Source organism: Chiloscyllium plagiosum, unplaced genomic scaffold (assembly GCF_037043375.1).
Source record: "Chiloscyllium plagiosum isolate Xiang-an unplaced genomic scaffold, Cpla_swu_hap1 HiC_scaffold_7, whole genome shotgun sequence".
NCBI lineage: Eukaryota > Metazoa > Chordata > Chondrichthyes > Orectolobiformes > Hemiscylliidae > Chiloscyllium > Chiloscyllium plagiosum.
The window spans coordinates 56,872,852-56,944,940 of record NW_028270145.1 but is presented as its reverse complement, the minus strand read 5'-3'; the positions used below and the strand labels follow the sequence as shown (position 1 = coordinate 56,944,940).

General features: G+C 39.6%; 1 protein-coding gene and 1 pseudogene across 2 annotated transcripts; both read right to left on the bottom strand.

Moving 5' to 3' along the window:
* The window catches only part of LOC122551924 (large ribosomal subunit protein eL34 pseudogene), a 2,804-nt pseudogene extending 1,849 nt beyond the window's left edge, over positions 1 to 955 (bottom strand).
* A 27,698-nt stretch (positions 956 to 28,653) lies between these two features.
* On the bottom strand, positions 28,654 to 69,608 carry gorasp2 (golgi reassembly stacking protein 2). Of its 2 annotated transcripts, XM_087989051.1 has the most exons (11): positions 69,464 to 69,582; positions 54,171 to 54,345; positions 52,607 to 52,687; positions 51,383 to 51,586; positions 45,319 to 45,405; positions 43,962 to 44,092; positions 43,436 to 43,568; positions 41,850 to 41,961; positions 36,736 to 36,828; positions 35,638 to 35,757; positions 28,654 to 30,900 (listed from the first exon to the last, which is right to left on the bottom strand). In XM_087989051.1, the coding sequence occupies exons 4-11, from the start codon at positions 51,524 to 51,526 to the stop codon at positions 30,584 to 30,586; spliced, it is 1,137 nt and encodes a 378-aa protein (XP_087845177.1). In that variant the 5' UTR covers positions 51,527 to 51,586; positions 52,607 to 52,687; positions 54,171 to 54,345; positions 69,464 to 69,582; the 3' UTR covers positions 28,654 to 30,583. The 2 variants fall into 2 exon arrangements, with proteins under 2 accessions (XP_087845177.1, XP_043549648.2); XM_043693713.2 differs by lacking the exon at positions 54,171 to 54,345 and having other exon boundaries at positions 69,464 to 69,608.
* Between the last annotated feature and the right edge of the window lie 2,481 nt (positions 69,609 to 72,089).

Sequence of the window (72,089 nt, the reverse complement as noted above, 5' to 3'; positions counted from 1 at the left end):
AGCTACCAAAAACCTATTAGATTTAAATCTGATGGTTTTAACAACCTAGTACCAATCCGATTGCAAAAATATTGATCAGTAATCAAGGATATAAAAGTAGAGGGCAGTTGAAAATCAGCAGTGCTAACTACCATCTGCTAAGAGGTAAAAGCTCTCAGCTCTTACAGAAAGCACCATCTATTTACCATGGTACAGCAGCATACCATCTATATTCATGACTGAAGAATTTACAGAGAAAATATGCCTGACAGAAGGATCAGCAGAGAAAACACAGAAGGTTTAGAAGACATAACCTGGCTGCAATTTCGAGAGATGAAATTCTATTGTTTTGTGATAGAAGTTGGATAAGTATTTATTGGAACAGCATACCATTAGAATCTTGTCTTATTTGGGAATAGTTAGTAGTTAGAGGGGAATTGTTTGGTCTGTTAATAGTTTAGTTAATTTGTTCACTGTTAGAGTTAGATAAATAAATTGTTAATTATGGATTGTAAAGTGAGCATCAGGGATTTCTTTCACTTAACCACTCACAGTTGCTGAAAAACAGATTACGCTCCTTTTTACAGATATTAGGGCGAGGCACTCGCCTTCGGGTATTTCAGTTTTAGTTCTCAGAATGGGGTGAACCTCTGCTTTATAACAGCTGTTAAAATTTCCAGAACAAGTAATAGGTCAGAGGGTATAGAAAGCATCAAGAATCTAAATTCAGACACAGCAGAAAAGTTTGGGGGGTTGGGGAGGGAACGCAATCAATGCAGGACTAAATGTGTTGTACAGCAAACATTTTAACAAGCACCTTTGGAATTAGCACTGTTGATAAACCAACAAAAATTATTATACCCCAAATATTGTGAAATTTACTGTATTATTCTGGATCAATTATAGTTTTTTTTTTAAATTTACTTACCTCAATGTAAATATATTTGTTCAATTGAGTGGCCACATGAAATATCATTATGTTTCTACTACTTAGGGTGTGGTTTTACATTAATTATGCGGACCTCTTGATTAACCAGAATATTTGATCAATTTGCACACACCTGGTCCCATAGGTGCTGGTTAATAAAAAGTATTCTGTGTTTAAATGCATGCAGAATATAAAACAAGGCAAATGAGCTTTTCATGCAGATTGTAATTGGCAGCTATGAGGTTGTGGATATCACCGAGACACGGCTGCAAGGGGATCAGGGCTGGGGAGTAAATATCCAAGAATATATGTCCTATCAAAAAGACAGGCAGAGAGGGCAGGGTTGATTTGATATTAAGAAAGGAAAATAAATTGGCAGCAAGAAGCAAATATAGGTGTAGAATCTGTGCGGGTAGAGTTGACAATTTGCAAAGGAGAAAAGACTTATGTACAGGCCTCCTAGCAGTAGTCATGACATGGGGAAGAAAATAAATCTGGAGATAGAAAGGCACTATTAAAATAAACAGGACTGACTTCAATATGCAGTTGGACTGGGAAAAACAGATTGGTAGTGGATCCCAAGAATAGGAATTTGTGGAATGTCTACAAGATGGGATGGGACTTTGGAACAGCAGGTAGTATAGCCCACTAGGGAACATCCAAGGAACAGGAAAATCGACATTTTGGGTCAAAGCCCTTCATCAGAAATGACCTTCTGTCATTCCTGATGAAGGGCTCTGGCCTGAAACATCGATTTTCCTGTTCCTTGGATGCTGCCTGATCTGCTGTTCTTTTCCAGCAACACACTCTCAGCTCTGATCTCCAGCATCTGCAGACCTTGCTGTCTCCCACTAGGGAACAGGCAATCCTGGATTTCAAGTGAAATGAGGTTGACTTGATTAGGGAGCTTAAGGTGAAGGAACTCTTAGGGGGTCATGACCGCACTGTGATAGAATTCACCCAAGGTTTGAGAGGGAGAAGCTGGAATAAGATGTAACGGTATCATAGTTGAGTAATTAAAAATACATGGATGTGTATGGACATGGACATGGAGCATCAATAGCATAATTCAGGAGGCACAGAGGAAATTCATTCCAAAGAAGAAACATATGAAGGAGAGGACAAGGCAAACATGGCAGACAAGGTAAGTCACGCACAGCATAAACGTTTAAATCCCATCTGTTCCAACTGTGTTTTATAACATTTCTGAACAGGCTGATTTGAAAATACCTAAAAGCAAAAGAATAAGCAGACAATGTGGTAAAAATTAGTGGGAAGGCTTTAAAAGTCAGCAAAGGATAACTAAAATATGAGGGTAAGCTAGCTAGAAATATAAAAGAGGATTGCAAGAGTTTTTTTTTAGATATCTAAAAGGTAAGAGAGAGGCAAAAGTTCACATTGAACCACTGGAGAATTATTAGTGGGAAACAAATAAATGGCAGAGGAACTGAATAGATACTTTGCATCTGATTTCACAGTGGAACACACCAGCAGCATACCAGAACTTCAAAAGAGAGTCAGGGGGCAGGGGAGTGTGTAGTGGTTATCATTAAGGAGAAGATGCTGGGGAAGCTGAAAGAACTAAAGGTGGATAAATCACTCTGATCAGATGGACTACAGCCCAGAGTTCTGAAGGAGATGCCTGAGAAGACTGTAGAGGCATTGGTGGTAATCTTTCAGGAATCACTGGAGTCAGTGAAGGTGCCAGAGGAGTGAAAAAGGACTATTGGAACACTCCTGTTTAAGAAGGGAGAGAGATGGAAAACAGGAACTTATAGGCCAGTTAGCCTGACGTTGATCATTGGTAAGGTTTTTGAGTCTGTTGTTAAGGATGAGATTGTGGAGTACATGGAAGTGCATGGTAAAATAGGGCTGAGTCAGCACAGCATCATCAATGGGAAATTGCTTAGAATTATTTGAGGAGGTAACCAGCAAGTTAGACAAATGAGAGCCAATGGAGGTGAACGACTTGGATTTTCAGAAGGTGTTTGACAAGATGCCACATAGGAGGCTGCTGAAAAAGACACAAACACATGGTGTTAGGGGCAAGGTACTGGTATGGATAGAGGATTGTCTGACTGGCAGAAGACAGAGAGTGGGGATAAAGGGACATTTGTCAGGATGATGGTTAGTGACTGGTGGAGTTCCAAGGGGTCAGTGTTGGGGTAACACTTTCACGTTATACATTTAACAACCTTGATGAAGGAACTGAGGGCATTGTTGCGAAGTTTGCTGATGACAAAGGTATTTAGAGGTACTGATAGCATTGAGGAAGTGGGGAGGCTGCAGAAGGATTTGGACAGGCTGGGTGAATGGGCAAAGAAGTGGCAGATTGAATACAACGTGGGAAAGTTTGAGGTTATGCAATTGGTCAGAAGAATAGAAGCAGGGACTATTTTCTAAATGGGGAAGGACTTCAGAAATTCAAAACACAAAGGGTCTTCGGAGTCCTAGATCAAAACTTTCTTAAGGTTAACATGCAAGTTCAATTGTCACTCGAGAAAGTTAGTATTCACTTTGAGATGGTGAGAATACAAGGCCAGGAATATATTGCTGAGGCTGTATAAGGCTCTCATCAGACTATATTTTGAATGTTGTGAGCAGTTTGGGCCATGTATCTAGGGAAGGATGTGCTGACACTCAAGGAAGTCTAGAGGAGGTTTACAAGAATGATCTCTGCAATGAAAGGCTTGACATATGAGGGGCAGTTGAAGACTCTGGGTTGGTATTTGATGACATTTAGAAAGGTAAAGGAGGATCTCATTTAAACCTTTAGAATACTGAGAGGCTTGGATAGAGTGATGTGAAGAAATATTTCCAATAGTAGGAGAGATTAGGACCTGAGTGCACATCCTCTGGGTGAAAGTACTAAATTTCAGAACTGAGATGAGGAGAAATTTCTTCACCCAGAGAGTGGTTAATCTCTGGAACTCATTGTTGCAGAGGGCTGTGGAGGGCAAATCATTGAGTGAGTGTATTTAAGACAGAGGTTCTTGATTAGGAAGGGAATCAAGGGTTCTGAGGGAAAGGCAAGAGAATGGCTTTGAGAAACAAATTAGTCATGATCGAATGGCAGAACAGACTTGATGGGCTGAGTGGTCTAATGATGCTCCTATATCTTATGCTCTGAAGTGTGTGTTTGCAAGCTGTCACTATTTTAAGTTTTGCTGAAAGTACAGTCAACAGTAATGTTGACAAAGTTGTTTAAAATTAAAATTTAATTAGCTAAGTCATTGAAAATTTAGTTTCTCTTTAGTTGATGTATCAGTAATCAGAGACCATAATTTGAAGATAACTACAGGGGGATGGTCAGATTGGGAGAACTTGTCTTTATAGAGGGTTGCTAAGGGCATCAATCAATTGACCAGAAACTCTGGTGGAAGTAGAGTTAATAATTTTAAAGAGATTAAAGGATATGTATTTAGGAAATATATTTTTAAATGAAATAAGACTGGGTGTTTATATTCCTGGAGAGTGAGTACAAGCTGAAAAGCAGAACATCTGTGATTTAGAAATGATCATACAGTTTAGGGTTAAACCAAAACATGTATTAATCAGTACTGCTTGATTATGAGGGACTTGGATAGGGGAAATAGGCAAAGTCTTTTCCCTGGGGTCGGGGAGTCCAGAACTAGAGGGCATAGGTTTAGGGTGAGAGGGGAAAGATATAAAAGAGACCTAAAGGGGCAACTTTTTCACACAGAGGGTGGTACGGGTATGCAATGAGCTGCCAGCTGAAGTGGTGGATGCTGGTACAATTGCAACATTTAAGAGGCATTTAGATGGGTATATGAATAGGAAGGGTTTGAAGGGATATGGGCCGAGTGCTGGTAGGTGGGACTAGATTGGGTTGGGATATCTGGTCGACATCGATGGGTTGGACTGAAGGGTCTGTTTCCATGCTGTACATCTCTATGACTCTATGCTTAGTTAATTGTACGAAAACTTGCAAAAATATGGAACGCGAAACTTGTTATTTTAAAAACCTTAGATTAGCAGCTTCAAATGAGATATTCTTATTTATTTTTGTGATTCCACTGAGCTGTTACTAAAACATTTCAGAATTGAATACTGAACAACATTCTTTTATAATGAATGAGAGTTTTAATATAATACATGATTGTCTGCTAAAACCTGTACATATCAAGCTAAGAATTATTTCCATTGTAATGGCACATACCTATTTTAGAAAGATATTTGAATTTAGTTTCATCAGTGGTTCCTGATAATCAATGTCATGGCAGCAATTTGGAGGTAATCCAATGAAATATGTAACCATGGAACTAAACTATGTAGTTCCCTACCCTTGTCTTTATAATTTTGTGTTACACCAGAAGTCATATGCCACGATATGCAAATTTTGTTTATTTCTGGTTTTCTCAAAAAATGAATTAACATAATTAAATATGTTCTTTAATTGATTTATATTGGGTTCTGGTTGTCATTGCTTTAAAAGCCATGAAAATACTTACAATTTATGTACAAAAACAACTTGTATTTACACAGCACTTTTAATGTAGTAAGACGCCCTGAAGTGTGTTACAATACAAGGTAGGAAGGTATGTCACATCAGTAAGAATTAAGGCAAATGATAAATTGCTTGGGTAAACATAGGCAGATTTTCAGGAGTGTCTTAAAGGTTGAAAGCGAGAGGTGAGAGGTGAGAGATGATGTAATGCTCATGTCATTGAACTAGGAACCTAAAATTTAGATGAATGTTATGAGGACATAGGTTTGAATCTCATTGTGGAAAATGGTGAAGTTTGAATTCAATTTAAATCTGGCTAAGGGTGACGATGTAGCCAGTGTCGATTTATCATAAAAACACATCTAGTTCACTATATCCTTTAGGGAAGGAATTCTGCCTTCTTGCCTTAGTCTAGCATACATATGATTCCAGATTCACAGATTCTTAATTGGTCGATGGCAAAAATTCTGGCTGAACAGTGATGACCACATTCCAGGCACATTAGTTTTTAAAAGGAAAATTCCAGCTCAGCAAAGGGCAGAATATGCAAGAGTGCATTCAACTAGTTGTCTAGCAGCAACAGAGGCATAACTGAACTTAGGCAGATCAAGTAGGTACAGAATCAGGTCATATTAGAGATAGAAATCAAATAGTGCTAGCACAGATATAGATTATCCTTTAATATCACGTGTATTCAATATAATGTACAGTGAAAAACGTGTACCGTCGCCAAACATTAAGCCAAGATGTAAGGTTGGAAGCTCATCTCTGGATCCAATGTGACAGCAAGGTTGCAAATAGCTTGATCCAGATTCAGACAGTCTTGGCAAAAGAGAGAATTAGACTTGGTGGACTCTACCTCTGGGACCAAAGACTTTTTGCCAAGTTTTGCTTGCAGCAAGACTATGCTCATGCAATACTGGATATTGGAAAAGCAGTTTGACTTGAGACAGTTGATGAATCATGAGTGGTGATGTCAAGCTGGGTGTGACTGGCAAACATCTGAAAATTAACTATCTTTGGCTAGCATTGCCAAGTGTGAGCATGTGATGAAAAATAGGAAGGCCTGGAGTTACATGCTTGAGGACACTTGAGAGAAAGGCTAGTGCAACTGCTATTCTGGTTATGATACGATAGAAAAGAATAGACTCAGGCAGTGTAGTCCCACCTAGCTGCAAAGTTGAAGTAAGATGAATGCATAAAGAATAACTTCTCCAATATCAATGAACATATTGGGACATCTCTCTCATTCGCCAATCCATAAAACCTCTAGTCCCACATTGCAAGTGAAATTTAGAAGCTCTCTATAGAATTGAAATAGCCACTTTTGGTGAGTTAGTTTCATTTTGTGCAATTTCTGACTACGTGTGATCTGCTGTACACCAATAGGTGGAGCCCATGTTATGGATTTGACATCTGAGATAGTCCTTTTTCAAGAGACACAATGCTTTATGTAAGTTGTGAAATCATTATTCCAATACAGAAAATAAAGCTGGTCTTCGACTAATGTTGTTATTTTGCACACATAGGCACGCAGTTAATGCTTCAGTTCACAATTTTCTTTGTAAATATTAATGGAATATATAAATATAGGAGATGGAAAAACATCAACTCATATTCCCATTTTTGAGCAAGCTGAGCTCCAATATTTTATAGAGAAGTATTACATCCTGGATATGTAGTTCTGACCATCCACCTTTTTAAAAGATGCATATTCAGCCAGTTGATGCGTAAGTTAATTTAATATCTCTTAGTTGTCAAGTCCTATAAACAATTGGTGATCAGATTTTATTCACAGTTGAAACTATTTATTACATAATACTTAAATGAACTTAAGACCATAAGACATAGGAGCAGAAATTAGGCCATTCAGCCCATTGAGTCTGCTCTGCCATTCAGTCATGGCTGATTAAGTTTCTCAAATCCATTCTCCCCATAACCCTTGAGCCCCTTGATACTCAAGAACCTATCTATTTCGATCTTAAATATACACAATAACCTGGCCTCCACAGCTTCTGTGGCAATGAATTCCATAGATTTACCACTCTCTGACTGAAGAGGTTTCTCGTTATCTTCATTCTAAAAGGTCTTCCCTTTACTGTAAGGCTATGCCCTCGGCTCCTATTCTCTCTTACGAATGGAAACATCTTCCTAACATCCACTCTGTCCAGGTCATTCAGTATCCATAAGTCTTTCAATTAGATCCTCCCATATCCTTCTAAATTCCATCGATTATAAACCCAGAGTCCTCGAACATTCCTCATGTGTTAAATTTTTCATTCCTGGGACCATTGTTGTGAATCTCCTCTGAATACACTCCACGACCAGTATATCCTTCCTGAGATATAGGGCCCAAAACTATGCACAATACTCCAAATGTGGTCTGACCAGAGCTTCACAGAGCCTCAGAAGTACATCCCTGCTTTTATATTCAACTCCTCTCAAACTGCTTCCTAACTACTGACTCAACCGGCAACTTTAGCTTGAGAGAATCCTAAACTAGAACTCCCAAGTCTCTTTGCACTTCTGACTTCTGAATTTTCTCCCAATTTTGAAAAAAAATTCATGCCTCTATTATTCCTACCAATGTGCATGACCTCATACTTTCCCATATTGTACTCTATCTGCCACTTTTTTGCCCACTCTCCTAACCTGTCCAAATCCTTCTGCAACCTCCTTGTCTCCTCAATGCTACCTGTCCCTCTACCTATCTTTGTATTGTCTGCAAACTCAGTCAGAATGCCCTCAGTTCCTTCATCTAGATCATTAATGTATAAAGTAAAATGTTGTGCTCCCAACACTGACCCTTGCGGAACTCCTGAGAAGTTTTAGCCCCACTCTCTGCTTTCTGCCACACAGCCAAGCTTCTATCTATGCTAGCACCTTGCTTATTTTATTTATGTACATAGCCTTTTTAATGTAATAGGCGTCCCAGGTCCTTGACTGGTATGTTGCAATGCAAAATGGAAATACATGCCATATAGATTGGATTAGGGCAGATAATTAAAAGCTTTGTTAAAGATGGAGGTTTAATGAAAATTTTAAAGGACAAAGAGAGAGAGGGAGGGTGTTCCATTCCATAGGCTAGGGCCTAAGCAACTGGAAGATATAGCCAGCAACAGTGGAACTATTAATTTTGGGAATTCTTAAACCTTAATTTGAGGAGTGTAGCTGACTCAGTGTGTTGCAGGGTTGCATTTCAATGATCTCGATCTTTGTATGCAAGGTATAATTTCAAAGTTTTTGAACAGTATGAAACTTAGAATCATTGAAAACTCTGAGGAGAACAGTTTAGAACTTCAAAAGGATATTGACAATTTGGTGGAGTGGGCTAATAGGTGGGAGATGAAATTCAGTATGGAAGAGTATGAGGTGGTCGAAAAATTATACAAAATGAGAAGTACAATTTTAAAGGATGTGCAGGAGCAGAAGCACCGTGGGAGGAAACCCACACGGACATAGGGAGAATGTGCAAACTCCACACAGGCAGTCACCTGAGACTGGAATCGAACCTGGGACCCTGGTGCTGTGAGGCAGTGGTGCTAGCCACTGTGCCACCTGTTAGTAAAATACCTTTTGAAATCCAATTCTAACTTACTACCCAAATGTATGAACCATGTCTGAATTTCCAGTTGCAGCCTGCACTTTGATTAGTTTTGTTTTATATAAACTAATTATATTTTTCCCTTAAAATCTGATTGAATATTCCTTACTTCTTGGCTTGGTCATTTCTACATAAAATGATGTTTAAATTCAACAAGTTTCAAAAAGAAAATCAAACTGTTCCATCTGTTTGTTCTCATTTAGATTTGAATGAGAACATGGAAATGGAAATTACTCAACATTTTGTAGATTTCATATTGTCATAATAGTGATTAAGATGCTGGAAACTTGATTCTATACGCATCTACTTGAGAACAATGAAAATAGACAGGGCAGAATCACACCAGTCAAGAGCAGATGGGTTTGGGTGCACGTGAAGTGTTTTAGTGGGATCAAGAAAGGATCCTGCGTCATCATCATCATCATCTCTCTTGTTCTTTTCCAAGTTTCTCACAGTTTGATTTGCAAGTAAGCAGACATTGCTGTAACTAACAGGTAAGCAATTATTGCTGCAAATAATGATTATATGCTGTTTTAACCAACTATTCTGGCTTTGACAACCTGCATAACCTGTTCTGAGCCATCAGTAACTTGCCAGGGTTGTCCAGGTATGTCCAGGGCAGGGATGGCTTCTCTTTTTGGTGAAACTGACAGGCTGAGTGAAATTCAAGGCATCTCCAGATAAGATTCAGGGCAGAGGAGATGACCTGGGGGTTGCAGTGAGAGAGAAACCCACTGAGATTCTTATGGAGAGAGTAGGAGGAGAAGAACTTCAAGGCAGCCATCCTTGCAAGAGGATTCGCAGTAAGGTTAAAATCGACCAGGCAAAAGTGAGGACTGCAGATGTTGGAAATCAGAGTCTAGATTAGAGTGGTGCTGGAAAATCAACGCAGGAAAATTAATATTTCAGGCAAAAGCCCTTCATCAGGTTCTGATGAAGGGGTTTTGCATAAAATGTTGATTTTCCTGCTTCTCGGATGCTGCCTGACCTGCTGTGCTTTTCCAGCACCATTCTAATCTAGACTCTGATTTCCAGCATCTGCAGTCCTCACTTTTGCCCATCTCCAGATAAGAGGCCGCTGTCCACAATACTCCATATGAGAATGTGCTTTATCTACCAGACAAATAATTGCCAGCTTCTTAGAAGTCGGTTTACCTGTAAAACACTTGGAGCTGCATTTTGCACTGTCAACCTTCAAGATATGGGAGCAGCCTATATCGCTGTAGCTTACAGCTCTGACAAACAGAAACAGTAAGAGGAGGAGTAGCAATGAGACTAGTAGCAGTCATGGTTCTCAGCTGTATTCCACTCCACAGGGCAGAGGGGATGGACACAGATCTCAAGCAGGTAAAACCCTCAACAGAGACTTCACGGGGGTTCATCTCACTCACCATCTCACTCACCATAAGTCTCCACCTGTGCCTCAGGAGACTTATGTGGCATTTTTCTTGTTTTACCACAGCTGGCACCTCATGGATCTGCCAGCTCAGCAAGTGTGGGCACAGGATAAACACAGGTTTACTGCCACCAATCTGCCTTTTGTTTGTACTGTGTCTGGAGCCTATCTGGTCATCTGTCATAGATAATACACCACTACACAGTCTTTACAGAAAAAGCACTCCTCTTAGTCAATAAAATGGTTTTGTTACTTGCTAGCAATGAATACAGTTTACCTTGTTTAGTTAGGCATAGTTACTAACAATCAGAACTGTTTAGTATACATCTGCTTCCAATGAAAGCTAGTTTGAACTCCCTCCCTCCATTTAAAGGCTGTGTATGTTATATCAGCAGAATGGGTGAAGCTAATACAATTTCACCATAAACTCTTTCAGAACCATTACCCAATACAAGAGCAGTCACTGTTGGCATCTTGTTTCTGGAATAGGACCAACTTCCCTGTGGTCCAAGTATGCAATTTTTTATTTGGTCATGGGACTTTGTCAATAGTTATTGCCTGTCCGTAGTTGCCCTTCAGAAGATGGTGGTGAGCAGCCTTCTTGAACTGCTGCAGTTTGATCCATAATGTCTTTAGGGAGGGAATTCCAGGATTTTGACTCAGTGACAGTGAAGGAACAGCAATATATTTCCAAGTCAGGATGCTGAGTGGGAAATTGCAGGTGGTGGTATTCCCATGTATCTCCTATCTTTGTCCTTCCAGATAGAAGTGATCGTGGGTTTAAAGGGCACTGTCTGAGGATCTTTGGTGAATTTCTGCAGTGTATCTTATGGACAGAGCACACTGCTGTCACTGAACATGGGTGGTGAGGGAGTAGATGTTTGTGGATATGGTGTTAATCAAGTGGGTTGCATTGTCCTGCATGATGGCAAGCTTCTTGTGTTGTTGGAGCTGCACTCATCCAGGCAGGTGGGGAATATTCTACCACTCTCCTGACTTGAGCTTTGTAGAATGACAGATGAGTGTTTGGAAGTCATGAAGTGAATTACTTGTTACTGTATTTTTAGCTTCTGACCTACTGTTATAGCTATTATATTTATGTGGCGAGTTCAATTGAGTTTCTGGTCAATGGTAACACCATTGAATGCCAAGAAGTAGTAGTTAGATTGCATGCATCTCTTATAAGAGACAATAACTGATAATGTTTGCGCAAATGACACACTGGAGTGTCACCTACTTAATCAGTCCTCTCTTAAGCTTTTGTCTTGTGTGATTTCTTCCCCTGCAAGGAGAGAATTTTTATTTGTGCACAGGATGGAGGCTTCATTAGCTAGGCCAGTATTTATTGCTCAACCCTAATTACTTTAGGGAAGGTGGTGGTGAGCTAACTTCTTGAAGGTGCAGTGCTTGGGATGTAGAGATGAGCAGATTGCTGTTATGAATGGATTCCAAGATTTTAACGCAGCAACAGAGTGGTGATAATTATAGTTCTTGCCCTTTAGAAATCATGGGTTCAGAAGGTGTGGTTGAGGAGCCTTGGTAAATTTCTGCAATGCATCTGTAGGTAGTAGCAGCAGTGTGTACCAAGCATTGTTTGAAACGAGTGAAGGTTGAGTGAAGGTTGGTTGAAGGATATGATTTTGGTGCCAAGCAGTGTTCTTTTCTTGATTGTATTGAAATTAGAGTGTGGTCACACTTCTGACTTTCTGCCTTATAGAAAGATGGAAAGTACTTGCTGCAGAATGCCCAGCCTCTAACTGCTCTTGCAGGTCATTGTATTTATATGGCTAACTCAGTTCTCTGGCCTGAAATTGGTGCAAAGTAGAATAAATGGTTAACAAGGAACAAATATATTGTTTCTGCGATTTTTCACTAATCTGATGTTACAACAAAAGAATGCCCATGGAAATTCAAAGCCACGGCATAATTTATTGACATATTTACATTTGAAATTGGCCAAGTTATCCAAATTTTTGACTGAACATTTCAGCCATAATGATTTAAAACAAGGTATTGTTTACAATTAAGGGAGTGATAGACCAGCAGACATTGGGTCGTATTGTTGGGAAGATTGTCTGAAAGAAAACTGTTATGTCTAAAGACAAAATATTTTGGCATATAAATTCCTACATATTTGTTTTAACTCTGATCTTGAGAGATTAAAATGTTAGCTGATTAAAAAGGAGAAAAACCATTATTGCTGTGAGACAGCACATCAAAAAAAAACCTTTTGTCCTAATTCATGCAGTAATTATTTGACAAAAGCAAGGATAACATGTTTTACACAGAACATCTACAGTTTTAGCCTTCTGAAAGGGGGAAAAGTTTGCTAGTGTCTGAAAAAAATGTCTCATTATTAAAATAACATTTCTCTCCAAAATCAAACATCCTGAGCGCCAGAGCAGTGAAAGCAATCAAAAGGTTGTAGTTCGGGATTCAAGATGGCGGCAACCCAGTAGATCAGAGTCTGCTGAGCTCTGCCCAGGGCCCAGACAAAATGGGGTACCTACCCTCCCTTCACCTTTGAAATTACTAAAAGTATTTTTTTCTCCATTGCCTTAGCTATTTTGCACCAAACTTGAGCAGTTTGGTTCATTTAAAAATGACCAAAGGCAAAGGAGCACGGAGCTCGCAAAACCCTCCCACCCCCCCCCCCCCCCCCCCACTTCCGCAGCAACAGATGCATCCACGTCCGGCCTGGGGGGACTTACCTGCAAAGGTGAGTCTGGTCTTGGACTTTGTATCAATGGAGGAGACACGGGCCAAGTGGGAATCGATCTCAGTCATGCTGCAGAAACATGACCTGGAGATCCAGAGCCTCGGGCAGCGTGTTGGAGGGGTGGAACAACGGGCCACGGCCTCAGAGACCATGGCCCAACCTTCCGTGAGTCAGGTCCAGGCCCTAGAACGCCGGGTATGGGCCTTGGAAGAGCAAGTCGACAACCTCGAAAATCAAAGTCATTGGAAAAATATCCAGTTGCTGAGCCTTCCTGAATGGACAGAAGGAGGCCAGCTTGTTAAGTTCCTGGAGCAGTGGCTGTCACAACTGTTGAGGTTGGAGTCTGAGGTAGGCCCAGTGCAGGTCGAGCAGACCCACCGGGTCGCAGTGCGCAGGCCCGAATTGGACCAGCACCCCCGTCCGGTCCTAGTGTGACTCCAGCACTACAGAGACAAATAAATGCTGCAGGAGTCTTCCAGAACACTGGGGAAGGATCCCCAGGCAATGGTGTACAAGGGATAAAAAATAATGATCTTTCAGGACTTCTCTCCAGTTGTGATACACAAGAGGAAGGCGTTTGACAAGGTAAAAAGCGTCTGAGGGATCTGAATATTCAGTATTCTATGAGGTATCCAGCAACATTGCGCTTCAGTCATGGAGGGTCTCTATATAACTTCGGATCGCCGGAAAAAGCAAAAGAATTTTTGGACGCCCTTAAATAGACTGATTGGCCTGAATTATATAGACAATTATTTTACTTGATTTCTCTTCCACCCCCCTCTCCTTTTTCTCTCTTTTTCTTATCTTTATTTAAAATCTGCCTGGTTTACCTAGTTGTTGGGGGGTAACTTGGATTTTTCCTCTAATATATGTTAGGATTATAATTTTATATATTTTGTTTTATGTTGCTGCTTTGCCGAGAATGCCTAGAATAATAGTGTGGAAGGGACGGGTTGGATACCCACTTTTAATTTCCTTGTTATCAGATATTGGTATTTGTTTATCCTACTTTGTGATGTCTGGGGCGAGGGCACGACTCCAGCTGGAAGGAGTCATGGTGGGATTATTGGATGGTAGGAGTGCCCCCTTAGGGCAAGGGGGCAAGTCTCCTTTTAGTTATGCTTTGTTATTTTTTTAGGTGTAGTTTTGATTTAGCAGTGTTAAAGGTTGCATTGTTAAATCTATGTGAATTGTTTACAGTTTCTACTCAATGCTCTGAGTGGAGTTCTTCCTCCTGGGGGGAGGGGGTGGGGGTGGGTTCTCGGAACTTCCTGAACGATAATGGCCAGTCATTTCGTTTAAATAGTGCACCTGGAATGTTAAAGGGAGTCACTGTCCAATTAAAAGGAAAAAGATACTGTCAAGTCTTTAAAAAAAGAGAAGGTCGATGTAGCCCTTTTACAGGAGATGCACCCTAATGGTCAAGGAGGATTTGAAGCTGCAGCAGGAGGATTTGGCCAGATGTTCTTCTCATCTTTCAATTCGAAAAGTAGAGGGGTGGCCATTCTTATCTGGAAGAATCTTGTTTTTCAAATGTTAAGCCAAATGAAGGGCGAGTCCAGGCAGTTTATAATGCTTAAAGCTCTAATATATGGAGAGGAGTATGGAATTTAGGAGTATGTATATTGTCACCCCCGGCCCATCCTTTTAAATTAGTGACAGATGTGCTTTCCAGATTGATGGCCCTTGGGGCGCGTCACATGATTATAGGGGAGATTTCAACTGTATCATTGATCCCAAGGTGGACAGAATGCCTAGGAGCTCTGTGGGTATATCTCTGCAGTCTAGGCAGTTGGTAGATTTGATTAAAGATTTGGGACTGGTAGATGTATGGAGATGTCTTCACCTTGAGGGTAGAGATTTTACTTTTCATTCTAACCCACGTAAGTGCCATACCAGAATTGATATGTTTTTTATCCCTTTGACCTTTTTGAATTCTATACTGCCCAGCAAAATAGGGAATATAGCTGTTTCTGACCATGCGGCAGTGTATATGGAGGTCAAGGCTGGTGGTGATGAGGTGAACTCCTGGCACTGGCGTATAGACCCTTTCCTACTGAAAGATAGTAAGTTCATAGAATACTTTTCGTAGGAATTTAAAGCTTTCTGGGATATCAACTTAGGTACGACCAGCAACCCCTCAGTGATTTGGGAGACTGCCAAGGCCTATGCGTGGGGCTTGATTATCTCATATTTATATCATGGAGCAGTTTGGCCTTGGAGAGGCTTTTACCAAATAGGGCGCAGTACTATATAGTGACCCAAAAGCAGTGGTGCTTATGTAAGATCAGATAGTTTTAGTGTTCATAGAGGTTGTCATCAAGGGTGGCCTCTATCGTCACTATTATTTACACTAATGATCGAACCGCTGGCAGAAGCTATCCAGATGGACCCCAGTATAGTGGCCCCGGACGTAGGATCAGGCAAGCATAAAATTACTCTTTATGCTGATAGGGTGGGTCTAGATTTTCCAGATTTTAGGCAATACCAACTGAGCTCCTTGTTATCACATGTGGCTGATTGGCTCTCTCGTGATCCACAATCAATTTGGTTGGATATCGAGGCTTCCCAGGCAAAATGCCCCCTCATCAACCTATTGTTTATGGATAAGATGAGACCTGTCACGGATCATTGAAAAAGCTTGATGGTCCTAAACACAATCAAAACTTGGAGGATGATTTGACAGGGTGAGGGTAATCCACAAAAAAATCCCCGTTCACTCCTATGGTGGGAATGTTGGGATTTCAGCTGGGCTTGATAGACGTGGACTTTAAACTTTGGGAGGCCAGAGGAATCACCTGCTTGGGAGATCTATTCGATGGGGAGGTCATGATGTCCTTTGAACAATTGCATCAGAAGTTTGGGTTGCCTAGCCAGGACGTTTTGCAATATTTTCAAGTATGAGACCTCGTACAGAAAAAGACCACACTGATGACCAATCCTTATAAATCGGATTTGGAGTGAAGAGTGCTTCGGCTGGTGGATGCCCCTTGGTCAGTACTCTCTATCATTCGCGAGGTAATAATGTGTTGAAGGATATGGAACACTATATAAAACCTGGACTTAAGAATTAGGGGTGGAAATCTCCTCAGACATGTGAAAGAACATCTGGGAAAATGCCAGGAGGGTCTCCATCTGTAATAGGACTCAAGCTATTCAATTGAAGATACTTCATAGGGCCCATATGGCACCAGAGCAACTTGCAAAATTTAAGATAGGAGCATCCCCAATGTGCCCTAAGTGTACAGTAGAAGTTGGTACTCTCACTCATTGTTTGTGAACGTGCCACAAGATCCACAGATACTGGGATAGCATGGCAAATGCCTTGGCAAAGATCTTGGGAATGGAGATTGGGTTGGATCCAGTGTTTCTCCTTTTGTGTTTCCCAAATTTTCCTTCTCTAGATGCATATGGGAAGAAACTGTTTACTATCCTTTCCTTTTGTGAGAGGAAAAACATTTCAGTAAGCTGGGTATCGGAAAGTCCCCAGGACACACTAATTGGCATAGGATAGTTATGGAACACTGCCCCTGGACTTCCTTATGAATATGGTGCACCAAAAAATGGAAATGTTTTATAGAACATGGCTACCCTTTTTGAGCTATGTCAATGCTGATGTATCGGCCGTATTATCTCGCTGTGGAGATGATAATTGTCGGTTCGGGGCCCCCTGGGAGGAAGAATCCCATATAAATACGGGCCTGCTCACTATTGCTCCCATCAATCAGGAGTTACAATGAGAGTGCATTGAAGATTGTAACTTTATTGAATGTAAATTAAGCTATCTTGTTATTGCTTGATATAATTCTATTTTGAATGTTTAATTATCTATTTTTTGTTAGTTATTTACTGAATTGTGGATTTTTTATATAGAGATTTTTAAAATACTTAGTGTGTTGGTAGTTTGTAGAGTACATTAATAGCTTTTTTCTTTATTTATAGTATTGTTATTATGTTATAAAGTGATTACACTATTTTGTATTAGTTTTGTAATTTTGTTAAAAAACCCAAATTTCTTTTCAATAAAAATATTTATTAAAAAAGTTGTACTGTCTCAAATTATTAAATTTGGAAGTGCTCTAAGTATCAAGTACACTAAACTATTATGAGTGTGTGCAACATGCAAAATACACTCTGCTAATGGTTAACTGTGCTGCTTTAATTACTGCAACCTTTCATAGCCAAAACAGATTCATTTCATCAAATTGTTAACTAAACATTGAACTTAAAAGCCCGAAGTTAAACAGCTTACATGCTGACAAGGATAATTAAAACCTTTGTGGAATGTTACATGCTATATAGTATATGGAAAGGCAACAGAAACTGGACAGGTTGAGTAGGACATTGTAAACTGAATAAGTACAATATTTCAGCTTTACTCAAATTTAAAACAGAGAAAAATGTCCAGAACTTAATCCACAATAGAGCAAATTGTACAAGGTCAGTTATGATGTAGGATCGGAGTCTTTACTCAGTTCATGTTTCTAAAAGTCACATTTCTTTAAACTACACCAAATAAATGTACTGGTTCCAATCACTCACAGAACTATGGAAGTCAAAAACCAATACACATCCAACAACCGGTGCTGAACTAAGATGCACTCATTCATTGTTCTTTTTGTCACTAACCTCTTTTGTTCACAGTCCTTCCACATACTCCCTTAAAATTCCTTACTTACAAAGCACTCTATCTCTCCATCAACAACTTTATCCATCCCCCATTTCAATTATTGCTTTTCAAACCTCTCAATCTACTCCCTATGCATTCCAATCTCTGTAGAGAGAAGCAAGTTAAAATCATTGAATTATGCACAGCTCAGTGGTCTCAACAATCATATTCACAGTCCCAAAGTCTTTGCTTTGGGACTGTGAATTTGATAACATTTTGCATTTATACAGCATTAGCAACATAGCAAAAAGGCCCAAAGCACCTTTTAAGAGTCATAATCAAACAAAATATTGAACCAAAGGAAAATGTTGGAATGGGGCACCAAAAACTTGGTCAAAGTACAAGCAGGAGATAAAGAGTCAGAGAAATGTTGGAATCAAACACTATATGCTATATAGCTGAATCAAGACACATGAACTCTGGTATGGTATAGGAATGCAGAAGAGAGTAGAGTGAATTGGGATGTTAGGACTGAAGATGATGGAGATAGGGAAAGGGATGAATAAAACTATAAAGGAATTTCGACGATTAAGTTAAATATGAGGCAATACAAGACTCCATCAAAATAGGTCAGTGAAACTGGATGATGGGCAAGTGGAATAATGTCAGATATTGGCAGCAAAGGTTTAGATAAACTGGAGTCCAGTTATAGCCTGATGCAAGAATGGAGAAGAGCATTTGACCCACTTTAACTGGGTTTTTCTTTAAAAGGGCTAGCTTGTTTGAACAGTTTTTGTTTTGGTACTTATTGAATTCCTATTTGAAAATTAAATTTGCTTCAATTACCTTTTCAAGCAATGTATTCCAGATCAAGACAACTTGATGAATTTTTAAAAAATCTCTCCAATATTTCTTTTACCAAAACATAATCTCTACTGACCTTCTTTCAGCTCATTACTGATGCTGAATTTATCTTGAAATTATTGACAATCTATAAAGGAGATTGTAACAAAAGGTATAGTTAGGAACTCTAGCATCCAATTCATGATATCAGGAGCGAGAAAGAAGCAAAGACTGTTCTGCTTGTTTCGCATCTTGGCTTCAGTAATGTCAAGGATATAAATATTTTAGATTGACACACATTCCTCCCTATCCAAGAGGTAAACTAAAACCGTAGGTTAATTTTGCAACTTTCTCATTACTATAAAGTTAAAGGAGCGCTGCTCCGTCATCAGTTGGCTGTGGAGTAGGATCATAAGACACAGAATTTAAAGCAAAAGATCAGTGTCATGTAACTGAAATGATTTACTGAATGGACCTAGATTGCTGTTAAGTCATTCATCTTTTAGAATGAGTTGCAAGGTTTGATCCATTAATATGCAAGTACCAAAACTACTTTCAAGTCACATTCTCCAGATAACTTAAGGTTTTATGGAAAAAGTTGAAACTTTATTGCTGGAACAGCACAGCAGGTCAGGCAGCATCCAGGGAACAGAGATTCGACGTTTCGGGCACAGGCCCTTCTTCAGGAATGAGCAGAGAGTGTTCAGCAGGAGAAGATAAAAGGTAGGGAGGAGGGACTTGGAGGAGGGGCGTTGGAAATGTGATAGGTGGAAAGAGGTCAAGGTGATAGGTCGGAGTAGGATGGAGGCGGAGAGGTCAAGAAGAAGACTGCAGGTCAGGAAGGCGGTGCCGGGCTGGAGGGATTCGGCTGAGACTAGGTGGGGGGAGGGGGGATGAAGAAACTGGTGAAGTCCAAGTTCATCCCCTGTGGTTGGAGGGTTCCCAGTCGGAAGATAAGATGCTCCTCCTCCGACCGTCGCGTTGTTATGGTTTGGCGGTGGATGAGTCCAATGACCTGCATATCCTCGGTGGAGTGGGAGGGGGAGTTGAAATGCTGTGCTACAGGGTGGTTGGGTTGGTTCGTCCGGGTGGCCCAGAGGTGCTCTCTGAATCGCTCCGCAAGTAGGCGGCCTGTCTCCCCAATATAGAGGAGGCCACACCGGCTGCAGCAGATGATGTGGGTGGAGGTGCAGGTGAATCTGTGGCGGATATGGAAGTTTCCTTTGGGGCCTTGGAGAGAAGTGAGGGGGGAGGTGTGGGCGCAAGTGTTGCACCTCCTGCGGTTGCAAGGGAAGGTGCCGGGAGTGGAGGTTGGGTCGGTGGGGGGTGTGGATCTGACAAGGGAGTCGCGGAGGGAGTGGTCTCTACGGAAAGCTGATAGGGGAGGGGAGGGAAATATATCCTTGGTGCTGGGGTCAAAGTGACATCTCAGCTCAGACAATGCATTCAAGATGTAAGGTTAGAGTCTGTCTGGATCCTAATCTTGAGCCAGACTGGCACTATTTCCAAATGGTACATGGAGTGACTGCCTGCAGATTGTGCTTTTTGAACAAAATAGAATGTCTGCAATGACCCCACACCTTCACTATCCTTTCTACCTGCGACTCCACTTTTAAAGAGCTATAAACCTGCACTCACTTACAAACTATACCTCTTATGCACACATCCGAATCATTTATATAAATGACGAAAAGTAATGTACCTCGCACCGATCCTTGTGGCACTGCATTGGTCACAGACCTCCAGTCTGAAAAACAATCCTCCACCACCACCCTCTGTCTTCTACCTTTGAGTCAATTCTGTATCTAAATGGCTAGTTCTGCCTATATTCCACGAGGTCTAACCTTGCTAACCAGTCTCTCATGGGGAACCTTGTCGAACGCCTTACTGAAGTCCATTTGGATCACATTCATCGCTCTGCCCTCATCAATCTTGTTAGTTACTTCTTCAAAATGCTCAATCAAGTTTGTGAGACATGATTTCCCATGCAGCAAGTCATGTTGACTATCCCTAATCAGTCCTTGCTTTTCCAAATACATGTACACCCTGTTCCTCAGGATTCCCTCTAACAATTTGCCCAGCACCGATGTCAGGCTCACTGGTCTATGGTTCCCTGGCTTGTCCTTACCACCCTTCTTAAACAGTGGCACCACGTTAGCCAACCTCTAGTATTCCGGCACCTCACCTGTGACTATCAATGATACAAATATCTCAGCAAGTGGCCTAGCAATCACTTCCCCAGCTTCCCACAGAGTTCTAGGGTACACCTGATCAGGTCCTGGGAATTTATCCACTTTTGTGTTTCAAGACATCCACCACTTCCTCCTCTGAAATATGAACATTTTTCAAGATGTCACCATCTATTTACCTACATTCAATATCTTCCATGTCCTTTTCCACAGTTAACACCGGTGCAAAATACTCGATTAGTATCTTCCACATCTCCTGCGGCTCCACACAAAGGCTGCCTTGCTGATCTTTGAGGGGCCCTATTCTCTCCCTAGTTACCCTTTTGTCCTTAATGTATTTGTAAAAACCCTTTGTATTCCTTTCAACCCTATTTGCCAAAGCTATCTCATGTTCCTTTTTTGCCCTCCTGATTTCCCTCTTAAGTATACTCCTACTGCCTTTATACTCTAAGGATTAATTTGCTCTACCTTGTCTATATCTGACATATGCTTCCTTCTTTTTCTTAACCAAACCCTCAATTTCTTTAGTCATTCAGCATTCTCTACACATACCTGCCTTTCCTTTCACCCTGACAGGAATATACTGTCTCTGGACCCTTGTTATCTCATTTCTGAAGGCTTCCCATTTTCCAGCTGCGAACATCTGACCCCAATCAGCTTTTGAAAGTTTTTGCCGAATACTGTCAAAATTAGCCTTCCTCAAAGTTAGAACTTCAAATTTTAGATCTGGTCTATCCTTTCCCATCACTATTTTAAATCTAATAGAATTATGGTCGCTGGCCCCAAAGTGCTCCCCCACTGACACCTCAATCACCTGCCCTGCCTTATTTCCCAAGAGTAGATCAAGGTTTGCACCTTCTCGAGTGGGTACATCCACATACTGAATCAGAAAATGTTCTTATACACACTGAACAAATTCCTCTCCATCTAACCCCTTAACACTATGGCAGTCCCAGTCTATGTTCAGAAAGTTATAATCCCCCCTACCATACTCACCCTATAGTTCTTAAGGATAACTCAGACCACCTTACAAATTTGTTTCTCAATTTCCCGCTATTAGGGCTCTATTATACAATCCCAATAAGGTGATCATGCCTTTCGTATTTCTCAATTCCACCCAAATAACTTCCCTGGATGTATTTCCAGGAATATCCTCCCTCAGTACAGCAGTATCACTATCCTTTACCAAAACACCACTCCCCCTCCTCTCTTGCCTCCCTTTCTGTTCTTCCTGCAGCATTTGTATCCTGGAACATTAAGCTGCCAGTCCTGCCCATCCCTGAGCCATGTTTCTGTAATTGCTGTGATATCCCAGTCCCATGTTCCTAACCTTGCCCTGAGTTCATCTGCCTTCCCTGTTATGCCTCTTGCATTGAAATAAATGCAGTTTAATTTATCAGTCTTACCTTGTTCTCTGCTTTGTTCCTGCCTGTCCTGACTGTTTGACTCGCTTCTGTTCTCAACTGTACCAGTCTCAGATTGAGCTTTTTCCTATCTCCCACCTCCCCACCTTATAGTTTAAATCCTCTTGAGCAGCTCTAGCAAATTTCCCTGCTAGTATATTAGTCCCTTCCAATTCACATTCAATCTTGTACAGGCCACTTTTACCCCAGAAGAGATTCAATGATCCAAAAATGTGAATCCTTCTCCCATACACCAGCTCCTCAGCCATGCATTCATCTGCTCTATCCTCCTATTCCTACCCTCACTAGCTCGCAGCACCAGGAGTAATTCAGATCTTACTACTTTCGAGGATCTCCTTTTTAAATTCCTGCCTAATTCTCTATATTTTCCCTTCAGAATCTCATCCTTTTCTCTTCCTAAGTCACTGGTTCCAATGTGTACAATGACATCCCGCTGGTCCCTCTCCCCCTTGAGAACATTTTGCATCCTCTCTGAGACATCCTTGATCCTGGCACCAGGGAGGCAATATACCATTCTGATTTTTCGCTGCTGGCCACAGAAATGTCTGTCTGTGTCTTGGACTAGAGAGTCCCCCAACACATTGATTTCTTGGAACCTGACATACCTGATTTCTTGGAACCTGACATACCTGATTTCTTGGAACCTGACATACCATCATTACATTAAAACCAGTCTTAATACCAGAAACTTGGCTGTTCGTGCTACATTCCCCTGAAAATTCATTACCCCCTACATTTTCCAAAACAGCATACTTGTTTGAAATGGGGATAGCCACAGAAGCTTCCTGCACTACCTGCCTACCTCTCTTATCTTTCCTGGAGCTAACCCATCTATGTGACTGTATCTACAATTTTTCTCCCTTCCTATAACTGCCATCCACCACATCCCCTTGTTCTTGTAAATTCCTCACGGTCTCTGTCTCTCCAACCATCCATTTGATCTGATAGGATTCGCAACTAGCGGTATTTATTGCAGATATAATTCTCAGTAACACATAAGCTCTCCCTAAACTCCCAAATCTGACAAGAAGAGCATATCACTCTACTAAAGGCCATTTTTGCTTCTTTTAAATAAGTTATGTTCAATTTTGCATTCAATGCTTCAATTTCATCTAGTTGATCCATCAGAAATAACTCATTTTACATACACCTCATTAGTATCTCATTTCTCTAAATGCCTGTGTAACCAAGAATTCATAATGAGCTCCCATCACAAGTGCACTACTTATCAGTCATGCATGCCTTCAGCTACTTTGCTGAAAATTAGACTTCACACATGCAGAGCATTCCTTGCAAAGTAGTCAATAAATATGTAGTCTTAATAACTTAGAAGGTTGGAAACTCTGGACCTTCTTAGCTTTCTATAGCTTTAGTAGGTTAACCAGGCGATTGCAGGTCAACACCACCTTCTCTAAGCCATCAACACCCACATCCCGCAAGTGAATATTTGAAAAAGTCCTTTTAAAAATCATGCTACTTTACCATCAGCTGTTTGAAAATAATATTCTATCATTCTACTGCTATTGTTATTGCTCATGTAGCAGCTTGGCTTGGTGATTATACACATCTGTAAACTACAAGCGGTGGATTTTAATCCCATTCAGCAATTTGGAGCACTGATGTTAGAAGAGCCATCTTTCAGCTATATTAAACTAAGACATTTTCAGTTGGACAAGGATCTTAACTTAATATTCAAAAAATAAAATAGGGAATCCCAATGTTGTAAATAACACACCTCCCATAACCAGTTAACACGAGATGAACAGAGAATTAATCTGTTATTTGGAGGACCTTGCTGCGTATTAGTCATCACGAGCAGTGAACATATTTATAAGTTATAAAGTACCTGAAAATGTGACAAGATTGTACAATTCCTCCCAAATTTCTATCAATCCTTACTAATTATATACCCCTGGACTACCGCAGGCAATTTCTTCCACTCAGGAAAACCATTTAACAGTACGTTTTCAAAATAATTCATTCTAAAATTGCAGCTGGAAATATCTTCAAAAAAAAAAGGTCACTCTAATTAGTGAGAGGGGAAGAGAGATCCATAACAGTATTTAATATTGATAAGGCAGCAAGATCTCTCTCAAACACACACACACAGAATAGGTTACCATGCAATTGTTTTAAAAAGCATTTTCTCCAAATATAAGCAGATCTATTTGCCATTTCTGCATTTAAAATCAAAACCAAAAAGTGGAAATTGAGGTGCTTGTGGTGAAATAAACAATGTTTAGAATATAGATCATTGCTTCTCAAACCTCTCTCCAGAGTGAAAATCTAAGCAGTTGGGGGTGTGGCAAGATGGTGAGGGTTCCAAGTGTGTTATGAAGTACTTAATCTCGGTTTTTAAAACCTGTTTTTCCAAAGATTTTTGTTTTGCAACAGCAGGAATCAGGCCTTAAAGACCTGCAGTTGTCTAAGTTGACTGTTATTAAACAAAATGAGGATTTACAGAGACCTTGGAGCTTGAAGCATCGAGATAGATCTTCACAGCAGCCTCAAAAACTGCAACTCCAAAATATCAGCTTACGACCCACTCGGGGTCACAGCTCCCTCTTCTCCTTCAGCCCTTGCTTTTGGAAGCCCTGATATAGCTTCTTTATCAGAAACATACATCATAATATTGTTTGAAAACAAGTTCAAAGTGTAGGGCACTCATCCAAGAGTAGTTATAATAGGACTTGCTTCCCAGGATGTTAATAGACTTCACCACACTGTTGCTATTGAAATAAGACATTTGTGGATTGAAGTCTCACCTAAGAACTCAAGCACATAAATCGGGCCAACATATTAACAATGTAGCACATCGACCTGCCTCGGTATAAGCAGCACTGGTCACAACAAAATATGCCAGTTATATAAAAAATTATAAATATTTCACAACAATAAGATAAGCTCTTGCTGTAACCATTACCAATATTTCTTAGATCATCAAAATTTATCATTTAACTCAATGCTCTTTGCAGATGATTACCTTTTACAAAATAGCTGCTTTTTAGAATAAAAAAAACAATGATTGCATCTCCAAGTATTGCAGATGAAATATTCATCATGTCAAACAAATCTTTTTTTTCCTCATTACACTTTAGGCTTAATTAAATTGTGTATGCGAAGAGTGGAAAATCAAAAACTAACCTGAAACCTTAAAATTATGCATTCTAATAAAATGTAGTTTCTCCTCAAACAGTAACTTGTGTTCCATGATGAATTGATATAGGGACACAAAGCAAATTGTATTTTCTTTATGTTCAAGTGGATGTAAAAGATCCCATGGCACTATTTCAAACAGCTCTCTCTCTGTCAAGTTGGAGCTTACTGTTCAGAAACTGACCACTGCAATTCTATTTTGCAATAGCAATGTGATTTTAAAAATGGCTGTCTGTAGAGTAATTTGAAATGTCCAGGGGTCAGAAAAGGTGCGAAACAAACACTTTTTTTTATACAAAGTTGTTGTTTCAATTAGGTGACCTGATCTTAACCACTATTCCATTTTTACTGGAGATTGCTAACTAGGAAATATTGATAGGAGATATTAACTAGGAGAATTTGATATCTGTATTCTATGAATTACTGAAGAAGCAAATCTGCAATAGAACCATTTGGTTCAGATCATAAAAGGCACTCTCTTCAGTCCTTCAACTGTGTATCATTAGTAACATTTGTGTGTAAATGGCAATTTCAATGCAGGGTGCCACCGAATTCAAGAGAGACCTACAGCTCACCTGATTTTTTGTAATGACCACCCTTTTCACATTTCTTCCTTTCCGGAAACCTTCCCTGGATAAACATGTGGTCTTGGGAAATGATAATTATATGCATCTCCTCTACCCGAGTTGTAGAAAATGAGGTCATGCAGTATGTGGCCGAATATCTTTTATCAAAACAGCACATCCAGCAATTTAGTGAAGAATGCCACAAATGTAGCTGTACTTTTTTAAAAACCTTTTCTTCTTGCTTTATGTCATCATAAAGACAATTTACAAGAGTACATGTTAAGAAAATACAACATTTATGGTGTATGAAAGGAGACTGCTGATTGCTAGAGGCACGACTATTAGAACACACTGGATAATATGGCTATTTCCTGCCAAATTCTGATTAATCAAGGCATCGTCAAGAAAGAAGCCAGAACACTACACCTCGTCATATTTTACTCTCCACCGAGGTCCCCAGGTGATTGGAGTGGAAGCATAGATACGGTAACTAACACAATCATCTGCCATTGCCATTAACTGTGATCATTACCAGTATGTTTCAAGAGACAGTTTACAACTTTCGCTTACACACAAAGATATAAAAAAAAACTCAAGGACCTTCACAAGAAGACAAAACAGTGATTGAGAAATAACCAGAAATTTATCTGAAGTCAAAAAAGGAGTTTCCTTGTTTCAAATGATCGCACCACGTTCAAAATTTTTCAGAAATCTCTGCAGAGGCACAGGGGATATAAAACATGAAAGATGATAATCTGGGATATACATCCCACTCCAAAAACTACAAAATCAGAAATGATTTGATTGTACCACTGAATTCACATTGTAATTGGCAGTAGGACTAGAAAACAAAGTCACCATTGTGTATTAACTCTTAGAGTAAATGCTATGGTACAGAACTACACTTTTTACAAAAAGATGTCAATTTTGTATAGGCAGATTTTGAAATTATTTCCAACTTTTAATTGCGAACTATGTAAAACAATGACATTTCATGGACACTGTTGTAGGCAATTACTTAAGAGTATGCAAAAAATTAGTCAGTTTGGCTTAAAATTATTTTTCAAAAATATCTTGCTGTAAATCAAGTGGCATGCATCTTTTAAAAAAAAAGACAATTATTACTTACTCAGAAATGCCCATGGCTGATTGCTTAGTAATTCTAGGATTGATTTTAATATTAGTATGTTTGATTCAGCAAGTATTACTTTTGCGCAATGTACTTTAGATATGTAAAGTTAATTCATTCTAAAGTTTCAGGTAGACAGTTAATGAATCAGTTAAAGAAATCTTACATTTTGAACAATAAACCTGCAAAGAATTCCGATCAAACAAGGATTAAAATACTTCTGTAGTTCAATTTTATGCAATTCAAAATCAAGGCATAAGAATAAAAGGACAACTTTTCTGGCATTCAGACATCTCTTGGATATTTGGAACACCTGCAGTACTCCAGTGGAGAAATTTTGTTTTCTGTAGTTTGAGCAAAACTTGGTTTATTATTTGATGCTGTTAGTATACATTACTTTCTAAGCAGGTATTGCTTTGAAACTGCACCTGTAGTTTATACTAATGAAGTCGGTTTGGTATAAATTGCCTGTATTTTATAAATACAAAATTGTTCTTTTTAATTTCTTTTATAGATGATCAGATTATCCGACAAACATTTATCCACAGAACTCTATTTGAAAACTCCAGATGCTGGAACTACTTCATGGCAGCATTTGCGGAGAGAAGCAACTAACATTTCAGGTTTGTCATCTTGCATTCAGGATTGGGAAAAGTTAGAGATGCAATAAATTATTGCGCAAATGGTGGGTAAATCAAGGAGCAAAGGAAGGACTATGATAAAGGTGAAACTTCAGAGTAAAAATAACAAGAATTAATCTTTTAGGGCTAAAGGGATAAGAAGCAGATGTGCCTATGGCACATGTGCTGATTAAAAGAAGAAAAGGGTCTGAAATGGTTGAAACTAATGTTAAGATGGAAAGTCCCTAACTGAAAAGTTCAGGTGCTGTTCCTCAAGCTTACTTGGAGGTCAGTGTGACAGCAAAATGAAAAATTAAAATAACTGTCAACCAGAAGCTTGGGGTCATCCCTACCAGCTGAAATGGAGATGTTCTGCAAAGTGGTCACCCAAGCTACATTTATCTCCACAATTTAGAGGAGACTATACTGAGCAGCAAATACAGTAAACTAAATTGAAAGGAGTGCCTGCAAATTGCAGCTTCACCTGGAAGGACTGCTCGAAGCTTTGGCAGCAGCTAGAAGGGGTAAAGAGACAGCACCGGCACCTCCTGAATTTGCATTGAAAGCTATGATCGGAAGGGGATAGGCTTTTAGTTGTGTTCGGGGTATCATTGTGAGAATAATCCCTTGGGAATCCTCATGGGAGGGCATTTATTTGTTGGTGGAATTGGTGGAAAATGATTTATTAAATATGAAGCCTGATGGAGTGGAAGCTGAGGACAAGAGTCAGATGGACTGGATGAAACTAAGTAGTCTGGAAATTGGAAGCAAATTTGAATTGGTTTTCCAACTATGGGTAAGACAGGTTATGGCATCGGTGAAACCATCATCGTCCTGGGGGGAAGAGAATAATGTTGGGTTGAAACTGAGAGTACAGACTTCAGCAATTTCAAAAGCAGAGAGATTACAGCAATTGAAGGGAACAGAGAAATGAGGATAGCCATGTCTCAGTGAAGGGAAAAGGAGAGGACTCCAGACCAAACAAGTAGGTATGAAGGCAAGGGTGACAAGAAGAGCTCAATGTCACTTTGAAATCAAAATTTATTTAAGGTACGGGTATAAGGAGATAAAGCAGAGCCTTATCCTATATTTCATTTTCTAATACGTTATTGTAATGTAATAAAATCAGAAATTGCTGCAGAAACTCTGCAGATCTAGCGGTATCTGAGGAGACAAAGCAGAGATAACTTTTCAGTCCAGTGACTAGAGTTCTAAGGAAGGGTAACCAGACTAAACGTCAACATTGCTTTCTCTCCACAGATGTTGCTAGACCTGAGTTTTTCCAGCAATTTCCATTTTGTTCCAGATCTCCAGCATCCACGGTTCTTTGTTTTATTTTTAATGTTAATAACATTTTGCTTATAGCAGAGTATAATTTGAAGAGCAAAGGTATTCACATCACTAGCACAAGAAAAAAAACTTAATTGCAATGGGACACCAGCAAAATAAATGCAATTTTGATCTTAAACTGATAACTAGATTTTTATTTTCTATCCCTTTCTATCTTACTGTTGACAGAATAAAGATCTTTTATTCGACTAATTTGCTTAAAATACCCTTCAGTTTTTAATCCTTTCTTATCCAGTGTCTAAAGCTTCTACATCAACCTATATCAAATAAGGAAATTAACAGAGCTTTATTGCATCCATATCTAAAAATGCTCTGCTTCCCCCAGGCTAGATACTACTAATAATTGGCTCCTGGCTTTGGTTTGTAGTCAGCCACATGTTAAACAAGTCAGGGCAGCCAGCATATACTAAAATTTACAATCCACAAGCTAATTATCTATTCAACTCAATTCTAAACTATTCCTCCAATGGTAAATCTACCAGTCCTAAATTCTCCTCAAATCTTTATCATACTGACAGCTTCAGCTTTGCTATAGCTTAGTCAGAACAAGCAGTTTGAGATAAAATTAGAAAAACTTGAAAATTGTTCAAGATTCGTGACTGCGACGATTCCTGTTTTGTCTCCCAGCACTAACAATCTCCTGCTTCCATAGCATTTTCAAATGAGCTTTTTGACCACTGCCTTGCATGAAAAGCCCCTCAACAATATGTTCTTGCTCATTCTTCAAGTATTATATGACTATTATTTCTTCAAAGACATTGAGAGCTACTCAATAGTAGTTAGCATTTTAAAATGGCATCACACTTATGTTCAAAACATTTCACATGATTACATTTATTCAAATGCTGAATCTGTTAGTACTTTACATTCAAGCATTTCTACTTTGTCTCATACCATATGACTCACTTAATCCTCATGAAGTCATAGGATTTCCAGGTTAAGTACACAGAAGCAACATTAGATTTTGGCACACAAGCTCACAAGGTGGCTTTTTTAAAAAATAGAATTTTCCTTATATTCTGAAAAATGCCAGAATTTGAAATTAAGTGAATTCAGGACAAGCTTTCCCAGTAGAATTTATTGCTAGATCATCTCTTTCAAATATATTCTGTTATATTCACAGTGACACCTACTGGAATTTAGCTGCACATAAATGTTCACCTACAGTATTCCCCTTAAATTATCATTTAAAAACAGTGGGATGTTTTAATGATACAGCAAATACTGACCTGATGATCTGCAAATTGTACAGGCTAGAAGAAATTACAAATCAGATGCCACCTATATGCAACAAATACATAACTGAACAGCATACATGCTGTAGCAGAAACAAACCTCACCTGGCGAGGGGAGCGGAAGAGAGGTAATTGAATCCGAACTTGATAAAATAATTTATTTTCCATTTACATCAAAAGTAATCCCATGACTTAATGTGGTAAACTATCCCAATTGTATTAAAGGTTATATATTTACCTCATCCTTACAATTATGTACAATGTTTTAAAGCTCCTTGAGATGTGATCATGCCAGCCTATCCTTTACAACGTTTTAATTTCAGAACAAGCTTTCTGCAGCTGAATAAATACATTAATCAACTCTTGTTTTAAGACTCAGAAGAAGCTTGTGTGTCTGTGGAAATGGAAGCTGGTTCATCTTTATTTGCATTAGGTGATGCAGTTGCCTTGATGTCAGCAGTTGTCATGGAAACAGTTCCAGTATCCAAAATGAGGGCAGGGGTTTGTTCAGCAGAGGCAGGAACATTAAAACCACCTATTCCTGTAGAAATGGCAGAAATTGTTTCAGTTAGACCAGCTTTTGCTTCAGTAATCAAGGGCGATTGTGAAGGAAACATGGTGGGCATTGTAAGGGGGGGCAGTCCAGGAAGCGTGAGTGGCGGCATCTGAGCAGTTGGTGGAAAACCTAGGAGAAAAACAACATTGTTACTTAATATTTTACTCACTCTAGCTTAGAGAGGATTGTGTACAGTGTCAAGGCATTCAAATTTACGATCAGTAACCATTCTATAATGTTCAAAAATAAACCGTCATTTAGATATTTTAAAGAGAAACATTTTGTGACTACTTCTTTTTAATAAAAAAGATTTCCAATAATGTACCAGGACAGTACTAATGTTAGTGTAACAACACAAATTGTATTTTTTCAAGTTTGTTCTTGGGATTTGAGCACCATTTGCAAGGCCAGCACTTTTTACCCATCCCACAGAGATTCATGGGGAAGATGAGCTGGTTTCATGAGCCATTACAGTCCATCTGGTGGAGATGGACTCGTATTAGAAAGGGAGTTCCTGTAACTTGATTCAATGGCAGAAATAAAGTTGATGACATTGTTGCAAGTTAGCGTGGTGTGCAGCTGGAGTGGAATTTGCAGTAGGTGATGCTCCTATACATCTACTGTCTTTGTCCTTCTCAGTGGTTCAGGTTGCACCTTTGGAAGGAGCCTTGACAGTTTGCTGCTTTTCATCTTGTAGATTGTGCAAGGTGCTGGGAAAGCTTGTCTAAAGTAATATGTGGGGTGCCAACAAAGAAGGGTGTTTTGCCCTGGAAGTTATTGAGCCTTGAGTGTATTTTAAGTTCCATTCTGCCGGTAAATAGCAATGTTCCATCAAGTCCAGACTTGTGTCTCATTGATGGAAAGGTTTTGAGAGACCTGATCAACTTGTCCTCATTAGAAAATCCCTCCATACCTGGGACCAAGCGAGCGAATCTTCTCTAGACTGCCTCCACTGCCAGTATATCTTTCCTTAGATAAAGGGAATTGAATTGTTCACAGTATTCCAGGTGTGGTCTGACTAGTGCCATCTTTAGGTTTAGCAAGAGGTCCCTGTTCATTTTAAAAGGAATGGAGAATAAAAACGCCAGAAGTTCATTTGCCTCCCTCTTACCACTGAACAGGGACGCTAGCTTTTCAAGATTCACACATGACACCTTCCCAAATCCCTTTCCCAACTTAAGTATTAATCAAATAATTGTAGCCCTATCAGTTACTGATTGCCATCATGAAAACACCCCTTTTATCCCAATCCTCTCCTCTACTAGTTAGGCAATTCTCTACCCATAATGTTATCCCCAACAACTTGGACTCTTATTAAGTAACCTTGTATGTTATATCATCAAATGCCTTTTGGAAATCCAAATATTAAATCAACTGAATTCCCCTTATGTATCCTGCTTGCTACTTCCTTAAAGAACTGTAATAAATTTGTTAGACAGGATTTTCCTTTCATGAAGCCATGCTGAGTCTGCTTGATTTTGTGTTTCTAAATGCTCTACTATTCACACAGAGGGTGGTACGTGTATGGGATGGCCTGCCAGAGGCAGCAGTGGGGGTTGGTACAATTGCACCATTTAAAAGGCATCTGGATGGGTATATGAATAGCAAGGGATATGGGCAGAGTGCTGGCAGGTGGGTCCAGATGGGGGTGGGATATCTGGTTGGCATAGAAGGGCCTGTTTCCTTGCTGTACATCTCTACGACTCTATTATGTACTTTATAGTAGACTTTTAACATTTTTCTAGTGATAGATGTTATACTAACTGGACTATTGTTTCTGTTTATTGTCTCCCTTTTTGAATAAGTGTCTTAGGTTGGCAGTTTTCCAATCATCTGGAAATTTTCCAAAACTTAAGGATTCTTGGAAGAGTACCAGTATATCCACAATTTCTGAATTTAAAATCCTTGGATGCAACCCTTCAGCAGACTGATCAGCCTTCAACTCCATTATTTCCCCTAGTACTTATTCCCTAATGCTAGTTATGACATGTATTTCCTCCTTGATTAATCAGTACTTTTGGAATGTTATTAGTAACATCTATGACGACTGATGTAAATTATTTGTTGAACTCTTCTACCATCACCTGACACCCCATTCCTATTTCCCCAGCCTCGTTCTCTGAGGGCTCTATGCTCTGTTGCCACTCTTCCATGTACTTAAAACAAATTCACTGTCCATTTTTACATTACTTGCTAGTTTGCTCTCAGTTTATTTTTTCTTTTTCATCTTTTGGTGATTTAAAACTTCTTCAGTCTTCTGATTTACCATTAACCTTAGTCACTTTTCAAAAATTCTTTATATTTGATACTGTCCTCAACTTCCTTGATTAACTGTGGTCAATTTATCCCCTTCTTACAATCCTCCTTCCTCTCTGGGATACATGGAGGTCATGAACTTGTTAAACAATGGCTGAAGGTTTTTTTTAAATTGACTGTGCCCTCATTCCCATGTAATTATCCTTATTTAAGTTTAGCACAGTTGTTTCCAACCCAAATTTCCCACTATCAAACTGAATGGTAAATTCTACTATGTTATGATCACTGTTCCCTAGGGGATCTTTTATTTGGAGATCATTTATTAAACCTGCCTTTCTATTTATTACCAGATTCAAAAACACCTACCACTGGTTGAATCCATTTTAGCAATTATTCCAAATATATTCAGAATTCCTCCGTGTGGCTACCTCTGCAAGACGACTGAAATAACCCATAATTAATGCACTGCCATTTTTACATGCTCGCATTATCTTCTCTATCCTACAGAACAGCTACTGTTCGAGGATCTATAGACTACTTCTACCTTTGATGCCTTCCTCTTACTATTTCTCATCTCTACCCATATGGACTGTACATTAGCAAGGATTGATCTTGGATCAGGTAATGTATTAATTCCATCTTGTACTGATAAAGCTACATCCACTGTCCCTCCGTTCCTACTTGTCCTTTTGAAAAGTCACTATCCCCAAATATTTAGTTGCCAACTTTGATCTCCTTGCAACGATACCTCCATAATGGCTATAAGATCATGACTTTTAACCTCTATTTGTGTCATTAATTCATTTACTTTGTTCCAAATACTATGTGCATTCAAAACAAAGACCAGTAATTTGTCATTTTACCTTTTTGTTCCCTCTTTGTCCTCATTTTCCACTGTTTAAAAACAATCTCCCTGCTTGTTGCCCTGTAATGCTGCCATATCCTTTTGGTCTGGAAGCCTACGTTTCTTTGTTCCCTCACTCACCCCTAGTCTAATCAGCATGTCTTGCTCTGCTGGAACCCAAACTGAACAATAAGAAGGTTATTGCTGAGCTAGTACAGTTATATTTGACACCTACCATCACTTTACTGATGATAGAGAAAACTCATGTGGTGGTAATAGGTCAGTTTGAATTTGTCCTGCTTTGAGGTGCAGGGCAGATCTGGCAATTTTCCACATTGACGATTAGATGTCAGTGTTGTAGTAAATATCTCCAGTATGGCAGCCAGGATGTTGTCTGCACTGTACTGATTCTGTGATTATCAGGGGACATTGACTTTGTTGCATTCAGCTTTCTTGGTATCACAGTGTGAATTGAGTTGACTTAAGACTGGCATTTGTGATGCTGTGATTCGGAGATGCCGGTGTTGGACTGGGGTGTACAAAAGTTAAAAATCGCACAACACCAGATTATAGTCCAACAGGTTTAATTGGAAGCACACTAGCTTTCGGAGCGACGCTCCTTCATCAGGTGACAATCACCTGATGAAGAAGCGTCGCTCCGAAAGCTAGTGTGCTTCCAATTAAACCTGTTGGACTATAACCTGGTGTTGTGCGATTTTTAAATCTGTGATGCGGTGGATCTCAGGAGGCAGTTGGATGATCATCCACTCAGCACTGTTTAGCAGGTAGAGTGCAGCTTCATCAAAAGGGTACTTCATTCCTACAAATGTCTGGTAGTCCTAGCAGCTTCTTCTGATTCCCTGGCTAAAAGCAATTGTCAATTGAGGCATATGCACGGTCAAAAGGTTATAGGTTAAAAGTAAGTCTGATAGTCCAAAGGATCTCATGGATGTCACTACTGAGCCACCAGATCTGTTCCAAAATTACCCTGTTTAGCATGGTGGTAGTTCATGCACACACACATGCACTTTAGTAATCTCAGCCTGAAGACAAGGACTGTGGGGTGTCACTCTTACCAACACTGTCTTGGACAGATGATTTTATAACAAGCGGGTAAGAAAGTGTGAATTCAAATTGGATTTCCCATTTCTTATTTCTCACATCATCTGCCATAGGCCCAGTCTAGCAGATACATCCTTCAGGACTCAGTTTGGTCTGTGATGGTGCTACTGAGTCATTCTTGATAATGAATGTCGAAGTCCCCCCCAACTAAAACACATTCTGTGCCTTTGTTGCCCTTCGTGCTCCTTCCATGTGGTACTCAATATGGAGTGCTGTCTCATCAGCTGAGGGTGGACAGTAGATACAGATCAGAAGGTTTATCTTTTGCATTTTGATGCCATGACATTGTGGAATCTAGGGTTAATACTGAGAGTTCCCAAGACTAATCTTTCTGAAATGTATACCACTGAGCGACCATCTCTTTTGGGTTTCTCTGCTTTCCTATTTAGGATTTCAGACTTTTGACATTAATTGAAGGGGGAATGCAAGATAGCAGATTATGCTATTAGTACTGTCATTTGTACAAGATTACTTAATAGTCTTCACAGCTGAAGAATAGTGAATGACAAATAGGGATTTGTAAAAAAAGAGGAAAAGAATCAAAGAAATTATGAGTTTATACTAAAACATTTCTCACTTAGAATGAAAACAGTTCCATTTTGTATGATTGTGCAGATTGGACAGTACTTTATACGCAAACATACCAGTTGGTGGAGGGATCACACCTATTCCTGGTAGGGTTACTGGAGCAAAGTTTTGTAGGGGGATATTCAAGTTAGGTAGGTTGGGTAAATTAGGAAGTCCACTTGGCAACGGCATTAGACCTGCAAATATTGCAAAGTACAAAATCAAATACATCAATATCATCAGTGTTATACTTGTCAATTCTTTCAGGAAAAAAAGACATTCATTATTATTGGTGAGACAGTGGCTACGTATTTCTATTACAATCAACTTTAGAAACATACAGAACAGTTTGATAGTTATTGAAATTACTCCATTACAACACAGAGTTCCGGTTGGAATGCTGGTTGGAACTCTATCAACAAACACATTGACTTGGATCCCATTTACCAGCCCTTGAGAAAAAGTACATGGAATGACATCACCACCAGAAATAACGTCATCAACCCAAGGAAACTGAAGCACATAAATAGAAAGCAGGCCATACCACCAGTGCTTCATCTGGAGGCTCACTGACGATGTCACCTAGTATGGTGACGAAACGTGTGAAAACTTTCCAGCTCACCAAGCAAACCTACATCCAGAACCTCAACCTGAACTACAAATCTTCTCAAAACTCGCAATCTATAAAACGGTTGTACGCAAATAGCTTTGTTTATTCTATTTTATCTTCATTTCTTTGCATAATAAACTTCTGCTTTATTGCTAAAACCAAATCTGCAGCATTGTGCGCTTGCACTTCAGTGAAAGACCTTCTTGTTAAATAAAGAAAATGCTATCAAGCCAGATTTCAGCCTGGGATCGTCTTGTCCAGCAGACCACCAGCTGAGACCCTAACACAGTGAGCTTATATTTATTATTGGTGAGACAGTGGCTAGGTAGTGTTGAAGATAAAAATATTTCCAAGCTATAAATATGCAACTCAATTTAATCAAATCATCTATTTTTTTAGATCATTATATCGAGTCAATGGCAGTTTTCAGCTAGGCACATTTTGCCAATATATAATGAACATTAATTTGTTTCATTGATCAAAAAATGAATTGACCATCTAGGTAGAAATACTTCCTTCAGATTCACACCAACTTATGATTATTATCCAAGAAACAGAGACTTACCTGGCATGGTTGCATCAACATTTACATTTGTTGTTGAAACTATGCCTGGAGATGAATTAATTGATGAAGGCAACAATGGAACCGTTGGAACACCTTTAAATGAAAAAAAAAACATATATAAAAATAAAGTCTTGAAATTATCTGAACAAATAATAATTGCATTCCAATATCTACTGCAAAGAACAAATAGGGAAAGCAACGGTTTCTTAACATTGGTAATACTTTGACAGAAATGGATCAGATAAATTAAATATCACAGGTCGAAATTGCAAGTTTTTCCCAAATATAACTGCTGCTGTAACTAAAATAGACAATTTAGACTGTGAATAGGTATTCTTGTGCATACACTTTTTATAATAAGCTGCTCAACAATAGTAGTTCTGTAATTTTGGTTAGAATGTAGCAATGTAAGTTTTCACTGGTACACCATGTAGATTACGTACAATGGTTTGACTCTGTTGAGGCAGAAGAAAAATAAGAAAACGATAAGATGATTCTACAGTTCTGATAATAGGTAGGTATTCCTTCTAGAATAATATATTGCCTCCCACAGGCCCAAAGCTGTCAAGCAGTTGTAGAGCACATGGATAGGTAAGAGTCAATAGTTAGTGTTCAAGGTGCATATTGTTACTGACCATGTTGACAGAGTAATAGATGGGGATTACAGGAAGATCTTAGCAAGCTAGGAAAGGATTTAGCAGCAGGACATTTGTCTCTGGATTACTCACCATGATAGCAGGAAAATTATGCAGGAAAGAGGACCTTTTCCTTGGTGCACTGAAACTAATTCTAGAAGACTGATCAATACAGCTCATTTGGGTTGGATCTGAACAGAACTGGGACGAACATTGTCGTCAGGTAATTTTCTTTTGATATTGGGGAGGATTTACACTGACTTGGCAAGAAGGATAGAAACTACGAAGTAATAGTAGAAAGGAAAAACAATATGCATGAAGAACTGGCAGACACAGTTAGTAATAATATAAGTGTGGGATATTGAGAATAATCAATAGGAAGAAATGACAATAGACAATAGGTGCAGGAGTAGGCCATTCAGCCCTTCGAGCCTGTACCACCATTCAATATGATCATGGCTGATCATTCCTAATCAGTATCCTGTTCCTGCCTTATCTCCATAACCCTTGATTCCATTATCTTTGAGAGCTCTATCCAACTCTTTCTTAAATGAATCCAGAGACTGGGCCTCCACTGCCCTCTGGGGCAGAGCATTCCACCCAGCCACCACTCTCTAGGTGAAGAAGTTTCTCCTCATCTCTGTCCTAAATGGTCTACCCCTTATTTTTAAGCTGTGTCCTCTGGTTCGGCACTCACCCGTCAGCAGAAACATGTTTCCTGCTGCCAAAGTGTCCAATCCTTTCATAATCTTATATGTCTCAATCAGATCCCCTCTCAGTCTTCTAAACTCAAGGGTATACAAGCCCAGTCTCTTCAGTCTTTCAGTGTAAGGTAATCCCGCCATTCCAGGAATTGACCTCGTGAACTCCCTCAATAGCCAGAATGTCTTTCCTCAAATTTGGAGACCAGAACTGCACACAGTACTCCAGGTGTGGTCTCACCAGGGCCCTGTACAGCTGCAGAAGCATCTCTTTGCTTCTATACTCAATTCCTCAAACACATAAAAAGGCTGTGTAAGGCAGATGTCAGGTCAATTACACAAGTCATAACCATGTCTGAATATTCTAGAAGTGGAGAAAACAAAGTAACAGCAAAGAGACTGAGAAAAGAAGGCCAGCTAGCATTTCCTAGATAGTAAAAAGATGGTTAAAGAGGCAGGGTGCCAATTAAGATCAAAACGAGAATTTATGCACAAAGGAGACCTTTGCTTCAATCCTTAGCAAGGAAGATGACATTTAGTACTGAGTAAAGAGGAGGTAATTGAGACACTGAAAGGGCAACAGAAACTGATAAAGAGAAGGTATTAAAAAAGGCTGGGAATACTTTAAGTTAAATGGTCACTGGAACCAGGTCAGGTACATCCAAGAATACTGACAGAAGCAAAAAAAATGAAAACTGCAGAGGCATTGGCCATAATTGTCCTTAAATACAAGATTGGTGCCAAAGGCCTGGATAAATCCAGCAACTATACGCCTATCAATTTAACCGCAATGGTGGGAAAACTTTTAGAAAGTATAATCCTGGAACTAATTAAGGAAAATCGACATGGAATGGTAAGAGAAATCATGTTTAACTAATTTGATTGATTTTTTTTAAAGTAACAAAGAGTATTGGTGAAGGTAATTACTATCAATGGTATACATACTTCCAACAGGCAACTGATAAGGGGCCATATGGTTGACCTTCACATTAACACTGAATAAAAGTCCATGAAATAAAAGTGGTCATGGCAGCAAGGATCCAAAGTTGCTGGAGTGAAAAAAAAACACTATAGTGAATTCTTGCTTCACAAACTGGAGGAAATTGTAAATTGGGGTCCCTCATAATAGTGGAGTATGTGTTGCTGGAAAAGCACAGCAGGTCAAGTAGCATCCGAGAAGCAGGAGAGTCGCCATTTCGGGAATAAGCCCTTCATCAGGAATGAGGCTTGTGGGCTGGGGAAGGGAGAGAAGCTGAGAGATAAATGAGAGGAGGGGTGGGGCTAGCGGGGAAGGTAGCAGAGAATGCGATAGGTAGATGAAGGTGGGGGAAAAGATGTGGTTTTCTAGCACCAAACTCTCGACTCTGATCTCCAGCATCTGCAGTCCTCACTTTCTCCTAGTTCCTCATAATAGGACCACTATTTGTCACTAATATATATCAAGATTCTGGTGTGAAGGGCACAATTTCAAAATTTGCTATGAGAAAAAAAACTCAAATGTATTATCAACCAAGAGAAAGATAGTGATAAATTTCAACAGGACACTGGTAGTTGTTATGGGCAGATACATGGTGAATTAAATTTAAACAGGGAAATTTAAAAGTAATCCATTTTGGTCAGAAGAACAAGGTACCATGATGTAAAATATTCCATTCTAAAGGGAGCTTGTGGATGAAACATGAGTGCTGACATTAATGATGGAAGTTGTGTGATGTCATTAATTGAGAGTGAACAACAATATGGAATGACACAGGCACACTTTTCTCTTTTTCCCCATAAAGCTTCCCAATATACAAACAAACCTGGTGATGAAACTGTGACAAGAACATCTTCGGCAGTTTTACTTGTAACCAAGTTAACATACAACTTTTACCTTAAGATAAAATATTCTTCTCGTAAACAGCCAAAAACAAAACTCTATTACATTTATTTTGTCTTTATTTAAGAATGAGTTTCAAATGTAGTTCCAAATTAACTTCTTACTTAAGCCATTTAAGAACACTATTTTAAAATATGGGGATAATGCAAGTCAAAAATACACAACTTGGCTAAATTATTTTGAATATGCTAAAGTTATTTCTCAAAATATGTACTGTATGATTAAGAAGATCTACAGTGTTTACTCTTTACATTGTCAGAGCTCTGATACGGGGAAAAAAATAGAAAAATCAAATTATTTTGTACAGTGAGAATATTTTAGTTTGCTATCAAACCCTGGTTTTGCATTCTAGGCACAAATTTCAATGAAACAGATAGAAACATAGAAAATAAAAGGAATAGGCCTTTCAGCCCTTCAACCCTGCTCTGCCATTCAATCATGATTATCATCCAACTCAGTATTCCGTTTCTGCTTTCTCCCCATACCCTTTGATCCTTTTAGCCTTAAGAACTGTAATCAATCAATCTCCTTCTTGAAAATATTCAATATTTTACACTTGGTCACTTTCTGTGCCAGAGAATTCACTCTCAGGGTGTACAATTTTCTCCTCAGCTCAATACTAAATGGCTGAGACTCATGAATCTGGACTCCCCCATGTATGGATGAGAACAAGATAACCTTCACGCTGCCTACTGTCATAATCTGATTGGTTAAATGACATCATCACTCGAAGAAAGGGAGGAGAAGAAATCCTTTTAAAATTCTGAGTCTGTTCTGTAACTGAGAAGTTAGTTCATTATTTGTACTGCTGCAGTAAAAAGAAAATAAAAATGACAAAACTCAACTTGACAATGTGCCTGATGCAGCCTTACACTATTAACCCAAACAGAATCAGCACCTTTCCTGTATGAGCCTGTTACTTCAGCTGATCAAGTGGAAGTTAAAGACACACGAAAGGATCATTTCGTAACTTTCTCATAGAAAATATTTAGCAAAACCGTTACTTTAAATGCAGCTTAAAGTGGATCATACACATGGAAAAAGAATGTCCCAAGTTGACAGGGTTTAAGGTGCTCCTAAGCCTGCTTGGATGTTGCCTCTTGGACATCTAATCATCAGCAATATTGAAATATAAAATAATTTGTTTAACACCACACAACTCTGTATTGGGTAGTTATTAGCCCTGGATGCTCAGCAGAGTGCAAAGCATCTGATGTGTCAAGCTGTGAAAAACAAGATATAATCAGGCAGTCGGGCAAAGGCTTTCAAAACAGAAAGCTCCATGCTGTCAGGCCGTAAAGGGCTGTAGAGGAGAAAAGATACAAGTGACTTTATCAAGCGAGAGAATACACTGATGTTGAGAAATGTGCTGTGTGCATTATGGAAAGTTGTACATATTGAACAAAGTGAATCTAAACAGAGCTCTTTATTAACATAGCCCATGTGCTGTGAAATATAGCAGCTCAGTTTTTTTTAAGCTTCATCTTACCGAATGTTTGCTTGGCCTAACGTTGGAGAGATTGAAGGAATGCATATGAAAGGCACAATATCTAATTAATTTCCTGCAGACTTCAATTTGTAACATCAAGTTGGCTTGACACCCAAAACTTTTAATTTTATTTGGGCAGTCACATATTGGAAGAAGGAATGAAGAGCATGATAACATGAATAGCTGTAGCTGAATTCATTGTGTTGCGTCATTTTGAGTGGATCTTAGCTGATTAGAGAATGCAACGTGATGACGAGTCAGGAAGTTTGAAAACAGCACAGTTTGAATTATGTGGAGACTGGCATACAAGAATTCCTCTGCTTCTCTGGGGAAGGACGGATTTGAAATGAAACAAACTGAGGTCCTTCTTTAATAAATTTGAGTGCTTATGAAATGCCATCGTCTCATACCTGTATTAAGAACACTGGGAGCAGAAGAGGGAGCAGTACCCAATGAAAGTCCTGATAATCCCTGCTGGAGGCTGGCTGCAGCAGACGGTGAAGCAACAGCAGATAGTTGAACCTATAAAGAGAACAGTGCTTGTCTAAGTATCACAAGGAATAAATTAACTCCAACTTAAAATAACAAGTTAAATAACACATTAAAGTTTAATAATTTGAATTATGGCATTGTCATATTTATACAAAAATAGATGAGAGCTCCGATTCTGCAGTAGTAACGGTGGCAAAACTGTCACACTTCTGAAACAGGTAGCAATTTCTGGCATAGACACAGGCACTTAAAGGTGAAAATCCAAAGTTGCCTCAGTGATTCTGTACTTCATTCCTCATAACATGCTTTGCTGGAGTCCCCCCACAATGCAATCAAATAGAAATCCCTGAAATGATGAAACTTGCCCTTTTATACTGTTAAACTTGTTGCAAAAGCACTTCAGCACGTTACCTTTTAAAATATGGCATAACCCAGATTTTTAATGTCACACTAAGTTCATGATTACTGAACATCTTCACTTGGCACTGAAATTTTTTATGGAATATAAAATGTCTCCATTATGATTTAAAAAAAGATATTTCAGCTTCTACAGAGAAAACACAGAAGATTAATTCCTCATGTGGAGAGCCAGCAGGGATATAATGGGAAGAATAGCCTCCTTGTGTGCAATAGCTTTTCGAAAATTCTACCTTAATGCCACTTCATGTGCATGTCATCCACTGACTATGTAAATTTTAAGTTAAAAATTCAGAGCAAGGTTACTGCTTGATTTGTTGTTTCAAGAATACTTAATTTTGATTGGCTGCCCAGCCAGCTTGTGCGCAACACTGTTGCTTGACATCTCGATTTGCCCTTGCTTTGGTCTCAGAATCAAAGTGACATCAGGAGAATTTACATCACCCATTTAGAGATCAGTAATTTTTTAAGGGTAACCTGTCTTCAAGGTCATGATGAGCACTGTTGCTTTGTCACTGACTGGAAAATCAGCACTAACATTTCTGCAACTTCAGTCATCTTTAGCATAGTTACACTATAACACACTTGAAAATTGATAATAGCACAGTAAACGTTTTCAAATTTTTACTCATATAAAGTATCTGAATTATCAAAAGCATTTTAAGAAAAACATTATACTGATCATAACCACAAGAAACATATTTTTAGCAAAGCTGTATGTGTTCTCATGTTTAAAAATGTACAGATTGATTTTAAGGAAGAGAGATTGTAAAGCAAGATTATTGTAACACCAGAAATGTAGGTATGACTGTGGTCAAGGAAATCTCCTATCAAGCTGTATTCTGTAGACTATTAAGGTAAGCTCATCTTTTATCAGTTCATAAATATGCAAGTCACATTAATTCTCACAATTAAATATGAAAACGAGTATTTGAAAGTTTTGCTTCCTTCGAAGATATACACCTGTTCAAACAGTCAAATGCTTCTGAAATTTACTCCACATAAAAGTAAACTCAAACTTTTCATCTGTGTATAAATTAAACATTCCTATTAATATATTTTCAAGATTAAATTATTGAAATATTACCTCTGTGAAACCATCCTTTAATGGACTGGCTGGTGTGCCTGGTTGCTGTCCTGGAAGACTTATTTTTTTACCCTCTGCAAATGGACGAGTTGGAATTCGATGCAAGTAGCCATATCCAATGCCACACCCTAGGCTTAAAATAATTTGTACGTATTATTTTCTAAATTCTAGGAGATACAGTTTAAAAGGAGAAATAAAACAAAATCTGGAACTATTTAGCTGTCAATATTTGACGAGAGACCAGACAGCTTGGAGATTCATCACCTACTCAAAATGAATGATATACTAAAATACCAAGCTTACTTGCCTTTTAACTGTTTGCATGATTTCTAACAAAGTCAGCAATAATTGCCCATCCCTAAATGCCAACAAGGTGATGGTGCCTCTTTGTATTGCTGCAATGCATATGCTGTTGGTGTAACCACTGTAGACCAAGTGCTGTTGATAGGATACTTAAGTCCAGCACTTGCTGGCTTTATTTCACATTTGCATTGTTATCCCTCATCAAAATTCATTTACATCTTACCTGCCTTCTCCACCCCACGTTGTATTTGGTGTGATAACTACTTCCCGACAGTTATCTGTGTCTGTATTGTAGACATACAATTTCAAAGGTTTTCCTTCATGTGTCTCTATCAGAGAGAAGAGATCTTCAGACTAAGGGAAACAAAATTGTGTATCAGTAATGCTTTCTTGGAATCATTCAATAATTTACAAAAACATAACCAAACTAGGTCAAAGATCTTAAATTAATGTACTCCAGCATTTCCTGCACAAATTCTAAAGATTTTTGTCCACAACATTTATCACAGCATACTTATAATTCAGTTAGAACATTAATATAGGAATGTCAGCGAAAGTGGGATTCTTTGCCCAATACAGACAGGGACCTCAAAACTTCATTGGCATATGATCAACCAGATGACTTCTATTAAACCAAATTATGGTTGATAGAAAACATGGGTGGCTCTCTTAGAAACCTATAAACTTTTAAGGACTGTACAGAATAAACACAGGAAGGATGCCCCAATGACTGGGGAGCCCAGAATCAGGGGTCACAGTCTAAGGATACAGGGTGTACTATTTTGGATTAAGGTGAGAAATTTCTTCACCCTGGTATAGGTCAGTTTGTGAAATTCTCTCCAACAAAAGTGGATGAAGCCAAAACATTGAATGTTGCCAAGGGGGAAGCTCTTAGGGCTAAAAGAATCAAAAAAGAGAAAGAAGCAGCATGGTAATGTGTTGGATGCTCACTCATGATTGCACTGAATGGGGGAGCAGGCTCAAAAGGCCTATTTCTGCTCCTGCTTTCTATGTTTCTGTATTTATCCTAACTCCATATCTTCAAAGCAAAATATTTTGACAACAAGCTAGAAAAATCATCACTGCATCAGACACAATGGATTCTCACAGTAACATGATGAAAACCTTCATTTTTGTATTCAATACTTCATAGTTTTTAAGTGCCAAAAAATCTGGAATGCTCAACAAAATAAGAATTACAGCTTCACAATCAAGAGTTAAAAGGTAACTAACAGAATTTATGATAGAAAAGGGGAAAAAACTTTAAAACTCCTACTCGTATTTTGTGGACACTTCATCTGTCAAGTTAAAAAATAAAACAGAAGCTTGTGGTTATTAACTCAAATTTATATCTTATAAAATTCTCTCGACAGAAGATGAGGATAATTTTAGTTCCAATGCATAATACTGTACAAGTGCAGTTTTTCCAGATGACTATGATATTGTATGCCAGCAGAAAATCATACAATAATCAGAATGCTCAAATTTTGATGATTAGAAATTACTTAGAAGATAAACATTTTCTTAATTCTACAGGCTTTGTATATTTAATTCAAAACCATATTATCTCTTGTATTTACCTCATTCATGACAGTGTCTGCTCCAATTATATAATCTGTGTGAGGACGAAGACCAGCTAAAGCAGCCGGAGAATTTGGTTCCACTTCCTGATTTAAAAAAAACAAGTAGATGATAACATTACTTTATTGTTGTGTGATCATTTCAATTTATATTATTCTTCCAATATTGAACCTAAAAACAGTCACTTCAAAATTCATTAAGCTCGAGAAGACATCTCACCAAAATGCATTAAGAGTCAGTCCACCTAAACAACGAATTTGCAGAAACATAACATTGCAATTAAGGTTTTTGTTATGACTGAAGCAGTAGGTGTGTGCTGGTAATCTAGCCCCACTCTGCCACCAGTCACAACATTAGTATGAGTATGTTGATTCAATCACCAAAACATCCAACTCATCCTGCGCCAGACCTGACATGGCCCAACGTAACCACCCGTCCACAGAACAATTCAGGGCTGTCACTGGACACAGCAAGTCACCCTCTGGATTCAATCAGGCCTGCCTCTCCATGACACAACCAAACATCCCCTCCACATCCCCAGAACATCCATCAACACCTTCCCTGCCTGACCAGGTGCAACAATTCCCCACTACTGGACCTGACCTCCCACCTTCCCACGCTACTCCACCTATGTGGCCCCTGCTCAACAGCACCACTACCCTCCCACCAGATCCAAATTCTCCTGCCTAGCCTAACTCACCCTAAATACCACAATCCCTAGGCTGCACCTCCATATTTTCTGCTCTTACTTCCCTCGGTATCTTTGGATGCATCTAATCTCATCTGGTTAACTTATCACCATTAAGTACTGCCAGCCTTTCCAATATCTTTGTATTATCAATTCTTAGGTGGTCCAGTGTCTTAACTAGTTTCTCTTTCACTATGACTTTGACAGCAGGTGTAATCTACTTTTTGAATACTTTAGCCATTAACCCCAGTCTTTGTACTTTCATCCCCTTACAGCCTAATCAGCTCCACTGCTCCTTAAAAAAATATAGTGAATATTTATGCACTGTAGAAGACTTTTATATATCTTTTAATGCTGGCTGCCATTGTCTCCTCATGCTCTGTATTTTGTTGATTGATTTCCCATCCTAACATTACATAATCAGCCTGGTTCTCATTTGCATTGTCAAACAGACTCACATCATACACTTCATGTACCTCCGTCATTCAAGAAGGTCTGGTTTAGTCTGTCCTACTCTACCCTCTTTTAAGAATATATCTCGACTTCACCCAAAATATCAACTCTACAAAAGGTAGCCCATTAATCAATTAGTTTTCCCTGCTAATCTTTGATTCTAATTTCTTCAGATCTGGTGTCTCACTTCAAGGAAATTGCCCTTCCCGATCAGATACTTTTACCGGACTTGGCCCTTGCCCTTTTCCATAGGTGGCCTAAATCTTATGATCACTGCCCCCAAGTATTGTCCTACTGACATGTGATCCACTTGTTTCTTCTCATTCCCCAGAACCAGATCCATGAATGCCCACCAGCTCCCACAATTATGAATACTCTACAATTTTCTTGCAAATTTGCTCTACTACGTTTTACTTCTTTTCTATCTAGTCAGTGGCCTTTAGAGGAGGTCCAGATGTAAGGTGAAGTCACCATAGTCTTGGTAGACATCCCTCTCATTAGAGAGGGACACAACTCTGATGGTTTAACCGGAGGGTCACTACGCTTAAGGAAGAGGAGAAGGTGAGAAGGAGAATCCTTCAAAGTAACCTCAAACAGTGCTGGAATTGAACCCAAACTGTTGGCATCACGCTGAATTGCAAATCAGCCATCCAAAGAAGCTAAGACACTCCCTGCTCTGTTCTGGGGCCACTGTTGTTTGTGACATACATAAATGATCTGGAAGAGGGCATTGTTGATATGATCAGCAAGTGTGTAGATGACACTAAGATTGGTGGAGTAGCAGAAAGCAGAGGGGAGTGTCAAAGAATATAGATAGACTGGAGAGTTGGTGGAGAAGTGGCAGATGAAGTCTAATTCTGGAACGAATTATACAGTATGCGGAAGAGCCTTGGCAAAAGTTGATGAGCAGAAAGATCTGGGAGTTCAGGTCCATTGTACCCTGAGGGTTGCTGCACAGGTGGATAGAGTGGTCAAGAAGGCATATGGCATGCTTGCCTTCATCGGACAGGGCATTGGGTATAACAGCTGGCAGGTCATGTTAAAATTGTACACGACGTTGGTTCGGCTCCATTTAGAATACTGTGTACAGTTCTGGTCGCCAAATTACCAAAAGGATGTGGACGCTTTGGAGAAGGTGCAGAGAAGGTTTACGAGGACATTGCCTGGTATTGAAGGTGTTAGCTATGAAGAGAGGTTGAGGAGGTTAGGTTTGTTTTCATTAGAAAAAAAAAAGGAGATTGAGGGGGTACTTGGTTGAGGTGTACAAAATCACGAAGGGTATAGACAGGGTAGATAGAGAGAAGCTATTTCCCAGGGGGAAGGATTCAATAACGAGAGGTCACGCTTTCAAAGTGAGAGGTGAAAAGCTTAAGGGGGATACACACGGCAAGTACTTTACACACAGAGGGTGGGAGGTGCATGGAACGCGTTGCCAGCAGTGATAGTAGAGGCAGGCACGGTAGATTCATTTAAGATGCGTCTGGACAGATGCATGACTAGGTGGGGAGCAGAGGGATACAATGCTTGGGAATTGGGCGGCAGGTTTAGACAGTAGATTTGGATCGGCTCAGACTTGGAGGGCCGAAGGATCTGTTCCTGGGCTGTAAATTCTCTTTGCTCTTTGTTCTATATGTAAAGGCACCTCAAATGTTTCTTAGCTCTAACCAAATAGTTTCTGTCCTTGACACCTCTAGAACATCCTCTTTCTCCAGCACAGGAATATTATCCTTAATCAATACCCCACACATCCTCCTTATGTTTCGCAAATCCCTTCTAACCAGGAATGTTCAGAATCCATTCCTAAACCTATGCCCATTCTCTTCTGAACCAGGTTTCCATTATTGCCACACCATATTCAAACATGGTTATTGGTATATGCAGCTCACACTTCATGCATTGTAAATTCAATTTAGGCCTTATTGCAATCCTCTGACCTCAGCCATTAGCTTACTATTGTTGCTCTAGCATTACCATGTATCCAAATTCTGTGTGTTTGTTTATCCCCTCCAATGTTAATTTTTGGCTCTGATCGCCATTCCTAATAGCACAAGTAAACTACCCTACAAGGACCTTCATTTCCACTCTGTTTACATTATCTCCTCAGTCCCTATTCATATTTTCTACACTCCTATTTATAGCATTAATAATGTGCGGCACAGGGAGTAATTCAGGGATTGAGCTTTGAGGTGCTGTGTGTTAGTTTCTTTCTGAACTCCCTAATCCAGCCTGTAGGGCCACATCCCTTTTTTTTGTAATTATTCTGTTGGTATCAATATGCTCTACGACCACTAAATTTATTCAGCAGAACCACTGCCAAATGCTTCACCATCAATATTCTGGCTGTCACAACTCATTCAGAGATTTAAGGTTCTGGTCCATAAACAGACATCAGAGATTGAGTGTTCTCTGGCAAATGACTTAACTGGGTCAAAAGCCTTTCAGCACTGCAGGTGTACCTATGTCAGATGGATTGCAACGGTTCACGGTGGCAGCTCAATACCACCTCCTCAAAGGAATAAGTGAGGAACAACGATGCTAGCTCAGCCCACATCTCATGAAATAAACCTCCCAAATCAAAGACAACCTGCAGAAAGATGTAATACAAAGGTACTTGAGGGTTCCTGTACATAAGATGCAGAGGGGCGGCACAGTAGCTCAGTGGTTAGCAATGTTGCCTCATAGAAGGGCTTATGCCCGAAACGTCGATTCTCCTGTTCCTTGGATGCTGCCTGACCTGCTGCGCTTTTCCAGCAACACATTTTCAGCTCTGATCTCCAGCATCTGCAGTCCTCACTTTCTCCTCATACGCCAGGGACCCAGGTTCAATTCCATCATCAGGCGACTGTCTGTGTGGAGTTTGCACATTCTCCCCATGTCCATAAGGGTTTCCTCTGGGTGCTCCTGTTCCCTCGGTATCCAGGGATGAGCAGGTTAGCTGGATTAACCATGGGAAATGGAGGGACAAAGTACGGGGATGGATCTGGGCTGGATCTAGGCAAGATCCTCTTCAGAGGATCGGTGTGGATTCGACTGGCTGAACGGCCTGCTTCTACACTGTAGGGATTCTATGATTCTAGAATTCTGTAACTCGCACACAAGTGCAGCAGGTAATCAGGAAAGCTAATGGAATGTTGGGTCTTACTTCTCGGGGGTTAGAGTAGGGAAGTTTTACTGCAACTATATAAAGTGCTGGTGTGACCACAATTGCAGCACTGTGAGCAATGCTGGTCCCTTTATCTACAGAAAGATATCATTTCATTGGAGGCAGTTTACAGAGAGCTTGCTGAGATGATTCCTGGTATGGACAGATTGTTCTATGAACAAAGGCTAAACAGATTGGGACTCTAACTCGAGATGAATGAGAGGCGATCTCATTGAGACATATCGGCTTCTTAAGGGGCTCGACAGGATAAATGCTGAGAGGATGCTCCCCCTCATGGGAGACTCTAGGACAACTGGGCATAGTCTCAAAATAATGGGGCACCAATTTAAGACTGAGATGAAGAGGAATGTTTTCTCTCAGTGAGTTGACAGTCTTTGCAGTTCCTTGCCACAGAATGCTGTGTGGGCAGAGTCCTTGTGTATATTTAAGGCTGAGATAAAATAGATTCTTGATCAGAAGGGGAATCAAAGGTTAAGGCAGAAAAACAAGCAAGTGGATGTGAGGAATGTTAAATTAGCCATGATCCTGTTGAATGACATAGCAGACTCAAGGGGGCCAATCAGCCTACTTCTGTTCCTATTTCTTATGGTATTATGTTCTAAATCCCCAAAGCCTGTCCACCATCAATTGTACTGCAAAGTGAACTCAAAAATGTGATAGAATACTCTCCACTTGTCCGAATGAGTTCAGCTTCAAGAATATTTAAGAAACTGTCCAAGACAAAAATAACCAACTTTGCTGAAACCCATGTAAACATTTAGACCCATCCATCACTCAGACTACAGTAGTATGGTGCATAATATGCCTCCACAAGGCAGTAGTTCACCAACACTTTTAAAAGGGCATCTCCTAAACTCATGACCTCTACTGCTTAGAAGAGCTATGGCAGGAGCATAAGTGGTTAGCACTGCTGCCTCACAGCACCAGGACCCGGGTTCAATTCCAGCCTTAGGTGACTGTGTGGGTTTCCACCAGGTGCTCTGGTTTCCTCCCACAGTCCAAAGATATGCAGGTTATGTGGACTGGCCATGCTAATTTCCCCATAGTGTCCAAGGATGGGCAGACTGTGGATTAAACATAGCAAATGCACAGTTATGGGGATGGGGCAGTGGGTCTGGGTGGGATGCTCTTCAGAGGCTCTGTGCAGACTCAATGGGCCAAATGACCACTCTCTGCACTGTAGGGATTCTATTATTCTATTAAGATCCCATCCAAGTAAGATATCAGCCGAGTTGGAAATATAATTGCTATTTCTTTGTCACTGCTGGGTTAAAAATCCTAGAATTCCCTTATTAACTACACACAGAGTCGGACACCATTCAAGAAGATATATCATCACCACCTTCAAGGTTCATTAGGGATGGGCAAAAAGGCCAGTCTTCCCATTGACACCCATATGCCATGAAGATTTCTTTTAAAATCACATTTAACTTGAGATGTGGAATATTTTAATAAGTTTAAAGAACTAAAAGTCACAATATAAGCGTATAACTTAATTAAAAAGGTTTAAAAAAACTGTTGCTCTCTTTATCCACTGACTAGAAACTAACGTCTTTAAAATCACTCCCAAATATAATTACTGATACTATTAAGGTAATTACACAAATTTACTTCCATTTTTAAGTAGGATTAGTGTTTTAAATTGCTTTAAAATTAAATTTAAAAGTATGTAATTTTGATAGTACTTCATTTTCTAACCAAAATTCAAGTTATTCCTCATAGCCCGTCTCTCTCAACTTCTATAGCAGAATTTACTTACCAACACATGCCACACATTTTCATTAGCTCCCTCAAAGCTGCAGAAGCGAATGCTGACTCCAAGCAAGCCTTGACCTCCCCACATGTTGCTGGGAGTTACTGTAGTTTCTCTTAGTTTGAGTGTCTTGCTGCTGTAGACAACCATTTTAATTGGTTTCTCCACATTGGCCTTCAAAAGTTCTTTCAGAGTATCATTGTCCTGATTCTGAAGTTGAAACACAGGAAATCTGCTTCAAATTTACACAGCAAATGTAACATAAATGAAATGATTCTGAAGTTGAACTGTGCTCATTACTCCCAAACCTCAGACCAAAGTGAAATCATTTACTAGGCATCAACAGTTAGCACCCATAAGTCACACTTTCTTGAAAAATGAGAGGAACAAATTGACAGTGCACACTTGCTGGCATTAAAATATAAGAGGTATTCTATTTGTAAAATTCAGAGTTGTTGGCACAAGGGGCTTTCAACCGTAAATATATTTGCACAGATGTAAGAAACAATTGCTATCATTCACATCTGTAGAAATGGATCGGCCTCACAAATTCACTTACAAGGATATGCATTGTACACCCTGTCTGAATTGAGCATGTGACCACCATGACAGAGAGCAGCATCCTGACTAAAATAAGAGTAAATTTGCTGCTTTCTGGAATAATCTAAGTAAATTACAGATAGCTAATCATTTTGACCATTAGATTTTGTTGTAGTCCAAATAAAGTGGTATGCAGGTTTTCAACCAGCAATTAACAAGTTTCTTCAAAAGCCTTTAGGGCAAAAGTAAGTTCAAAAGGCTACCTATTAAAAAGTACTACTTTTATTCAATAATTTTCAAACAGAAAGCACCAAAGTGTATGTGCGTGGACAGTTATAAAGCTAATGCTTTCATCACATATTACACTGACTAATTATTTAGATTCTAGTATTTAAATCTTGTGGATATTAAAAGCCAGATTTAAAATAGAAATACTTCCGTGCACATATATACACATTCTAAACTGATAAACATTCTCAGAAAATCTATATGTTAGCACATCAAGTATGGAAATCGCAACAGAAGCAGCATTTTAAAAAAAAATTTAGAATCCACTACTCAATTAATTTGACCTGACAAAGTGAATACCACCAATTCTTCAATAAGTCTCTGAAAAAGGCATCTAGATACAAAATATGAAACAAAAAGATAAAAGTTATAGCTCATTCCAAAAGAAAATAAACTGCTTACCAATCTAGCATCCCCAATAGAAACAACAAAATCAAAGAAAGGCTCCAAGCCAGCCCTGTGACCAGGGGAATTTTCTTGAACCTGAAAGCAGAAGATAAAGTAATACTTTTAAAATTTTAATAGTACTATGAAGCTCCTTGTATTCACTGATGTGATCAACTAAAAAGCATACAAAGATCAAAGTCAAAGTTTGAAACCCACAAGACAAATAAAGGAACAGATCAAATTTCACAAACCATGGTGAAATTCAAACACAACATTAGTAGACCAGTCACTGGTCCCTCTTAACTGCAAGTTCATAACCATAAATAAATAAAGAACACTGAAGAGTGAAACAATAGTACTCAAACGATGAAAACAAAGTCCAAGAATATAATGAATGCCAAGATTTTAGTTTCTTCCCCACTGCAAGATCATTACTTGACCCAGAGATACCAATACATACCCAAATTTCTTGAACCCTGAGATCCAGGTGAATACAGACATTGACAAGCAAGTCATGAAGAACTTAATTTGTTCTTCACTGACCTTTCTTTTCAAGCAAAAAGTTGCTCCTTCCTTGCAGAAACAACACACAAGGCAAAATATTCTTGCCTTTGGTTCAAGAGGAGTTGTGAATTTGGTGCACACACACACACACACACACACCCACACACACACACAGCCAGCATTTGCTGAAAAGCAATTTTAAACGTCACTGTTAAGTCATGGAAAGATAATTGAGAGCATTACCACGTCTGCATCTCCATGTTGTATTTTTGGTGCTTCCTTTTCAAGTCCAGGGAAAAAAAAAATCAATCTTTACAGTAGCAAACCCTCCTATGCTCTTCCAATCCTTGGACAGCTGAGATTGAATGCCAATTATTTTATAATTATTTATACTTCTATTTTTGGAAATATAAATTGAACAGTGCTTATCTGTTTATGGTAGCAGATTTCAAATGATTACAAAATTTCAGTCTGGAAATTCCTCTACTCATGTAATGCAAAGGAAACTCATGTTTCTGAATTGTTTAACCTGCAAACTTGGACCAGGACTGCATTCCAAATTTCTAGCTTTCAAGCTAGAACGACAATGAACTAGGACAAAATAGCGACACAATTACAGAAATGGTAGCTCAAACTTACTGTATGAAAATGAACTTCAAAAGATATCAGGGCTTTTATCTCAAAAACCTGCCTCAATGATTTCATCTATTCTGGGACGAAGTTAAACTGAATTCACTTTGCAAACAGGTTCCCAATGATATGACTATAAAGTTTGGTTTTGCCTTGTCTGTTGTAGTTAGTAATCAACATTGTTGTTTACTAACAAAATCAAAATCAGAAACCCCAAATATGTTGTATGTTGAGAGCTGGATGTCTATCAGTTGGACACCAAGCAAGATTTGGATATTTTCTTAAATTTCATCAGTGCAGTTTACAAAGATGATCTATTAGAAGCCAACAAGGGACATAGTCAGACAAATGAATTTCAAAGGCACAGTCTTTCCATGGAAGAATGCAAAATAGACTTTAACAGATGCATAAATGAGAGCAAAAATTCATTTTCCAAATTCCTTACTCAATGCTCGCACTTAAATTGCTGGATTGTACTAAAATGCCATGTATGGATGGGCTCCTGGTTTAACTGGCAAGGCTTTTCAGGAAAAGATACCCATTTAGATGATATGCCCGCTTCTTTAGAAAATTCCTGGTGAATCATTCTTCTCCAGTGTCTTTGGTTCAAGTGGGACATTCTGCAATGGAGCAAAGGATGAAGGACACAATGATCATGAATATTTCATATGCAGGGCACAGGTGTCAATAATACACAAGAGTTGCAGATGGAAAGAATGGAATAAAGGCATTTATAGCAATGTGGCAGACAATGTGATTTGACCAGCAATAATAAATGAATGAATCCTGGAAATGCCTGGGGAACTGTTAGTGGCGCTCAAGTATGAATCAAAATATCATTATACAATGAACTAGTAGTAGTCGTCACCACAGTCCGAGAGGACCAGAGGGCTGCTCTCCAATTAGAAAGATGATTTGTGATGAATTTAACCTGAAGGTCACCATGCCTCAAATGAAGGGAGAGTGTGACCTCAAATGGTGTAGGAAATTAACTTACACCGTTGATGTCATCCTGCATCACAAACTACCTATCCAGCCAACTGAGCTAACCAATTCCTTGCAATGAAATATACCAAGATGAATAGCAAAGATTTCAAAGCAACATAAGAAACAATTTGAAAGGTGAAAATGATAGTGATTATTCTGAGAAAAGTTTACTAGTCACAAGAAGTTTTATCAAGAAATGAATGCATTAGTCACAGATTCATTTAATAGTGCTATTTGAGATAATGATGGAGTGGAACAGCTTGATCAAAATACCATTTTGATTCACTCAGTAGTGATGATTGAAGGTAGATCAAGTTTCACTTCCTTCAGGTTTGGGAATGACAACACACAGAAGTCAATGAAAAGAGTGGTGACACAAACTGCTTCATTATTAGTGACGTAGTATCGAATAAGGGAGCTTTGCTGCTGACTAACCTTCCCATGGAAAAAAGCTCAAATGAACTGAACTTGATACACGATAAAGCAACTGTTTTTGGCAAGTCAATAAATCTGCAGTTTAACCAATCAAGGCATTCTTGCATCTCCTTTACAAAACTTCTAATTAGAGTCGATAAAGTGTGGCGTTGGAAAAAGTACAGCAAGTCAGGTAGCATTTGAGGATCAAGAGAGTTGATGATTCGGGCTTAACTCTTCATCAGGACTAGGGAGGGATAAGGGTGCTGAGAAATAAATAGGGAAGGTGGGGTGGGGCTGGGGGAAAGGTAGTTGGGATGGCGATAGGTGTCATTACTGCCTGGCAGAAGGGCATCATCAGGCTAAAAAGCCTCAAAGTCCAGTGAGCTCCATGCAATTCATAAGACCTTCCAAGATAATCTTCAATTCTGGAAACTTAGCATACTATAAAAATTGCTATAAACAGTGAAAAGGTCTAGATAAGGTTATAGGTTGTGATAGTAAGACAGTAGTTAAAAGAACAAGAACAACAAAGAAGAACAAAATACAATACAGCATAGGAACAGGCCCTTCGGTCCTCCAAGCCTGCATCGACATATTTTGCCCTTCCATACTAAAACTGTCTTCATTTACAGAATCCTTATCCCACTATTCCCTTCCTATTCATGTATTCATCCAGGTGTTTTTGAATGCTGCTATTGTGTCTGCTTCCATCACCTCATCTGGCAGCACGTTCCAGGCACTTATCATCCTTTGCGTGAAAACCTTGCCTAACAAATCTCTTTGAACTTTTTCAAACCCTGCACCTTGAACCTGTGTCCTCAAGTAATTGATCCCTCCACCCTGGGAAGAAACCTCATTCTTTCCATTCTATCCATGCCATTCACAATCTTATAAACGTCTATCAGATCACCCCTCAACCTCCTGCGTTCCAGTAAAAACAAACTGAGTTTATTCAACCTTCCTTCATAGCTAAACCACGCCCCCCCCCCCCCCCCTCCCCGCAACCAGGCAACATCCTAGTAACCTTTTCTGCACCCTCTGCAAAGCATTCATATCGTTCTCTTAATGTGGTGACCAAAACTGTACACAATATTCCAAGTGTGATCTGACTAAAATTCTATAAAGCTGCATTACTTGCCTATCTTTATACTCATTGCCCCTTCCAATGAAGGAAGCATGCCACAGGCCTTTTTCTTTACTATGTTATCTACCTGCGCTGCCACTTTCAGTAGTCTGTGGAAGTGCACAGCCAGCTCACTCTGCATATCAATAATCCTAATGGTTCTGCCATTCACTGTATAATTTCCACCTGTACCTGACATTCCAAAAAGCATCACCTCTGGTTTAAACTCCATCTGCCATTTTTCTGCCCATGCCTCCAACATACCTCCATATCCTGCCATATCCTCTAACTATCCTCCTCACTATCTGCAACTCCACCAACCTTTGTATCATCCGCAAATTTACTAATTAGACCAGCCATATTGTCCTCCGAATTATTTATGTAGATCATGAACAGCAGAGGTCCCAGCACTGATCCCTCCATTCCGAAAAGCATCATTCCACCACTACCCTCTGTCTCCTATGACTAAGCCAGCTCTATATCCATTTTGCCAGGTCACAGTTGATACCATGTGACTTCACCTTTTGTACCAGTCTGCCATGAGGGACCTTGACAAGGCTTTACTGTAGTCCATGCAGACAACATCAATTGCTCTTCCCTATCAATCATTGTTGTCACCTCCTCAAAAAACTTCTTCAAGTTAGTGAGGCATGACCTCCCCCGCATAAAACCATGTTGTCAATCGCTAATAAGTCCATTTGCTTCTAAATGAGTAGTTCTTGTATCTGAGAATCTTTTCCAATAATTTCCCTACCAACAGCATGAAGGTCATAGGCCTGTAATTTCCTGGATTATCTCCGCTATCCTTCTTAAACAATGGGACAACGTTGGCTATTCTCCAGTCCTCTGGGACCTCACCTCTGGCCAAAGAGAATACAAAGATGCCTATCAATGCTTCAGCAATTTGTTCTCTTGTCTCCTTCAATATTCTGGGATAGATCTCATCAGGACCTGGGGACTTATCTACCTTAATACTTTTTAAGACACATAACACTTCTTCCTTTTAAATAGCAACTTGATTCAGACATCTGACACTCCCTTCCCCAAGATCATCCTCCACCAATTCCTTCTCTTTGGTGAATACTGACATAAAGTATTCATTTAGGATCTCATATACCTTGTCTGCCTCACATAGACTCCCCTCTTTGTCCTTGAGTGGGTCAACCCTTTCCTTGGCTACCCCCTTGCTTTTTATATATGTATAAAAAGCCTTGGGATTCTCATTAATCCTGTAAGCTTATGATTTTTCATGACTCCTCTTAGCCCTTCTAATTCCTTGTTTAAGTTCTTTCCTACTTTCCTTATATACTTCAAGGGCTTTGCGAGTTCTCATCCTCCGAGACCTGGTGTATGCTTTCTTTTTCTTTTTGGCCAAGGTCCTAACATTATTGGTCACCCATAATTTGCCATATCTATCCTTCATTCTCACAGGAACGTGCCACACCTGAACACTTATCAACTCCCACATCCAATGTAGATTTACCCTCAAACACCCACGTCTAATTAAAATTCTCCACCTCCTAATATTGTTGTAGCTCGCCTTCCCCCAATTTAACACCTTCATCGGAGGACTGCTGTTATCCCGATCCATGAGTATTTTAAAGCTCACGGTATTATGATCTCAAACAATACAGTTGTTGAAATATTAAGATCCTCTCATCTCAATTGATAGGATTTCTTACAAACTTTAGTACCCAAGAAGTTAGAAAATGGCACATTTCCTGAACTTTCTATACTCACATGCTTAACTGCTATGACGAACAGGATATGTGTTGAATAGTAACGAGAAGGTATGATAGTGATATCACTCCAGGATTGTTGAACCCAAAGGACTTCAGTGACTTGTAAACCAGAAGGACCAAGTGAATGAAAGGTGATAACCAACAGAGAGAGAGCAGGGAAAGTTACTAGAATGTTCAAATATCAATTAAATGTTAAAGATATTGGGCAAGTGGCAAGATCAATGGCCAAGCAAAATGAGGTAAAAAAGCAAGAAAACATAGCAAAAGCTCTCATTGTGGATCGGGGGAGACTCTTGGACTAGGAAACATTCATATAGTGGCGAACAGAACCTTTCACCAAAGGAGGATGTGATCCTGTAATATTAGCTCACAAGACATGCGACAACAACAGATCACAGCTTGACTTCATTGAGCAACAGAACATGAACAACCTAGAAAAACTGCTAGTAGTTGAGGCTGTTCAGATTACGAAATTTTGGTGGCTGTCATCAATTAATAAAGAGACAAAATGAAAAGCATGAGATAGTTGCAGGGAACTGTGTGTCTACTTTGAAAAGTCAGGTGATATTTCATCCAGATGATAAGGTTGGCTATGCATGAAACCATCCTTCTGATGGGAAATACAAGACTAAAATAAAACTAGTACCTCAAGAGCTTTGAAGGAACTTGGACATCAGGATACAAGAAGAGATTCCCATAGGGCAAGAAAAATAATCCTGAAAACTGTCTTGTCAATCTTGGCCACATATTTGTAGGAACATAGAATGATCATTGCAAACAGTGCAAATTGAGAACAGAATGTTTTTAAAAATAAAAAAGTGATGTGTTTTTAAAACCACCTTGCCAGATTACTTTCACTAATGATTTATTGTTTGGTTATGCCTTTAGTTAGCAAATGGGGTGTTAACTGCAGATGTTGGAGAACTGAAACAAACAAAAATAGAAATTGCTGGGAAATGTTATACCATTTAATTATAGTCAATGTAAGACACTGGTGTAATTTGTTCCTGTGAACACACATCAGTGTGTTAAGCCGAGGGAATGCTGGAGGTTTAAGTTTATGGCACAGGCTAACAAATACCAAGCTGGGAAAAAACTTTTCTTTTTAAAAAAACACCTTGCTGTAAACCGTAAAGTTCTTTGATGTGGAACAGATTTTTACTTTTATAGTAGAATTATGTCTGAAAAGAATTAACTGTAACAATTGTTTTAAATGAGAAATGGCTAATGTAATTTTTATAAAACAAACTTTGGAATTCGCTTCTGTAATTAGTTATGTAGTAATTTTGAATGTATATATGTAATGATTGAAAGTATTAGCATATAGCTTCAGTTTTAATGTACAGGTAGTCTCAACGAATTGATTTTGGTACATACTCTGCACAAATCTTTATGTTGGAGCAACTTGTATATCTTTTGCTATTTTTAATTAACTTGGTAGTCACTGAAGTCACAAACAGACAGGCACTAGAATTCTCCATAATATTTAGATTGATCACTGTACCTTGGTAGTGCCTAAAAGCTTAAAAACTTTACAGAACTCCACTAACAGGGAAAAGCTATAAGGAGAAAGTGAGGTCTGCAGATGCTGGAGATCAGAGTTGAAAATGTGTTGCTGGAACAGCGCAGCAGGTCAGGCAGCATCCAGGGAACAGGAGAATCGACGTTTCGGGCATAAGCCCTTCTTCAGGAAGGATGCTGCCTGACCTACTGCGCTGTTCCAGCAACACATTTTCAAAAGCTATAAGGAGTCATACAATCATAGAGACGTACAACCCTTTGGTCCAACTCATCCATGCCAAACAGATATCTTAAATTAATCTAGTCTCATCTGCCAGCATTTTGCCCCTACCACTGTAAACCATTCCTACGCATTTACCCATCCAGGTGCCTTTTAAATGTTATAGTACCACCAGCCTGCATCACCTCCTCTGACAGTACATTTCATACATGCACACCCACTGCATATAAAAGCAGCCCCTTATATATCATGCCCTTCTCCCATTAAACATATGCCCTCACCTGGGAAAATAAAAGACCTTGGCTATTCAACCTATCCATGTCCCTCATGATTTTATAAATCCCTGTACGGTCATCCCTCAGCCTCTGACACTCTGGGGAAAATAGCCCCAGCCTATTCAGTCTCTTCCCTATAACTCAAACCCTCCAGTCACAGCAACATCCTTGCAAATCTCTTCAGAGCCCTTACGTTTTTCACAATAGACAACAGGTGCAGGAGTAGGCCATTCTGCCCTTCGAGCCAGCACCACCATTCATTATGATCATGGTTGATTATCCTCAATCAGTATCCTGTTCCTGCCTTATCCCCATAACCCTTGATTCCACTATCCTTAAGAGCTCTATCCAACTCTTTCTTGAAACAAAATCGTTCCTGTAGCAGGGAGACCAGAATCACTCACAGTATTCCAAAAGTGGTCTAACTAATGTCCTGTAGAACCACAAAATGACATCCCAACTCCTATACTCAGTGCACTGACCAATAAAGGTAAGGGTATCAAACAGCTTCTTCACTACCCTGTCTACATGCGACTCTACTTTCAAGGAACTATTAACCTTCATTCCATGGTCACTTTGCTGAGCAACACTCCTGAGGACCTTAGTGTATAAGCCCTGCCCTGGTTTGCCTTACCAAATGCAACACCTCACATTTATCTAAACCGAATTCCACCTGCCACTCCTTCGCCCCCTGGCCCGTCTGATCAAGGTCCCTCTGTACTCTCAACATAACCTTCTTCACTATCCACTCCACCGCCAATTTTGGATGTCATCTGCAAACTTACTAACCATACCTCTTATATTCAGGATGTTCCCATAAATGATTGATATCTGAGGGAACCAGTCAGAAGACAAAGGAAGTGATATAGAGTAAATGACCCTCACCCTTAAAAAACCAATCAGGAAGTGGGCATACACAGTCCAGTCAATCCACGATTGATTATGAGTTGTTAAACCTTCATAAGCCATTGCTTGAAATGCCTCTAATTCCACACGGGGGTGATGGCTGATAAGAGTTTATAAGCCATTATCTTTGCTAAACTAGCATGCAGAAAGACAGGAGAATTTTAATCAACAAAATAAAAAACATATGCCCAGTCAGCCAGAAGTCACAAGTTGATGCACCAAACTAACTCAAGTATCATTATTTTGTATTTATTGTGATAAACTTAAATTCTGTGAAACTTGTGAAAGATACCTGCACAGAGTGTTTTTTTGGCTAGTCAAGGTGAATAAGGTTTTTGATTAGACATTTCGGGCATAAGGCCTTCATCAGGAATGAGCCTCAGGATGCTGCCTGATCTGCTGTATTTTTCTGGTACCAGACTCTCTACTTTTGATTAACTCTGTCAATTCAGTCTATAATCGTAATTGTCTTATTACTCAAATTTAACTGCACTCTCCATATCTTAGAGCCTAAAAAGGGTGGCAATGTAGAAATAAAGCCCAAAATATTTACAGATAGATGCATGAGTATTCATGAATAATTTACAGTTTCAAAAGGTACGCATTTCTCCAATAAAAACGAAAGTTCCAAAGTAGAGTCACTGGAGTTGAAATGTTAGCATCTGTGGAGAGAGAAACAGTCATCAGACCTGCTGAGTTTCTCCAGTACTTCGAGATTAATTCAAGGACTGCCTTGTACTCAATTGAAAACAGATCCAACCAACTTCTGCTGGTATCACAAAAGGGAAAAACGTTGATAATTTCTATGAATTTTGTTATAATACATTTTTTATAATTTATTTATAAGATTAAAGGAGAGTTTAGGATTAGAAAACAAATTTTAAAACCTTCAGATGAAGATTTCAATACAATAGGTCTGAAATAAGCTTGCATCAATAATTTTATTGAGAATGTATTATTTGCCTGCTGATAGACAATGTTGTCATAGAAAGACAATCTTCTATTTAAAGAAGCAACAGAGCAATTAAGAATTTTGATTGGACAGTTGAATTGACAACTCACCCAAAAGGTCCATTTGCCAGTTTGATCTATCGGAATCAAGTACAGTTGTGAAACAAGATAAAACACAATGTTTTGAGGGAAAATACTGAAACGATTTAATACAGTGAAACATACAGACAAACTTTCAGCATTTGGGGACCCAGATGTCATCAGATTAGTTGTTCATAGTGATGTTTCTCACCTTCTGGATGTCTATCAGGGTGTAGCTCATTTTATAATATTCTTGGTGGATGAAATTTAAAAATGTCATTTGGCCTGGGAAGCTAAGAAAAAGAGCTGATTTTAAGGAACTAAGCATTGGAAACACTGGCACCAGTAGAATATAGGATGGAGGTTCTATTTAACAAATATTTTAGATGAAATTCAAAACAAGGCATGGTCCAAGAATAATTTGCCATTGAATGTTATACAGATAATTGTTCCCTGTGGGACTGCATCATTCAACAAAATATATAAACTGATAAAAGGCTAACAACTGAGCTTTCTAGTGTAAAAGATGGTAGAAAGGAAATCTCTAAATAAAAAGTTAACACACGACTTTTGTCCAACATTACTGGATTTCTAGACTAAAAGAAATGCTGGCACCAAAAATCTAGTGGAGGTCCCAGAAGAGGAACACCTTGTATTAAAATGAGATGCACAGAATATGGAAAACTTACTTTGAATGGATCGTGTTGTAAAGTTTCAAGTTTTAAAAAAAAAGGAATCTGTTAATGGTTATTAATTGTCTTATAAAGGCTAAGAATGTACGCTGATTAAGTACTTGAGCACAGAAGAAGAAAGATTTATGGGCCACTGGGTCCTGGTTTGGTGAGAAGTCAGACATTTGTAATATTGCATTCTGTAAATAAATCTAGTACTAAATAAAAGATTGGCATCTGATTCCAGAAAAAGTGAACATGATAAGAGTAATCCATCAGGAATGAAGACAGCTTACAAATCAGACTAGTGATTTTTTTTTACATCATGATATCCATGGCAATCGCCACAACCTTTGTAAGCTCTATGACAAGTGCTATTTCTTCAAATTTAGAGATTAAAGAAGGGTAACAGGCTACTAAAACAAAATTGATTAGATGTACCTTAAAGTAAAACCCAAGCATGAGACATTTGTGCAATGCTATTGATTAGGCTCAAGCTTAAATTGCGAAAAAAAAAACACTTAACCACTGCTATCAATGTTAACATATCTCTGTACCAACAAAGGTATACATTTCAACAGAAATCAGATGTTCATTCAGCCAGCTTGAATCCCATAGCCATCATTTTTGGCCATTATCTCTCATAACAAATCACAAACTTCAGTCAAAAGGTGTCATACAAAATCCTCTTGACAGATTACTGTACGAGCCTTTCCTTGTATTTTTCGAAAGTAAAATGTTTTGTGCTCATTACTGTGAAGGATGTCAGTGCTCTTAAAACTGAACATTTTTACAGTCTAGCATTCATTCCCAGCAAGGCTGAGCACAGGTAGATGTAGCCCTCTTCACTCTTCTTGGAAACTATTCCTCAAACTCAACAATACATTCTTACTAAAAGATTCAAGTTTTATTTTAAATAGAGTCTCAATAGTATGAATTATAACTTGAATAAAAAAGTTTCAGAACTGATTAAGTTTCAAAACCAGAAACAACTTGAAGGCTCCCCTTTCTCTTCACAATTGGTGGCCATGACATTAACATGTGTTGCTGGAAAAGCGCAGCAGGTCAGGCAGCATCCAGGTAACAGGAGAATCGACCGTTTCGGGCATAAGCCCTTCTTCAGGAATGGGCTTATGCCCGAAACGTCGATTCTCCTGTTCCCTGGATGCTGCCTGACCTGCTGCGCTTTTCCAGCAACACATTTTCAGCTCTGATCTCCAGCATCTGCAGACCTCACTTTCTACCCATGACATTAACATGCCTAGGGCCAATCTTGTGAATATTTTCTTTACTCTTGCAAATGCCTTCAAATCTTTTCTAAAGTATAGCATTCAGAAATGGACGCAATGTTCCAGTTAAGGCTACACCAATGTTTGATACAGGTTTAACATAACTTCTTTGCTTTTATACTTTATAGTCCTATTGATAAAGACAGAGATGCTAATTGCTTTCTTGAATGTTCTCTCAGCCTGTCCTGCCGCTTTCACTGACTTATGCACATGTACATCTAGATTCCTGACCCACAGACTGCAATCAAACAGAATAGGCAACATCATCCTTTCCACAACAATACTTAACACCGACGCCCTGCAAGGCTATTTACTCAGCCCCTTACTATATCTGTATAGCCAAATGAAACCCTAACTCCATCTATAAATTCACTGACGATACCACCATTGTAGGCCAGATCTTAAACAATGTCTCTTATCTGTATTCTGTTTTGTCAGAGTACTTGATGGCATGGTGTAAAGATATCAACCTCTCCCTCAACATCAGCAAAACAAAAGAGCTGGTTATTGACTTCAGGAAGCAAGGTGAAGGGCATGCCCCACAATATCAATGGATCTGAGGTGGAGATGGGTCGACAGCATCGAGTTCCTAGGATTGACAATCACCAATAATCTGTCCTGGTCCACCCACGTTGATGCAACGGTCAAGAAAGCACAACAATGACTCTACTTCCTCATGAGGATGAAGAAATTCAGCATGTCAATAAAGACTCTTACCAATTTTTATAGACCCACCAGAAAAAGTTAGCAAGTTTGGAGAAGGTTTGTAGCTCAGGTTGAGGTTCTGGATGTAAGTTTGCTCGCTCAGCTGGAAGGTTTTATTTCAGACATTTCTTCACCATACTAGTTGTCATCAGTGAGCCACCAGTGAAACACTGGTGTTGTGGCCGGCTTTCTATTTAGGTGTTTAGATTTCCTTGGGCTGGTGATGTCACTTTCTGTGGTAATGCCATTCCCTGTGTTGGTTATGTCATTTCCCTTTTTTTTTCCCTCAGAGATAGATGGATGGATGGGATCCCAATTGGTGTTTGTTGATAGAGTTCCGGTTGGAATGCCATGCTTCTAGGAACTGTCGTGCGTGTCTCTGTTTGGCATGTCCTAGGATGGATGTGTTGACCCAGGCAAAGTGGTGTCCTTCCTCATCTATATGTAAGGATACTAGTGATAGTGGATCTTTTTGTGGCTAGTTGATATTCATGTATCCTGGTGGCTAGTTTTCTGCCTGGTTGTCCAATGTAGTGTTCATGCAAGGTATTTTGTAAATGATGTTAGTTTTGCTTGTTGTCTGTATCCGGTCTTTCAAGTTCATTAGCTGCAGTCTTAGTGTGTTGGTGGGTTTGTGGGCTACCATGATGCCAAGAAGTCCGAGTAGTCTGCCAGTCATTTCCAAGATGTCTTTGATGTAGGGGGAAGAGTGGCTAGGGTTTCTGGATGCATTTTGTCTGCTTGTTTGGGTTTATTGCTGAGAAATCGGCAGACTGTGTTCATTGGGTACCCGTTCTTTTTGAATACGCTGTATAAGTGGTTTTCTTCTGCTCTTCATAGTTCCTTGGTACTGCAGTGTGTGGTGGCTCATTGAATTAATATTCTAATGCAGCTCCATTTGTAGGTGTTGAGATGATACAGAAGCAATCATCTGTTTGCACTTCTCTGCAATAAATTTCATCTGCCACTTGGTTATCTATTCAACCAATCGGTCTACATTCTTTTGAAGTTTAACATTATCCTCTTCTCAGTTCACAATGCTTTCAAGCTTCATACAATCAGCAATTTTTGAAATTGTGCTCTGTGTACCAAAGCTTTGGTCATATGTATCCCAGGAACAACATTCCTTTTAAGCTCTCACATTCTTTGAATGGCAACTGGTATCGGCCTCGGAGGCCCATGCAGCCAAGAAAGGAATTAGAGAAAACATTGACCAGGAAGGATAAAGATTTCAACAGCACCCTTGGAGAGTCTCCACATAAACCTTCCTATTGTCTGAAAAATATTATTTTAAATGTTACACTCTGTTTCCTGTTATTCAGCCAATTCTGTATCTATGTTACAACTGTCCCTTTTATTCCACAGAGTACAAGTTTGTCCACAACAAGTCTGTTGTACAAGACTATCACATGCATCTGGAAGTCTATATACACAACATCAACAGCACAACCCTTAGCAAACTTCCATTATCTCATCAAAAAACTGCAAGACAGTCGAAAAGATTTTCCCTCTAGTAATGATAGCTTCCTTTAATTGTCTTGCAGTTACCCAAGTGATTATTAAATTTGTCTCAATCTATCGTTTCTAGATGTTTCTCCACCAGCACGGTTAAACTGACTGATTCTATTTGCCGAGCTTATCTTTGCATGCTTTTTTTGAACAACAGTAATAACTGTAGCTCTCCAGACCCCTGGTATCATTCCCAAATCTAAAGATTCAAAAAGAATGGCAAGTGTCTCCTCAATTTTCATTCTCACTTGCATCAGTATCCCTAGATGCACCCCATTCGGGTGCTGTTGCCTTATTAATTTTATGTACATATAGTCTATCCATAACTTCCTCAAATTCAAACCAATCAAGTGTCTGAATAATCCCATTTTTCACTGTAACCTGTACAGCATCTTACTCCTTAGTAAACAAAGATGGAAAATATTCATTTAATATTTTAGCAACGTTCCCTGCCTTTGTGTAAATCTGGTTTTTGGATCCATCTGCTTTTCAGCTTCAGCCATCTTTCTGCTGCCCATTTTACAGTTTATCTTTCAACTAAAAGATGATTTTTGGATTCCATATTTTGTTAGCTGCCATTCTCTATCATTTGCTTAGTTGTTTTTCTCAATTCTTCCCTGAATCTTTTATATTCAGCCTTGTTCTCAGTTGCTTTGTGCACCTAACAGCTATCATAAGCAGGCATTATCTTCTTAATTGTAAATTTCTATTAGTTTTGTCATCCTGGATCTCTGGATTTGTTTGAAGTTAAAAATCACACAACATCAGGTTACAGTCCAACAGGTTTAATTGGAAGCACATTAGCTTTTGGAGCGCCGCTCCGAAAGCTAGTGTACTTCCAATTAAACCTGTTGGACTATAACCTGGTGTTGTGAGATTTTTAACTTTGTATACCCCAGTCCAACACCAGCATCTCCAAATCATGGATTTGTTTGCCCTGTATTGCCCTTTCATGAGAATAAAATTTGCACCAAACTCACTTTTCTCTCAAAGCAGTCCATTTTCAAACACAGTTTTGCCTATCAACCATTCATTCCAGTTGATCTGGGCCAGTTCTATTCTAAACCTACTGATGTTAGCTTTTCTCTCAGTAAATTATTCTCACTCTGGATTACTCCTGGTACTCCTTTCATGAACAACTTAAGCCCAAAGATAAAATGATCACTGCTTTGCTACTTATGCTAGACCTCTTTTCCAAGAACCAGAATTATGAGTGCCTTCTTTCTCATTGTACTGGAAATAAAGTACTGTAGAAAGTTTTCTTGAACTTTTGCCCCTCTCTGCCCTTTATTATTCAAAACTACATCTGGACAAATAGTTTCCCATTATAACCACTTTATAATTCCTACATTGCTTGCAATTGTGTTCCTCCTCCAACTTTCCCACGAGGACTATACCAAGATTGGAGTGGTGCTGGAAAAGCACAGCAGGTCAGGCAGCATCTGAAGGGCTTTTGGCCAAAACGTCGATTTTCCTGTTCCTCAGATGCTGCCTAACCTGCTGTGTTTTTCCAGCACCACTCTAATCTTGACTCTAATCTCCAGCATCTGCAGTACCCACTTCTGCCTAAGACTATACCATGGAATGTAACTGTACGATATTTTGTTTCTAAGCTCTGACCAAATAGATTATTTCTCTGATCCCTCTGCAGTGTCACTGTGAATACTACTTCCATTTCCGTGTTCCTATTTTTCATGAACCTTTTGTATCAAGAAATAATGATCAGGCATGCCCTCCTTTGGGCCAGGTATGTTATTTCCAAATGACAATCTACACCTGTACAAATCAATTTTTACCACATCATATATTTACATACTATTTATACACAGGAATTAATTAGTCTTCACAACTTTCTCCAGTCCTCTGTGCTTTTCTTAATTTTTTCCCATCTAAATGGATCCATTCCCTTCTGCCTAGTAGTATAAATTTACAGATTTTATTCATTTTTACTACATCTAAAAGTTGGTGCTCTCTCCACAACAAAATCCACAAATTTAGTTTCCCCAAAGCTTTCAGAAATGCACTCATGTATCTCCCAAAGAGGACCGTGCTCTCAGACCATGTTGATATGCAACCCATCCCTTTTCAACAGGTGCTTTTTTCCCAAAACAGGTCCCAACATCTCCAGAACCCAAAGCCTCCCTCATTCACCATTCTTCAAGCCATATATTGAGCTTTGCTACCTTCATCTACTCTTGCTAGTGTACAGCACTGGGAATAAAATGAGAGACTACTCTCTTTGAAGTCCTCCATTTTAACTTCCTCCTAAACTCCTGAAAAGAGTCGTGTCAAATGTTTCATCACAAAATTTGCAATTAATCATGCTGCAGGACAAACTGTTAAGCACAAAAAAAATATAATCTATAAAACTAATAACTAGATAAGTGCAACTATGATCCAATTATTTTTGAACTCACTTGATTTTTGATTTGAACATTGTACATTACAGATTTTCAACCTAAACACAGAAACATTGGTGTAGGCCAATGAAGGGAAGAGGGTGCAAAGTGGTGTAATGTAATACAGAGTACATGGATAGCACTAAAACCAGCAAGATGAATGAGCTACAAATCCAAAATTACAGGCAGATTAATGAGGTAACTTGTAAGGCCCTGCAGTTGCCTTGTACACAAGTTCAACGTATACACGGTCGAGATATCATTAAAACAAAACAAATTCAGCACAGCCACATTCCAAAACTTATTGATGTGAATTTTTTAAGCAAAAATAAACACAGCCAAATTAATTTGTCAATGGTTTAGAAAATACATTAAAGTATCTTGTTATACCAAGATCTGGACAATTAATTCAAAGAAACAGTCTGTACTTTCTCTGCAGATGCAAAATTTGTTTGTGTTTCATGGCAAGAGACGAGAGTCCATAGACCAACAACAACAGACCCACCCCCCAAAATATTCATGTCCACCCTATCTGAGGGTGAGGTCCACAAATAATTTTTAAAAACAGTTTAATTTTCAAAATGCTGATCACATTAGGATTGCTACTTGTGTTTAAGGAAGGTCTCACCGACGCTATTCTGAACTGGGGGAGGGTTGAGGCTCTAACTACGGGCCACAACAAGGGTGTTCTGAGACAGCTCGCAGACGACGCTATAATAACTCAGACCTTTTAATTCAACAGCTAAAGGCTCTGATAGAGACACCCTCCCTGCCATTGTGAATGAATCCACCTTTAGCTGGGAAGTTACTGAACCACGCTGGAAGCAGCAGTAGGCCTCGTCCCAATCCCCGGCTTTGCCTACGGACTCAGGGCGGTAGGGGGCTTTCCGATCGGTCAGCGCAACGGGAGCCGCACCGGCAGTCAGCAAACAGGTTACATACTCGGAGAACATGATATCCCTCGCTGCCTCCGCCGGGTATTTCCACACTCTGAGAGCCCCCCATTACCAGCCGGACTCAGGAGGTGAAGTTTTCACACGAAGATCCGGATCCGCTCGGGCTCAATACGTGGCAAAGACAGCATTCTGGGAAAGGGCCGACACGTCAGGAACTGGGGCCCGACCCTGAGCTAATCCAGGCTGTCCCTGTCTGTACTGAACTGACCCTGTTGTACTGAACTGTCCCTACCCCTGTCTGTACTGTACTGACCCTGTCTGTACTAAACTGACCCTGACCCTCTCTGAACTGACCCTACCCCTGTCTACTGTATTGACTCTGTCTGTACTGAACTGACCCTGTTGTACTGAACTGTCCCTACCCCTGTCTGTACTAAACTGACCCTGACCCTCTCTGTACTGTACTGACCCTCTCTGAACTGACCCTACCCCTGTCTACTGTATTGACCCTGTCTGTACTGAACTGACCCTGTCTGTACTGAACTGATCCTGACCCAGTGTGTACTGAACTGATCCTGACCCAGTCTGCACTGAACTGACCCTGTCTGCACTGTACTGACCCTGTCCGTACTGAACTGATCCTGACCCTGTCTGTACTGTCCTGACCCTCTCTGAACTGACCCTACCCCTGTCTGTACTGAACTGACCCTGACCCACTCGATACTGTACTGACCCTGTCTGTACAGTACTGACACTCTCTGTACTCTACTGACCCTGACCCTGTCTGTACTGAACTGATCCTGTCTATACAGATCCTGTTTGTACTGTACTGACCCTGTCTTGTACTGACCCTGTCTGTACTGATCCTGTCTGTACTGACCATGTCTGTTCTGAGCTGAAAATGTGTTGCTGGAAAAGCGCAGCAGGTCAGGCAGCATCCAGGGAACAGGAGAATCGACGTTTCAGGCATAAGCCCTTCTTCAGGATTCATTCCTGAAGAAGGGCTTATGCCCGAAACGTCGATTCTCCTGTTCCCTGGATGCTGCCTGACCTGCTGTGCTTTTCCAGCAACACATTTTCAGCTCTGATCTCCAGCATCTGCAGACTTCACTTTCTCCTCATGTCTGTTCTGACCCTGTCTGTACTGTACTGTACTGACCCTGTCTGTACTGTACTGACCCTGTCTGTACTGTACTGAACCTGTCTATACTGAACTGAACCTGTCTGTACTGAACCTGTCTGTACTGCACTGACCCAGTCTGTTGTATACTAACCCTGTCTGTTCTGAACTGACCCTGTCTGTACTGACCCTGTCTGTACTGATCCTATCTGTACTGAACTGACCCTGTCTGTACTGAACTGATCCTGACCCTCTCTGTACTGTACTGATCCTGTCTGTACTGAACTGATCCTGACCCTGTCTGTACTGAACTAACCCTGTCTGTACTGAACTGATCCTGACCCTGTCTGTACTGAACTGACCCTGTCTGTACTGAACTGATCCTGACCCTCTCTGTACTGTGCTGACCCTGTCTGTATGAACTGACCCTGTCTGTACTGAACTGATCCTGACCCTGTTTGTACTGTACTGACCCTGTCTGTACTGATCTGACCCTGTCTGTACTGATCTGACCCTGTCTGTACTGAACTGACCCGGTCTGTACTGATCCTGATCCTGTCTGTACTGACCCTGTCTGTTCTGATCCTGTCTGTTCTGATCCTGTCTGTTCTGATCCTGTCTGTTCTGACCCTGTCTGTACTGTACTGACCCTGTCTGTACTGTACTGACCCTGTCTGTACTGAACTGACCCTGTCTGTACTGAACTGACCCTGTCTGTACTGTACTGATCCTGTCTGTACTGAACTGAACCTGTCTACTGAACTGAACATGTCTGTACTGTACTGACCCTGTCTGTACTGACCCTGTCGGTACTGTACTGTACTGACCCTGTCTGTACTGTACTGACCCTGTCTGTACTGAACTGACCCTGTCTGTACTGAACTGACCCTGTCTGTACTGTACTGATCCTGTCTGTACTGAACTGAACCTGTCTACTGAACTGAACATGTCTGTACTGTACTGACCCTGTCTGTACTGACCCTGTCTGTACTGAACTGCTCCTGACCCTGTCTGTACTGAACTGACCCTGTCTGTACTGATGCTGACCCTGTCTGTACTGTACTGATCCTGTCCCTGTCTGTACTAACCCTGTCTGTTTTGTACTGACCCTCTTTGTACTGATCCTTACTCTCTTTGTACTGATACTGACCCTGTCTGTACTGAACTGACCTTGTCTGCACTGAACTGACCCTGTCTGTACTGTTCCTGTCCCTCTCTGTACTGATCTTGATCTTGTCTGTACTGATCCTGACCCTCTCTGTACTGAACTGACCCTGTCTGTACTGAACTGATCCTGACCCTCACTGTACTGAACTGACCCTTTCTGTACTGATCCTGACCCTGTCTGTACTGAACTGACCCTGTCTGTACTGACCCTGTGTACTGAATTAATTCTGTCTTAACTGAACTGACCATCTGTACTGAACTTGATCCTGTCTATACTGAGCTGATCCTGACTCTGTCTGTGCTGAACTGACCCTGTCTGTACTGACCCTGTCTGTACTGAACTGATCCTGTCTGTACTGACCCTGTGTACTGAACTGATCCTGTC

What these genes read in the sequence shown, in the direction of transcription:
- gorasp2 (XM_043693713.2), bottom strand. Translation starts at nt 69,526, where the DNA reads ATGGGGGGCTCTCAGAGTGTGGAAATACCCGGCGGAGGCAGCGAGGGA. An exon ending in ACGTGGGGTGGAGAAGGCAG is followed by an intron (nt 43,569 to 43,961) that starts GTAAGATGTAAA and finishes AATTATTTTAAG; the next exon opens with CCTAGGGTGTGGCATTGGAT. An exon ending in TGTGATCCCTCCACCAACTG is followed by an intron (nt 30,901 to 35,637) that starts GTATGTTTGCGT and finishes TTTTTCTCCTAG; the next exon opens with GTTTTCCACCAACTGCTCAG.